Genomic DNA, 70,458 nt, shown 5'->3' on the forward strand with positions numbered 1-70,458 from the left:
CCCCTGGAGAACAGGAGCCTTCCTTAGGTTGAAAAATTAGTTTTCTATTGCTTTGTACTATAGCTACTCTTCAAAAATTCACGCCGAACTCTGCTGATGGGGGGAGTGGGTAGGGTTGTGGAGGGAGGGGGTGGTATTGTCTTACCCCCCTCCCCCAAGTTTTCTAGTCACTCTTTGGCAACTTCCTGTGTTGCTGGGCCAGAGAACATTTAAAGGATGGAGATGAAGCCAAACTTCCTTTTTCAAAGGTAGAAATCTCTCCGTGTGTCTGTTTCTTGTAAATATACTTTTTTCATGATTGATTGATTCTAAAACCCTGTTCTGCCACCTAGTTCAATACCAAGATCCAAAAATGACTCACAAAAGCCAAGGGACAAATATGAAATGGTAAATAAAGCCACGTTTTAAACCAGAAGGTTAGTAAGAAATCTAGCAGCTGCATCCAAATATGCTACACTTGGTTAGCTGTGTATATGAACTGAGACCATTTAACTAGTTTATGGTTCAACCTCCTGGGCAAAAACTGGAAATTGGTTAATTCAGTAACCAGCTTAAGTGTTTGTGTGAACACAGGATATAGTAATATCTGCATTCCATGAGCTTTATAAGTGCAAATATCAGGAACAAAGCTTTGAAAGAGAAACCTTTGGTTGGCAAACCATATACTCTACCAGTGGTTACTCTCTGGTTTATATTTGGGAGTTGTCTGCAGTTCCATTATATATTCTTATTTGTGGGTTTATAGCTGCATTTGTACAGCACTTCTAACCTGGTTACTGAATTAACCCAGTTTGTCTTGTGTAATACAGTGAATCACACTGAGCTGACAGCATATTGAACCACAACCCAAACCAAGGTTAAAACAGCCCCAAATCGGCGCATTGGGTAAATGCACCTTCAGGTCTGAAATTGACCTGATTAAATATGTTGTGTGAATGCAGCTGTACCTTGTTTTAAGAGTGTCCTTGGACTGTGCTGCGATTGTGGAATCTACTGCAGAGTGACGCTGTGCCGATTGGGCAGGTGCGGCTTTGGGGTTGTGCAGTCCGGGTGACTTCCAGGGGTGTGCATTTGACCACACTCCGTGGATGGGGGCCTGGCGTATAACATGGGGACTGGTCTACCAGCCGTTGGGATGGGAAAGGGTGTTGAGGCTTGGGAGGGATGGCCGTTTAGACCAGGGGCTGGTGTGTGCACACGGGAGTGGGGGCGTGGGCGTGGGCGTGGGGAGGGGTGCTGGGCTGAGCGGCCGGGAGGCTGGGGCCGCAGGCACTAGGCTTCCCTGGGGGCTGCTGTAGAGAAGATCATATTACTGGGGTATATCTGCCACCGGCTGCAGCTTGGGGTCGGAGACCGCCTTTCTGGGCTTTGAACTGGGGGCAGAGGGGGCGCTCAGGCAGGCTGCCTTGGACAGGCTTGGGGATCCCCCGCTCCTTCCTCCCTCCCTCCCCCCCCCACACCTTGGACAAGGTGAATTCTGCAGTAAAAGGGGCGGGGCTTAGCGGTGGGTCGGGGAAGGGGGAGCCGCCGCTGATTGGCCGCCGAGCCTGCCCCGGCTCAGACAGCAGCGCCGGGAGTGCGCCGCGTCCCGTCCTTCCGTGCCTGGCAGCCGTGGGCGCAGCATCCCTGGCTGGGGGCGCCGGCAGCTCCCTCCTCTCCCCGCGTCTGTCTCTCACTCTTCGCTCCTGCTCTTCCCCCTGCCATCCACCCGCTTGCCCGCCGGGCGTATCTCCCCAAGAGAGCCTGGCTCACCCAGGCTGAGACGCCAAAGCCGCCAAGATGGGGGTAAGTCGCTGTCCCTCCCCCACTCCTTCCACAGCCCTAGGACGCCCTGATCCGGATCTGGCTGCTGCGGACGAGCACTCCAAAAGGCAGAGGGTGCGGGGTCAGCTAAGCGTCTTTGCGTGGCGTAGCCGTTTCTAGCCATCTTCCCGCAGCCCCGCTTGGCATGTGGGCTTGTTCGCGCACGGCCCGGAGAGGGCTTCTCTTCTCCACACAGGATGCTCTTTGTTCCCATATTGGGAGGGGCTGGCTTCTCATGTGCAACTTTTCCCCCTCCCCACGCGCGCCACACGCACCCCACGGCATGTGCCTTACTGTGTCTGTCTTTGAAGAACCGGTACCTATAGAATGATCCATGGCTCCCACGCGCAACAGGGCGCCCATCTGAATAACCTTGCCTTTTGCTGACTCTGCATTTCTGCCTTGTGAAACACGCGTGGTCTGGATCGACAGGTGTCTGAGCATATTGTGTGTGTGTTTGAGGGGGGCAGCCTTCCTCAATGCTGCACCCTCCAGATAGGTTGTGCAACAACTCCCATCATCCTCAGCCAGTGCTTGCTGGGCGGGGACAATGGGGCCTGTAATCCAACACATCAAGAAGTCACCTGATGGAGGACGATGGGCTTCTTTTTTCCTTTGCTACAGTACCCATCTATATCCCCCCCTCCATATTTCTTTCCCCATCTGCTCTCTCTGTATAGACCCACAATGCATCCTAGGAGGGCAAGTGATGCATTCCAGGCAGTTTCCATTTTTCCTCTAGTTCCCACTTCGCATCAAGTGGATGTGTTGGACCCCTTTCATGCCAAATGGAAATTACTTTGAGCTGGGCAGTCATAAAAGCTTATCACCCCTCTTTTCTGCCCACCCCCCGGAACTTGAGAGTGTGGTGTATGTCTGCGTGTGTGTGCAAGAGCATATGATAAGTGCATTATTCGGGTGGGAGTGATGGAAGACTCTGCCTTAAGGACCTGAATTCTCCTTGATGAGACTCTTCTATTTTGGGGGGAAGAAGAGGGCTGCCTGGGAATCGTGTTTTGAAGAGCTAGCAGGAAAGTAGCAGGATGTTGCAGCCCCCCTTCTTCCCCACAGGTGACAAGATGTCAGCTAGGAATGCATAAATGGGGGGAAAAGATGAGTCACTGTGTTGGAAAGACAGAAAACATGGAAGGAGTGGAGGGCTGATGGAGAAGCTAATGAGAGAAGAAATAGGAGCTGGAGTTGTTTTAAAAAATTGGGAGCGAAAGATGCTTAGGTGGAGATAACACAAAGGAGGGGGCGCTGTTCCTCCCTCATTGATATTCAGAAGTGGACACCAGCCCTGCTGGGAGGGGGTGCATAAGCGGAGGCTGCGGCAGCCTAAGGCAGCTTCCCTACCCCGCCCCCCCAGCACTATAGTCCTGGGATCCCCACAGTAGGCAGGCAGGAGCCAACTACAACCCCCTTTCCCACAAGCCTCCCCTCCCCGCTGTTTCCCACAAAGATACTGCTGAGATTCGAGGGCTGGTGGGAGAGGGGACATGCATAGGAAGAAGGGGGCCCTCCCCACATATATTCTGGAGTGATCCCAGAATAAGGAGGAATGGGGAATGAGCCGCAACATCATGTCCTTTTGAGGGCAGGAGGCAAGAGAAGTGCAAGAACAGGGGCATGAAGATGGTGGGGAGAGGGTTGCCAGCCCCAGGTATGTGTGGGTAGCTGGTTGGGGGGGGGGGACAGATGGCCAGGAGCCAGGAAGCAGCTGACCCGCCTTCCAGTCTGATCAGAAGGAGGAACTCACCAAAGAAAAGGACGTCCCACAGCAGCAGCTGTAACCTTGCAAGGAGGAGAGAGAAAGGTGGGGGTGGAGTGGGAAATGGAAATGCAGGGCCAGTCTAAGGCAGCTGGATTCTTCCCCTCTCCCCTGATTAAGCTCCCCTAGAAAAGAAATGGAAGGCAAGAGAGGGAGGGCTTTCTGGCTTCCTCCATTGCTGCTTAGGGCTCCTTCCCACATCAGTTCCCTCTCCCCCCCCTCCCCATTTCTGGTTTCTATATTTGGTGTCTGCAGCTGTGGAGAGACAATCCTCTGCAGCAGAAGGGGGGGATCAGAAGGGGGTGAAAGACAGAAGGGAAGGGAGATGGGAAAAAGAGATGAGCGATACGGGAGGGAGGGGATTTCGTCTGGCCTTGGCGGGAGCAAACAGGACACCCCCCCACCCCTTCCTTGTGTCTTGGCTCCTGGAAGTTCGGGTTCTGGAGCAAGGAATCCCATCTTCTGTGTATTTTCTGTGTCTTCTGAAGGTCTGCTGGCCTGGAAAAAAGGCATCCCTTGTCCCAGGCCAGCCTTCCGTGAACTGTGTCCTCTTAGCTGGGTCACTGTGACCTACGGCTGAATCCCCAAAGGTTGGCAGGCCATCTCTTCGACATGAAGGGAAGGGGGGGCACATTTCTGCCCCTCCTCCTCCTTCTCTTCCACTTGGCATGGGCGCTGCAGTTGGTGAGGTGCTGCTGCAGCTCTGGCACAGTGCCAGGAATCTCTTCCTTCCTGCCGACGCAGCACCGCAGAATCTGGGGGTGGGAGCCGGTCATGGAAGGGCCCCGGGAGGACCGGGTGGGGTGCAGGACTCCAGAGAGTCCTTCAGCTGAACAGCCTGCTGTCAACAGACCCCCCCCCCCATCTCCAAGACAAGGAAGGTGCCCCCTCTTCGCCTTCTAGGGCTTCTGCAACTGCTGTGGCCAAAACGGAGCCTCGGGCACGTCTCCCTTTTCGATTCCCTTTTTATAACTGCCACAAGGAAAAATGGCTCCCCTCCGGAACACTTTCTCTCTTCTGCACTGCAGTAAACCCGCCCCCGCTTCTGCATTATCTATAGATTTTGTTCTTCCTCAGACAATGGGCGATGATGTCTTTGCCAAAAAGAGGTGGCCTCCGATTCTTTTGGAAGGACCGCATCGCACACGGTCACACTGGCACACCAAGGTTGAGGTAGCACCTCTGCCTCGGTAAGGGCAATGGAATGACCCCCGAGCTTGTAGGTCCCCACCATCCTGGACTAATGGGGCAGAATCGGGCCCAAGTCTTGTCGCCTCGGGTGCCAGGGCATGCAGCTGGAGAAAAATGAGGAAGCCGCAACAATTGGGGGCAACACGTCAGCCCTCCATCCCCTTTTCCTCCACGGTGATCTTTCTGCACGGCTGCGCTCCCAGCGTCGGGTGGGCCGCACGCGGGCTGTGACATGTGACGCCTTCAGAGCTTTGCTGTCCACTTCTTAACTGTGATTATCGGGAACGTGACCATCAAAGCAACCAGCGTCTATCTGCACGCGCTCATAAATGGGTAGCTCTGCTCACTAAAGGGCAGGTTAAATTAGGACACTCGGCGCTGCTCCTGCATCCAGCTTTTTTGGCAGGGATTTATATCATGACAGGCAATTCCACAGGACTAAGGGGGAAGCTACTGAGATTCTTTTTTCCTCTGCTGCTCATCCATCCAACAACCCACAGGAGGGCGATCCCAGCTCTGAGCAGGAGATGAGGCCCACCGGCTTAAGACTGTTGTTTGGGCCTTCCTGCAAGGGCACTCCAAGGTCAATCAAAGCATGGCATATTCTCCTTGGATCTTTCTTGGCCTGTTTATTTATGCTATCCCATCTTTCCTCCTTTGTGGATAGCAGCCAGGCTGAGCTTCAGGAGTGTGATTACTTCAGGTGATAGGTAGCTAACCGTTTTTTCCCCTTGGGCAGAATTATCTTCCTTTGTTATCTGATTCAGCCATCTATTCAAAAGATGATCTGGATCTGTGAGATTACGTACAAATTACAGATTTCAGAGACTTGTCAGGTATGGGGCTAATACTAATTTTTTCCCTCTTCCTGTTGCATTCATGTAAGCATTGCAAATACTTACAAATCACTGCAGTTCAATAGGGTTAGTAGGATTTTGAAGGGGTCTAGGAACCTAGAAAACTTGTTTGATAAGAGATCATAATGAAACTTCCATGATATTATTCCATGATAAATTAGCTTCTAAAATATTACCCTCCATACACAGATTACCTCCTTTTTCACTAGAAAATAGAGATCTACCATGTAAAAATCAGGGTGGACACATTCTGGAAACTCACCTTCTTTGCAGAATATCTTTTATCGGGGTTCTCAGTGGCTGTACCCTGCTAACAATTCATTTTGCTAAATGATCTGGAAAAGTTGGAAGACAAAAAGAAAAGAAAAAAGATAAAAAAAGATAAAAAATATGATATCAGGGCTCCAACAGCAATGCTCCCCAGAATCTGGACCCCCTCTTAAGCCAATTTTCCACTGCTAAGACAAATGAACTTTATTATTTATTTGTTGGTTGGTTCAACTGACTTATATCTTTCCTTTGCTCCAGAAATTCAAGGTAGCATGCGTAACACTTCCTCCAGGGCCTTGATGCTAATACAGCTATCATTGGATAGAAACTGCTATGTTGGATTCACACAACAAGTTTAATCCTTAATGTGGGTTCAACACAATGACTGTGTTCACATAACATGCTTTGCATAAAAAAATAAACCAGGTAATGGCTTGATACGATGGCCAGAGACCCATAACCTGCTAAAACGACAGCAGTTTCCTACAACATGTTGACCCATCTTAGCCTAGCCTGGAGTGTTGTGTGAATTGAAAATTACTCTGCCAGCCATGCTCAATGACTTAACATTTGGGATACTTACTCCTACTGTAAGCCATTCACCCCAAAGACCTTTGCTATAGGGATCCAGCATATATAAACTAGAAGCAGTCAATTAAATCAGTTAAATCTATCAAGGGCTTCCAGACTGTTAGATGTCAACAGGAGTTGCTTTCATATCCAAATTGTTGGGAGGAGAATTGTCCACATTGGCCTTCCCCCCACCTATATATTGTCCCCCCTACTTTTTCCCTGTTTCCTGTTTGGTGAAAGCTGAAAGCTCCCCTGTGCAAGCACCGAGTCATGTCTGACCCTTTGGGGGGACGCCGCTTTTGCGACATTTTCTTGGCAGACTATAGCGGGGTGGTTGGCTGTTGCCTTCCCCAGTTTGGAATGGCTTAATTTGTCAGTTACTTTCAGAACAGGTGTAAATGGCCAAATGAGGCAACGCTGGGAAACAATTGGACAAAGATTGCAATTTTTGATGGGAGGCTTTTCTCCCTTCTCCGTCCGTCTTCTCCACACAGTATGGGCGCTCGGACAGTTACCGCGTGGCCACCACACAAGACAAGCAAGATGACGATTCTTCGCCCAAGAAGAGCAAAGCTCAGCAGAAGGTCCGAGATCTGGATGACCTCAAAAAGGAAGTGGCCATGGTGAGTGATGCCCTGCCTTGATCAAGCCGTGGCCGTTAGGGGGTTGGATGGTGCAGCACGAGATGCTGCAATGGCTTGGTGAAGGGGGCGGGAGGTGGCAGAAAGGCCGCCTAAGCGTCCTCTTTTTGGGAGAGATGGGCGGTGATAGCAATTTGAAAAATAAGCAAACAAATAAATTTATTTATTTCAGACAGAGCACAAAATGTCCATCGAGGAGGTCTGCCGAAAATACAACACAGACTGTGTGCAGGTGAGGAAATTCCAGGCAGGGCTCTGAAGCTTTTCTTCTCGTCCCTCAAGGACTGGAGATGGGTTGAGCATTGGTGCGGCTACCCAGAGGCTCTGGAGCACCTTGACCCCGCTGCAGGCACACGGTGGAGGGAAACAGCTGACTAGCGGATACAGAACCTTTAGGGCACCTGTGTAAGAGCTGACTGAATGAAGTGGGAGCTCCCTTCATCAAAGGGAGGTAGGAGGTGAACTGGGCCAGATTAGGGGCTTCCCCAGTCCCTTACTACTACAGTATAGACCAAGAATTTCAGCCTTTCCAGATCTTGATTGTGCACATTTCTGAGCATACACATTGAACAGGATTTGACCTTTCTGTAAGGATCAGTGTTAGGTGTGGTCAACAGGTCCCAGCTGGTATATCTTTATGAGGTCCTTCATTTCTACTTTGGACCTCTTGGGAATCCCTGCATCAGATTCCAAAGTGTCTGGCTTCGTTGAGGTACCTTGGACTCTGAGATAAATGTTCCTATATGAGATTTCGGCTGTCTCTTCCCCATACTCGCTGTCTCCCTCTCTTCTTATTTGATCCATATTTAGCTTGCAGAACATGGAAGAGGACTATTTGTAATGCAAGGGACTCTCAGATAATTGTGATTTCCTTATTCTGACTATATGTTGTAGTGCAATTGAAACTAAAACTTTGGACCCGCAGAATTCTTGCAAACTTGATAGCTGAGTCCCAGGCAAGGAGACCTGATGCAAGACCATGTTGGAAGGAGAGACTTCCTTGGCAGGAGAATTCCCTTCATTATGAAGGGGATTTTCCAGTGTGAAACTTATCCTATTATTATTATTATTAATAATAATAATAATAATAATAATTTTTATTGAAGACTTTTACAGAATGAAAACAATATGAATTTAAAGAAAAAGGAAAGTAAAGAAAAGGGATAGGTAAATAAGAAATAAACAAGTAAAAGAAAAGGGACAGAAAAGAAGGAAAAAGAAAAGAAAGATATGAAGAAGCGGCTTCCAATCTTCTTTACAGCAGTTACAAATGCATTTATATTTTGCTCTCTCTCTCTAAAGTTACAACATAATTTCTTTCTTTTCATGCGCTACCCCTCTTAATCATCAAACACATAAATCACAAGCTCATTTTTTTTCCATTTTCAGCAAAAAGTCCATAAAGGGTTTCCAGTCACTAGCAAATGTAGTTACAGATAGTCCTCGCTTAATGACCACAATAGGGACTGGAATTTTGGTTGCTAACTGAAGTGGTCATTAAGTGAATCTGACCTGATTTTGCAACCTTTTTTGCAGTGGTTGTGAAGTGAATCACAGGGCATTAAGCGAACCACGTGGTCGTTAAGTGAATCACGCAATTCCCCATTAATCTTGCTTGCCAGAAGCCAGCCAGGAAGGTCAAAAATGGTGATCACATGACCACAGGATACTGCAATGGTCATAAACACAAACCGGTTGCCAAGCACCCAAATTGTGATCATGTGACCATGGGGACTCTGCAACAGTTCTTAAGTGTGAGAACCGGTCATAAATCAGTTTTTTCAGCACTGTTTTAAGTCTGAACCATCACTAAACGAATGGTTGTTAAATGAGGACTACCTGTACTGTCTTTTCCCTAATCAAACAAGTCAGTTTTGCCATCTCTGCAAATTCCGTCATCTTCACCAACCATTCCTCCATTGTGGGTGTTTCAGTCTTTCCATCTTTGTGCATCTAATAATCTTGCTGCAGTTACCCAGTGTGAAATTTATCTGTTACATTCTGGGTGTGCCAAATCATCTTTGTGATTTCTCCAAATATGGGAGACCTGGCTGCATAATTTGGAGTAGTAGGGGACTGCGTTTGTGCTTTTCCCCCAGGACAAAAACTTTGGAAGGAGGAAGGGATGCAGGCATGTTTCTCTCACAGCCCATGGCTTCATCCTTCCTTTCTCTCTGCCCATCAGGGTCTGACCCACAGCAAAGCCCAAGAGATCCTGGCTCGTGATGGCCCCAATGCCCTTACCCCACCACCAACCACTCCTGAATGGGTAAAGTTTTGCCGCCAGCTCTTCGGAGGTTTCTCTATCCTCTTGTGGATCGGTGCCATTCTCTGTTTCCTAGCCTACGGCATCCAGGCAGGGACCGAGGATGACCCAGCCGGAGACAATGTGAGTGTTGGTGGGATGACTTTTTGCAGGGTGTGCTTGTGGGAGAAATGGAGAAGGGGTATCTCAAGCAGCTTCTGACACTCCAGCCTTTTCTGCTTCTGCTCTTGGACAGCTGTACCTCGGTATTGTCTTGGCGGCTGTTGTCATCATCACTGGTTGCTTCTCCTACTACCAAGAGGCCAAAAGCTCTAAGATTATGGAATCCTTCAAGAATATGGTGCCCCAGGTATGACATAGTGACAAATTGTATTTTATACTGCTACAACGTATTCAGGTTTCCAATAAAACTAGGCCAAGGCCATCTTTATAAATAAGGTATAGGTATTATCTTCATTGATGTTATCTTTCAGCTCACCTATCTGTAAAATGGGAACAGAAATTCTGAGCCACTTCAGAGGGTTTTGTGAGAAGGAATGGGTGACATAAGGTGCTATGCTTGATTTATTTTCAACCTTGTTTTTATGCTGTAGTATGTGGTGTGAACCCCGGCCATTAAATTAATTTAGGATTCAGTGTATTGTACAGCCTCAGGAATGGGTTGATCAGTAGTCTGTCTGGTTAAGCCTGTTGTGTGAACACAGCCATTGAAGGTCATGGGTTTTATGAAGCCTTCGAAGTTGCAAGTGCTACGTACAGTATGGGTTGAATAATAATAATGTGAATAACATACCATTCTCTCCTGGAGACAACATGGCGGCCTCCGGAGGTGTTGGGATCCGCACTGTCTAAATTCCTAGGCAGCATGAGAGTCGCATTGCTTGTGTATTTGGAAAATGATCGGTTGATTTAAGAAGATTCATTTCAGGGGACATGTGTCAGCACCTGACTGAGAATCCAGAATATTGCTTTATGTAACTAAGTTTGCCCCTCTTTCCAAAGCAAGCCCTGGTGATCAGAGAAGGTGAGAAGATGCAGCTCAATGCTGAAGATGTGGCGGTTGGGGATCTAGTAGAGGTAAAAGGAGGAGACAGAGTCCCAGCTGACCTAAGGATCATCTCTGCTCATGGCTGCAAGGTTGGTGAGAATCTTACAGTATCTTTCAGCTGCTGTCCCTTTTAGCAGTCTACTCTGGGGCTATCAAGCAACTGGGAATTATAGCATTTTGACCTGTCCTTTACCAGCTGTTCTCTCCCATTAACCGAATCTAAGTGGAGAGATCAGGTTATCAGACACAAGATCAATGTTGGGCAAGCCATATCACTGAACAACCTTGAGGCTTGGATTCCCCTCTTTCTTTTGTTCAACTTAGAGTGGCCACGGGGAACTGGAAGAATGTAGTTGGATCATTGTCACGAAGGGATCAGCTTTCCCAGACTTATATAACATGCAAAACCATCTGTCCTTTCAAATGAATTGTGAAGATTACTCTCCGAGATCTGTCAGTTTGTTGACCTGCCAAATTTGAGATTTCAGTTTCCAAATAAAACCAGGATAATTTTAAATGAAAACCTTTCGTGATGGACTGAATGCATGGCATTTTGTCTCTAGGTGGATAACTCCTCCCTGACCGGTGAATCTGAGCCTCAGACCCGCTCTCCAGATTGCACCCATGACAACCCTCTTGAGACCAGGAATATCACTTTTTTCTCTACCAACTGTGTTGAAGGTAGGGTTTGAGAGTAGCTTCTAGGCCTGGCTAGAAAACAGGGCAAAAGAGAAACCAGACCTCCATAAAAACATTCCTGTGAATTGATAGGAGTTTAGACACCGATCTAGGCATCACTGCTGTAATCAGAGGAACTTTATTACCCACCTTGGTGGATTATGATCAGAGGGTCTGTGTCTTGTCCTCTGGCTGGGGAATTCTGGGAGTTGAAGTCCATACATCTTAAAGCTGCCTAGTTTGAAAAACACTGGTTTAAGAGGACACATTAATATAAAGATTTTTTTCTATTTGACTTTGCGGCTGCTAGAGCCTATGTCTGCCTTAACCTGTGAGAGGGATTGTTAGAAAGGAATCTAGAGAAAGTTAGTAAGGGCTTACCTAAATTGTAGCCTAGCTTAATGGATTGTCTCTCTCCCCAAGGAAGCCAGGGAGAATTTGTTAGTCGCAGTTCTGTTATCAAACAATGGTTCCTAAGATGGTAAAATGCAACTTGTATGGCCATGAGTGGTGGAAATCTAACACAAATCCTTAGTGACCTAGTCTGAGGTTACAGCTCTCAGAATTTCTAGCTGGAATGGTCAAGTCAGCTGGGAATTCTGGGAGCTGTAGTCGCAACAGATCTGGAAGTTGTTAAGGTAGCAGAACATTGGGGAGATAATGCATGCCTGTGGATTTGTCTCTTCTCCCACCAGGCACAGCACGTGGGGTTGTCATTGCCACTGGTGACCGGACAGTGATGGGCCGAATTGCCACCCTGGCTTCGGGCCTGGAAGTTGGCAAGACTCCCATTGCTGTGGAGATTGAGCACTTCATCCAGCTGATCACAGGCGTGGCTGTCTTTCTGGGGGTCTCCTTCTTTGTTCTCTCTCTCATTTTGGGTTACACCTGGCTAGAAGCTGTCATTTTCCTCATTGGCATCATTGTGGCCAACGTCCCTGAGGGACTCTTGGCTACAGTCACAGTAAGTACCTGACTTGGGCTGTAAGTACAAGAACTTGCTGGAGAAAAGAACACTGCTTTCATGTCTCATCTTGATTTCCTAATGGTGGTGGTGATGGTAGTGATGTCTTACTTCAGAAATAATTGGTCTGGCATTGGGCTCACTGTTTGAAGAAGAGTAATGTGAGTTTCATGGAATGTGCATGGGAGTCCTTTCCTTCAGCCCACCATTATGTATCATCCCTCGCATTAGGTGTGTCTGACCTTGACAGCCAAACGCATGGCTCGCAAGAACTGCTTGGTGAAGAACTTGGAAGCTGTGGAGACCTTGGGCTCCACTTCCACCATCTGCTCAGACAAGACAGGGACCCTGACTCAGAACCGAATGACTGTTGCTCACATGTGGTTTGACAACCAGATCCATGAGGCTGATACCACTGAGGATCAATCTGGTGAGGATTGTTGTGGGGAGTCGGAGGGGGTACAGATACCCTTTTTCTACCTTGCGGTAAGATGAGTTGACAGATGGCCTCTTCATAGATGAGATAATACAAGCTGAGAGGCTTCCTGTCTTCTTTTTAGAAGTCTCTAGCTCAGCTCTAGGCCCACTACAGATGCTCCCAGTTTTGCTGTGCATGGTGGGAATTATGTATAACAGGCTGAGAAAGGTTGATGTAGAACCTTGACTGAAATTCCATCCTTCTCTTGTTAAAGATCTGTCCCATTCCCACCTACTCTTTCTCCTTCACCCAATTCTCCTTTCTCTCCCTGTCCTGCAGTTCAGGAGAATTCTCTTCTTAACCCAGAACTTCACCCTTCACCATCTTCCTTTACTTTTAATTGCAGGCACGGCCTTTGATAAGAGCTCCCCTACCTGGGTGGCCTTGTCCCATATTGCTGGGCTTTGCAACCGAGCTGTCTTCAAGGGAGGCCAAGAGAACGTGCCCATCCTCAAGGTGAGAGGAGACCCACTTGTGAGGAGACATGAGGGGTATACAGCTGGGCCCTAGCAGCAGCTAGAAAATTGAGAATGGCCATTGTGCTGGACATAAGGACAGGCGAAAACGTTAGGGTTGAAGGTCAAGTATAAGGAAAAGTTTTCATTTCTGTGATGAAATATGAGAACATGAGAACAGGCCTGCTGGATCAGGCCTAGGCCCATCTAACCAGCATTCCATCTCACATGGTGGCCCACCAGTTACATCTAGGAAGCCCACCAGTAGGAAATCAAGGCAGCCTTTCCATCCGTTGTTGCTCCCATACACCCTGTGAATAGAGGTAGACTGACCCCATACCTGGAAGCAGCACCTAGTCATCTGATAGACCTGTCCTCCAGGAATTGTACTGGACCCTTTTTGAAGCCATCTAATCTAGCAGCCCATTTTCTCCTGTGGTACCACTTCTTGCAGTCGTGAACATAGCTAACTCTGTCATTAGGATGGTGGAGTGATGGTGAATGGTGGCAGTAGGGAGAGAGCGCCAGGCTGCATCTCCAAACACAGGAAATTGAAATGATCCTTTTCCCCCCCAAGCGTGATGTGGCAGGAGATGCTTCTGAATCAGCCCTGTTGAAATGTATTGAGCTTTCATCTGGATCTGTGAAGCTGATGAGGGAGAAGAACAAAAAAGTGGCAGAAATCCCCTTCAACTCCACCAACAAATACCAGGTATAGATTCTTGAGTGTCCCTCACAAAGGCATCTGATTCTAGGTTGGGTGACCGTTCATGTAAACAAAAGTTCTTCTTGCATTAAAAATGAAGCAAAACTAATATTGTCCTCAGGGTGGTGAGCAGCAGCATTAAAAAATCCTGAAGATCGTTTTTTAGGCTTGGCTCACACTCAAAATGTATTTTGATCTCCAGGGTAGTCAATTTTCTAACATCAAAAAAATTAAAGAACTAATAGTATAGCTATTAGAATTCTAATCCCCAATCCAATTTTTTTTTTGAAGAAAAAGAACAACCACCACACACAAAAAAGAAGAAAAACACCTAAATTGGGAGTTTGTATAGACTCATTTCATTAGTGCTGTGTGTCTTGCCAGCTTGTGTATCAGAACGTTCCTACTTACAACTTCGTCTCCCTTCCCAAATTGTAGAAATCCTACTCTTCCTTCACTTCCTTCATAGCCTCAATTCTATTTTCTAACTATCCATTCTGCAGTTCCTAAATACAGCCTATGGAAACATACCAAATTTTAATTTTTAATACGATAGTAGAAGGACATTATTAAATACAAGACTGGCAAATAATAATATTAGCCACACTGCATCCTAGTGTGTCAGCCTTCCCAGGCAGACCAGACAGGAAGCATGACCAGATGAGCTAATACTACTTTATCGTAAGGCTACATTAACAGAATCCTGCAAGTCTGAAAGTACAAATCTCCCCCTGTCTCTTTTACAGTCTGAGAAGTTAGTGAAGGTGTCAGGCTCTGCCTGCTACCCAGTAAAAACACAGATGCTAGCGTAGGCTTAGGTTCTGGTTTTATTTGAGTAACAGTATGCGTGCCCTTTAAGAAAAGCTGAGAGTGAGTGGAGTGCGCCGGAATGGGATTTAAATAGCCCGCGCCGGTCAGCGCTCCACCCCTTCTTACTTCGGGTGCGCCCCGAGCCCCTTCGGTTCCGTTGCCAGTAGGTGAGGGGTTGTGGAGCCCCTCCTGTGCTCCGGGCGTTTCTTTAATTGTTTCTCTGGCCGGTGATGGTTCATTGCCGGGCGATCAGGTTCGTAATCTCTTTGACAGCTCAGGCGCGGCTAGAGGTGATACTTTGTTGCCAGCACCTGTTGCTCTCTTTTGTTAGCTAGTTGCCTTTTCCCTTAATCCGCCCGGTACCCATTTCCCTGCATTGTCATGCAAGCCGTTGCGATGTCACAAGCATCGCAGTGGTGATCGTGACAGAAGGTCCTTTTTAGTCTCTTTCTCTGCCCATTATGCATCTGCAGACTATGCCTTCTCTTATCTAATCATTCCTTAAAGGACAGCATCTCTTTCCCCCGTCTCCCAAGGTCTTTCCCACATACCATTACATACTGAAATGTAAACAAAATGAAATCAACCTTGGGCCTACCCATTCCATTTGGAGTGTGGCCCTTGGTGTCTCACCAAGCACAGATTCTGACAGAAATAATATTGTGCAATTCTGTTCTAGAATCATAGAGTTGGAAGGGACTTTTGAGGTATCTAGCCCAACCCTACTTGGTGCAAGATCTGCTAAGCATTTTGGACAGCGCGCTGTCCAATGAAGAGGAACTACACTACTGGTTGACAACTCATAATATCAGGAAATCCCTCTTAATATCTAACCTGAATGTACTTTCCTGTAGTTTCAACCCAACAGTTCTAGTCCTGCCCTCCAGGACATCAGCACCACCTTCCTCAGCTGCAGGATCTTGGCCATTTGGTCTGCTTATAGTATAGGTCAGCTTTTCTCAACCTTTTGACCCTGGAGGAACCCTTGAAACATTTTTCAGGCCTCAGGGAACCCCTGCACATTCAGGCTCAGATATAGGCCAGAAGTTGCAAAATGATTATATTCATTTCATGGGTAGGCCTGTCTATATGCATTAACAGTGTTCATAAACTAAAAATAAAGAATGAAACTTTGAACCCTGGTTGAGAAACCCTGGTATAGTTTATAATACTATTAATCAAAAGATCTATGCAGCTATCCTTCCTTTTTCTTCTTTTTGGCTGAGAAGGAACGACGGAAGAGATGGGCAGCAAAGAATGATTAGCAGAAGGTGATAATGTTTAAACCCCTTTTAAAATTCTGGGCCATGAGCTGGACTGCAAGGACAAAACAGAAATGTTGATCTGGAATCCCCAAGAGACCACATCAGGAACACACTTCACAAAGATCTTCTTGGCCTCTCCATGGGTGGATACAGAAAGACAGCAAGGGGCTGGCTGAGAATTTTGAGTGGTAGTCCAGAATTTCTGGAGAGCACCAGGTTGGGGAAGAAGTAGAGGAAGTAAATACTTGTATTCTGTAGTTCCCACAAAGAGGGTTGAATCGGAGAGCCAAATACAGTTCCCACATTCTGTATTCTCAGGCCCATCAGCTTTAATCCCCATCTTTTCTGCTGACAGATGGGAAGGATTAGCTAGGATTCCCAGTGTGCCACGACCTGGAATGATTGTTCTTGACAAACAATTTCCAGGAAGAGAAGGGGTGGTGCTCCTGGGTGAAGTTGATGTGCACTGCTGCCATTGCTCCTTAGGTCCAAAACCAGTGGACCTTGGCTAACAACTGATGACTGAGGTAATATTGGTTTGTTCTAGGGCATGGTAAAACAAATCAAGATGGCAGCTGCAACAGTGCAATCAAAACTTTGCCTGTTTTTATGGGTGTTGCATTCTGTCATTCTGTACAGGTAGTCCTTGCTTAACAACCACTATTGGGACTGGAATTTCAGTTGCTAAGCGATGAGGTCATTAAGCAAATCCGACAGGATTTTATGACCAATTTGCAGTGGCAGTTAAGCGAATTACTGTGGGTGTTAAGTGAATTACGTGGTCGTTAAGCAAATCACATGGTTCCCCATTGATTTTGCCTGCTGGAAGCTGGCTGGGAAGGTGAAAAATGGCGATCATGTGGCCATGGGACACTGTGATGGTCATAAATGCAAACATAAATGCAAACACTTGCCCAAATTGCAATCACATGACTGTGGGGACGCTGTGACAGTTGTAAGTGTGAGGACCAGTCTCAAGTTGTTTTTCCAGTGCCGTCATAAGTCCAAACCATCGCTAAACGAATGGTTGTTAAGCAAGGACTATCTGTATTCCATTTCATGAGCAACATACGTTAAGCAGTGGCCTCCTATATTTGTAACCTGGGAGGGCTCTCTCTGTCCTGAGAGATCTGGTTTTCTGCTCCCGTTGCAGCTCTCGATTCATGAGACAGAAGACCCCAATGATAACCGCTACCTGCTGGTGATGAAGGGGGCACCTGAGCGAATCCTGGACCGATGCTCTACCATTCTGCTACAAGGCAAAGAACAGCCTCTTGACGAGGAACTGAAAGAAGCTTTCCAGAATGCCTACCTGGAGCTCGGAGGACTTGGCGAGAGGGTGCTGGGTAGGAATGGCTGGGGAGAGGATCCTGGAGTAGTTGGAGAGGACTAAAGAAGGCGAGACACCAATGGACAGGAGGCCTGGATGTTGTGCAAAATTTAGGAGAAGCCAATGGCTGTTTTTTTTTTTTTTTTTAAGCCAGTTAGGAGGAGTCTAGTGCTGTCAGGCCCAGCCCAAGAACTTCAGAGAATCAGTTCAGCCAAACTTCAGTTTTTTATTTGCTTACACTATACAGACAGAATCTTGCCAGACTAAAGCTACTCTACCTAACCTCAGGGAAAATAACCTGGGTAGGCTCTAGGGTGGGGCTATCCTGAATCTCTTGGTTTTCCCACTATCACCTCCTGGACTGTGTCTCCTCTTATCTCATCCTCCTCCGTGCTCCCTCCTTCCTGAGAACCAGCAGCATTACTGAAATCCACCACAGGGGCCCTCTGTAGAAACTTACATATTTTCTGAACCCAGATTTTGCAAGACAGGTGGGCTAAAAAAGTGCATCAAGGCCTAGTTGGGGAGGGATGCTGAATTGAAAAGGGCACCAAGTTGTGCTCACTGATTCCATGTCTGTGTTCACACAGTCTGATAAGCATTAATGAAGTTTGTTTGGCTGTGGCATAGAGGGTTGTAGGAATCAAGTTATTATGGCTTTATAAACTATGGTTTGTGACTTAGTTGCAGCCTTTCCCAACCTGGACATGCAGCAGTTGGGTGGATTTCAGTTCTCAGAGTTTTCAGCAATGGCCATGATGGCCGGAGAATTTTGGGATTGAAGTCCATGCATCTGAAAGGCACCTAGGTTGGGGACGCCTGAAACCGCAAATGGTTAAATAAAAAACAGAGCTTGGTGAGATGTGTGAATCCTCCCTCTGTTTGAATGTGCAGGTTGTTGGGAGAAGGGAAACAGCGAGTGGCTTTCAGCTTTCCCCCAGCAGAATGGCTTGATTGTGGATGGAATCAGAAACTGCCAGCAATTAATTTTAAATCTGATTTCTTTTAGGGCTACAGTACTCAATTAGGGCTACCTGATCTGAGCTGCAAAGCCCCAGACCATCACTAGATGGCAGTAAAGAACTACAAAATTCTAGCAGCCATTTAGTGGTCATCCAGATGTTTCTGTTGCAAATCCAGTAGCCCTGAATTTGATGTCATTGTATTAAAAGTAGTATAACCTAAGTTAACCTCGCAGAGACCTTATTGAGCAATACACATTCTATGGCATTTGATCTGGTTATTGAATTAACAATTTTCTGAGTCAATACACTGAACTCTAAATTAACCAAGTGGACAGGGTTCCCCTAGCACTTCAAGCCATGCAGAAATTAAACAAACTTACCAAACTTAGCATGTTGTATGAATGCAATCTATAAGTACTATAAACATTTTTACAAAAGCTAAAATATCTTGGGGGCAGGACATCTAAGGTGCATTTGGCCTAGATGCTACTTTATCCCAGAGCCAGGCCCTGCATGACTTACATTACATTGGGGTGTCTGTGTCTTCTAAGATACGAGAAGGTCTTTGACTAAAATCTGGCCATCCAGGTTCTCCGGGCCAAACTTCCCCTTTTTTTCCTGACCAGTTTTTTTGCTTCCAGGTTTCTGCCACTACTACTTGCCTGAAGAGCAGTATCCAAAAGGGTTTGCCTTTGACTGTGATGATGTCAACTTTTCCACCGACAACCTCTGCTTTGTAGGACTCATGTCCATGATTGACCCACCCCGTGCTGCTGTGCCCGATGCTGTGGGCAAATGCCGAAGCGCCGGCATCAAGGTAAGGCGGTTTGAGAGTCTCGAAGATGAACTGCAAGTGTCCCCTTGAGTGAACTGCAGGACAGCTTTGTGTAGACATCCAGTTCAGAGATGTAATCCAGCATGGCTTGAATGCAGGTGTTTTGAAATCTGTTTATCTTGCCTTTGATACTACAGAAGGCCAATTCTCTCTCCTAAGCAGCCTTTTTTCCCCCTGTCTCCTTATAGTGAAAAGATCTGAAATGGTTCAGCTGATCCATACAAGGTCACTCAACCCCCTATGCCATAAACACACTTCAGTGCTCTTTAATTAATCGGTTTACCCACACTCTCCAGAATCCAAGGTCCTCCTTTTTGTCTATGATGGATTAATGGATTGGCCCGAGGCTTGCAATATCTTATATGATGTCAGAGCAGCTGAGCCAATGGCAGCTTCTGGCTTGTGTCAGACTGAAGATGTCTGAAGGACTGAAGGAGCTTGTAACATCCTGCAGCTGTCTAGGACTTCTTAGAAGCAATTGCCGTTGGAAACCTCATTATCTCCCTCGACACTTCTAACTCTTAGAAATGAATTGGATTGGACAACTCATTCTGCTTTAGTGGACAGTCTTTGTGCTCTCCCAGACCCCTTTGATAACCATGCTTTTCCTCCACAGGTGATCATGGTAACAGGTGACCATCCCATCACAGCTAAAGCCATTGCCAAAGGTGTGGGGATTATCTCTGAGGGCAATGAGACAGTGGAAGACATTGCTGCCCGGCTAAACATTCCTGTCAGTCAGGTCAATCCCAGGTGAGGGGAAAGCATGGAGGGAGAAAATCCACATGGGGGTCTGGGGAGAAAGCAAGAGATGCCAGGACATCCTGGAACTCAGAGGACAGAGAGTTGGAAAACAGAGACTGGGGCCAGGGAGTCTCACACCTGAGAGGGGTTGGCTACTTTCCTTTTGTTCTGTCACCCTATTATGAAATAGTTTTCTCAGTGAAGCTAAGCATAGATAATACGACAATTAAGTTTTATTCTCTAACTGTGTCTCAATTAGGTATCTGTTTAGTTGTGACGGCTCTCTCCTTCATTACCCTGTGTGGGAATTCAATAGACTATTGTTTGATGAAGGCAACTCCTGGAGGGCTGTAACTATTAATCCTGATTAAAGCTGAAATGTAGTTGTGTTCTTGGAAATTCTTAGAGGAAGGCAGGAAGACAAATATAGCAAAACAACATTGAAATGCTGAGGCATAACAGCCCATAGCTGGCCCTCTATCTGTATATGGGGTGTGTGTGTCTGTTAGTGCTTACCCTGTACCCCCTATCCACTTTGTCTTTTGTCCACGTAGAGATGCCAAGGCTTGTGTGATCCATGGGACAGATTTGAAAGACATGTCTACAGACCAGATTGATGAAATCCTACACAATCACACCGAGATTGTCTTTGCCCGTACTTCTCCACAGCAGAAACTGATCATCGTGGAAGGTTGCCAAAGACAGGTAGAGACTGAGAAGGACGTCCAACCAACCGTGCACTTCTTCTATATCTCATTCTGCCGGCAAATCCCATTAGATTTGTCTTTTTGAATTAGCAGGGAGTTAATACAGCTAATGAAGGACTTCCAGTACAGAACCGTCCAATATAGTAAAAATATGCACTACAAAATGCATTGATTTATAAATTGAGAGGCTGAGGGAAGGGCTTTGCTAATCCCATAGCTTACAGATTCCACCAGCGGCTTCCTCTGAATCTCACCTTTTCACAATGGAAAGCGCTCAGCACAGAGGTGCCAAAAATACAAAAATACTTCAGATGTGCAGAGACTCTCTTCCCTTGTAGAGCACATAATCCCTTCTCTGCCTTTAAAACAGTATAGTTCATGGACAGTTCAGCATTTCATCTGCAATGTGTGTAACAACCTCATCGTCAGGCTCTTTGGCAGTTGCATCAAGTTCAAAGTGATTCTTTCTAACCCAGTTTTCTTTAGCAAGATTTATTGAGATGAGTCCAATAGCATTACAAGAATGGCAGCAACTGCACTATTTCCCATTTAGAACCAATTTATTCCCTAGAATAATACATCAGAGACTTTTTGAGTTGCTTTCTCATAGCCTTCCTGTGAATAGGCAGGGAGGGGGTCTTTCCACTGAAAACAGAGAAGCTTGCAGCCGGCTGTTTCCATAACAGTCTCCTTAATCTTAATCAGTCTTGGAACCAGTCATTGCATCCATTACCAAAATCTCACTCGGTTTGCAACTAGACTTTCCAAGCAGCTCAGATTTGCAAAAACTATCAGGCAATGTTCTCTGTAGGAGGAGGTGTTATCACTGGATATAGCTGGCAGTGTTGTGTGAATGAGGTTAATTCTACCCTAGTGCAGGTTGAGCACGCATTTCTTACTGCCATTTTCTCCATCAAAACCATCTCTTTTCGGCAGTTCATCACCACCCAGCCTTCCTTTGGAACAGCACCTACTCTCTGTTTCTGAAGGTGCCTTTCTTCCCCCTTAGGGTGCGATTGTGGCTGTAACAGGTGATGGAGTGAACGACTCGCCTGCCCTGAAGAAGGCTGACATCGGAGTAGCCATGGGCATTGCTGGCTCGGATGTCTCCAAACAAGCGGCTGACATGATTCTCCTGGATGACAACTTTGCCTCTATTGTCACTGGAGTTGAAGAAGGTAAGCAAGGAGGGGGAGATCGGTTCCCCCCCCTCTAAAACAGTCGGATCGAGGGTGGAATTCAGTGGTAGGTACTGTTAAAATCTTACTTCTGGCAGGAAGGTTATACAGCATCAGAATTCAAAGCGGGATTCTATGAATCATGACAACCCGTGTATCCCATACAGTAAGTTACCCAATCTGTAAACAGGAGCCGGCAATTTATGAGTTTAAGATGGCAAATGGTCCTATCAAGTGATCTGCAGTCTAATTACAACATTCCTCTGCAAGAAATCAGTTGCAGAAATCTGCAAGAAATTCAGTGAAGGCTGTTTCTCTTTCTTCCCTGCAGCTGCTTACTGGAGAGAGCACAGCTCCTATATGAGGGGACAGATCTGTATCTGAGGCAGTGTTTCTCAACCTTGGCAACTTTAAGAGGTGTGGACTTTGACTCCCAGAATTCCCCAGCCAGCCATGGCTGGCTGGGGAATTCTGGGAGTCGAAGTCCACACCTCTTAAAGTTGCCAAGGTTGAGAAACACTGGTCTGGGACTTCTTAGCTTGGAGAGACAATGGGGAGGAGGAGACATGATAAATTAGTATAGAAAATCTGGATGCAGTTTTCTCCCTCTTCTACTCTGTTCAGACTTGGGGCCGCCCCTTAAAACTAAACACAGGAAGATACAGGACTGATAAAAGAATTTTTTTTTTTACATAACAGTAGAGTTAAAGGGTGGAACTTTGACCACTGGAAGCGGTGAGGGCCACCAGTTTAGATTGCTTAAAAGGGAACTGAAGAAATTCATGGGGGTGGGGAGCTGGCTATCAATGGCCATGGGCCATTGGCCCAAGATGAGTTTGCATGTCCCATGTGACATCACATGTGCACATGAGATCACTTTGTCCCCCTCCTCCCCACATCCAGGGACTGGTAGGTTGATGGTTGTTTATTATGATCCCGAATCACAAGCACAAACCTTGAAAGTCAACACCTGGGAAATAGTAATGGAAGAGGGCAGTTCTTCTCCTGTTATGTTGATGAGCTTCTGACTGACCACTGTAGAAGACAGAATGCTAGACTAGACAGGCTACGCATGGTTCTTTGGATGTTCTTATGTCCTAAGAGATTGTCAGAAAGAGGGGGGGAAAGGGCATTAGAGAGAATGGGTATTATTCCTCCCCATGTTTGCCTCTTGACCATCACTTCTTTCAGTCCTGCTCTTTATACAGCCCAGCAGGAGGAACACCACCCACTCTAGAAAGAAGGGTTGATTCCTCCTAAAGCATCTGCACTGGCTATCTATTTTCCTTGGATCTCCATGCTGGAGGAGATGACAAATACTTTGTTCTTGCTCAGGGCAGAAATTGTAAAAGCATTCCAGACAGATGTCTATCGAGCTGTGACTCACGTACATCCAATAAAGGAGTACCCATCCCTATCCAAGAGGCTCTGTTCCATGCTCATATTTCCTAATGTTGCTTTCCTCAAATTGCTGCCCTCCAGATGAATTGGAGTTACAACTTCCCTAATTCCTCACCAGCGTGAGTGGTCACAGCAGTACTGTAGTAATTCTGACACATATTAAGTTCTGTCAGTTTGATGATGGTGCTGAGAAATTGGAGGGGTTTAATGCCCAGAAGTCCCAAAAGAAAAAAATTATATATTAGACCAATTTATCTATTTAGTTGAGTGACTGACCCGCTCAGGTACAGCTTCGCTGAGCCCCTGTTCCATTGCTGAACTGTTTCTACTAGAGAATTCTTCCTATTTTCAACTAATATTATAATCTTCCTGGTAACAAAGTTATAGCTACTTGTTCTTCTCCAAGAGACTCCTTCCCAAGATTTGAAAGGAAAGAGGGTAAGAGTTACTAACCCTGTGTTAGGAAAGAAGAGGAGGAGAAGATTGTGCCAATGGTGCAGATATCTGGCTGGCGTTGACTTTGGTGAACCCTGCTTCTCCTGCCCCCCCAGGTATGCCCCATTCTCTCCCCATTATACCCTTTTGTCTCCCTCTCACCAGGACGCCTCATCTTTGACAACCTGAAGAAATCCATTGCCTATACCTTGACCAGCAACATCCCAGAGATTACTCCCTTTTTGCTCTTCATCATGGCCAACATCCCGCTGCCTCTGGGCACCATCACTATCCTCTGCATTGACTTGGGCACTGACATGGTGAGTTCTCTCCCTTACATCCATTTTTCCTCCAACACCAGGTGCTTCAATATTGCTTCCTTTGCTTCCTCTTTGCAACCCTTTTCACAGATCAAAGGATGCTGTCCATAGTTTGCTTCTGTGCCAGGATTCAAAACCCGAGCTTAATCCTTAATTACAAGGGATAGCAAATCCTGGCCTGGACCACTTTTGACTGAAGGTGTTGAGAAACAGAACCACATACTTCTTTGTGGAAATGATCATAATTCTCTGCACGTAGGAAACTTGGACGAGGGCTAGTTTAGAGACCTCTCTCACAACTAAATTTCACGCAGGGAGCCTCTCGTCACCTTCTCACACTTGTTAGGGCTTGGTCCTTCTCAAGGACCTTGGGAACCATAATTCTGAGAACCAAGATTCTCTTGCTACCTTTTGTAGAACTGGGGAGATGCATCTAATGTGCAGCTTAAACTGTGTGAGGTGAGCAGGAAGGCAGAGGCACGGAATCATATTTCTTGCAGAGGTAGACCCTTGCGTATCTCTGAAAAGAAGGAATACGTGATTCAAAAAAAGAAAATAAAAGGATGGGAAAAGAAGACACAGACTTGGAGGAAATGGCCCAAAGCAGCCTGATCTTTCATTCTGGTTCTTTGCCTTTCCTTCAGTGATTAGAATGAGAAAACCCAAATCTTTAAATGTAAGACAAAGCTGTTATCTAGCAAACTGTAAAATCTCCATTCTCTTTTTTCTCTCCAGGTACCTGCCATCTCCTTGGCTTATGAAGCAGCTGAGAGTGACATCATGAAGCGTCAGCCCCGGAACCCCAGGACTGACAAGCTGGTGAATGAACGGCTCATCAGCATGGCATATGGGCAGATTGGTGAGCGAGGCACAGGCAACAGGGTGGGATGACCTCAGAAGTGGACTATAGGAGATGGGAGACGGGCTGGACAAGGTGGGCCTTGTCACAGTAAGGGGATCTGGAGATCCAAATAAAAATGGGCAGTCCTGTGGGGCAAAGGGAGAAATATTGCTGACAGATGAATGGGTTCTGCGGAAGACTCAACCAAATGCACCACTACTCCATGCATCAAACATAGCAAGGCCTTGATGCTGTTTGCATTTATTTGGGAGGAAGTTCTTGGAAATAAGGAGAGAGCCATGCTTGGTGAGCATTTTTAGGGTTGAAGCCTTCACCTTGTTTTCTTCACCTCATTTGGTCTAACACATTTGAAGAGCATGGGGTTGGTGGTTTATAAAGTCTTTCTCTACTGCTATAAAGAGCCAAAAAACCTGAACTTTTCTCCTCAGTGATTAATATAAAACTGCAAGCCTGTAAAATATAAAAGCTTCACTGATCAACACAAACTAAACATTGGATGTGTAGCTTAATAAAACAGGAATAGTAGTAACAATATTTTAGTAACAGTAATAATAATAATGAACACACAAATATTAACAGTGAATCATTATTTATCAAACTATGTTGATCTCTTTGCAGTCATAATAGTTTATACCCAGGGAGATCAAACTGGTGGGACCAGCTTTGTTTCAGCAAATACGGTATTATGTGCATACAGTGCTGTTTGGGATTTTTGAGAAACCAGAACTCGGAACACACAGAATTGCACGGTGGTTAATAAACCCAAATCAATGAGTTCTTGCTCTGCCTTCAAAAGTCTAGTCCTTGGGATCCCCAATCAAAAAAAGGATCAGGCAGCAGATCATAGGAAAGCCTTTCTGAAATCTTACTGAGCGATGGCAACTGGATAGAAAAACACTGGGCTAGTTGGGTAAACAGTCTTCCTACTATGCAGCATTTCTGTGGTATATGTATGGTGGCCCTGTGCATGTGAACCTGAATTGTTAGCCTGGGATTACAACTAGAACAGAATTCATATAAATGCTTCTATCTGTATTAATCTCCCCAGGATGGATGGATTGCATGCTCAATGAGATGAACTAATTTACTTAATGAGCGAGAGTTACCAAGCAGAAAAGTTTTCACTATTGTTGTAGGTCTCATGGGTCCCCAGTGGTAACAACCCGTGCAAGCGGTGGGGCGCATGACTTCCACAGCAACCCGGGGCTGCACCTCAGGTGCAGGTTAGATGCGAAAGCATGGAGGATTTGAAGTTCAAGATAGCTGCACAGAGAGGGGTAGGTTGGAACTGAAGGGCTGGACAGAAGGAGTTCCCCAACCCTCAAATTCTTTTGCAGGAATGATTCAGGCGCTGGGCGGGTTCTTCTCCTACTTTGTGATCTTGGCTGAGAATGGGTTCCTTCCCTCTGTTCTTGTTGGCATCCGTCTTAATTGGGATGACCGGACAGTCAACGATCTGGAGGATTCATATGGGCAGCAGTGGGTAAGTAGAGGAAAGCAGCAGAACCAAGTTAACCATTTGGATCACTTACAGAAAGGAAAGCTGAGATCCAATCCCTGCTTAGTGGCAGTTCTGCTTGAATAAACCATGTAAAGTGGTGCTACATGTTTTAGATGTTCTTGTTCCAGGAGTTTCTCTCTTTATATATCAGAAATTAATTTGATCACTCTTTACACATTGGTACTTGATTTCATTTCTGGTAATTGACCATTGACATTTCCAGTTCTAACTGGTTCCGTGGAAACTTATTTTGCAACGGTGATGCTACAGCAGAACTAGGTCTGGTACCTTTTGAAGACGTTGTTTTCAATACTGTATCAGGACACTGCCTTTTGCTGAAATGTGAACGATTTGATATTGCTGGTGGGAACAGAGCAAGAGAGAGAAAGCTGTTTTAATGTTCTGCCAATGCTAGATTCTAGTCCTAAAATTAACAGAGTAAGAGCCTGTATGATCTAGTTGAATGATGGACACACCAAACAGAACTGGATTTAAACAGCTCTGGATATGGATAGACAGCCATGCAACATTTCTTATCTTCCACCTTTATTTCCATTTCCATGAAATGAGAATAAACAAAAAACCTGTTTAGTAGAGATTTGGGAAATTAGGATAAGTATAAATTTTTTCAAGCATCTAGGAATGATTAGAATTACTGTGTTCCTTTTAACACAAAGGAAAAGCCCGGTTGCCCCCAGAGGGTCCCCTACAGCTGTACCTCTCTTAGTTCTTTCTTGCTGTCTATAGTCTTCATCTACCTTATGCATGATGGATCAATTCCAGCTATAGACTGGAGCATTCTGAATTTTGTACTGCAACAGTAGGAAAGAAAACATCTTGGAATAAGCATGACGAGAGATATTTTTCTAAAGCCTTCTGTGAAACATGTTTGGTTTCACAGGTTGAATAAGACCATACTTAGCCTATGCAGATGAGATTGCTAGGTTTGTAACGGATCTGGTTAAGCCTGTTGCACGAAAACAGTCAAGATGTTGGAGGTCCAACTACCCTTCTCTTTGATTTTTTTAAAGCAACTGTGTAAAGAGGGGAGAAATTAAACCAGGATCAGACTACTAGGAGACAGCAATTTAAAAAACTATACATCCCTCAAGGAGGTAGATTCCAACTGTTGGTATTTAATGAACAGCTTGCTCGTGCAAAGAAAATTGGGTTTGTTCCATGCAAAGCAACTGGCTGACCTTGGCTGATCTTACAAAGTTAAGAAGAGTGAGACCTGGAGGGTCCTTACATGGAAGCCACCAGGGAAAAACAGGGCTGAAGATAAGCTGGAGAAATCAAAGAACATCCCAGAAAAAGACAGTGACAAACCACTTCCCTTCTGTTGCCTAGCAAAAGACAGGGAGGTACCCAGGACTTGACCTTGAATCACAACACCAGTAACTTTGCTGTTACCTGTATGCAGATACAGGGGTATTGATGCTCCTCTCTGCAGCCAAAGAGCACCATGAACCATGCATGTTTTCAATTTAATACCTTCCACACAAGCTGTGTCTTTTTTGGTCTCCATCATTTGCTGGGTGTTGGCCATTGGAAGGGCAACTGAATTTCAGGGCTGGATTTAGACATGGTGAGGCCCTAAGCTGTGGGAAGCTATAGAGGCTCTATTTCGCAAGTGCTAAATGAGAAGGGGGCTGTGTAAGAGCTGGACTTGGCAAGAATGCTGCCCAGATGCCGAACAAACCCGTGATGGGCTGGGTAAGGGCCCTCTTTGAACAAAAGGTGTGAAGGCACACAGAAACAAAGCTTATCTTAATTAACCAGGATCATGTAAGCCATAGAGGAGGACTTAATTAATGGACACTGTCATATATCAGATTATAATAAGACTCCAACAAGCGAACCACATTCTGAAATTTTGAAAGGCTCCTTCAGACTGTGAGGCCCTAAACTGTAGTTTGCTTAGCTCAGTGTTTCTCAACCTTGGCCATGCTGGCTTGGGAATTCTGGGAGTTGAAGCCCACACATCTTAAAGTGGCCAAAGGCTGAGAAATACTGGCTTAGTTTGTCCTTAATTCTGCTTGGTGATTGCTAGACATCCCAGATGTCACTCCAACCAACTTGGAACTGAGCTTTTGCTGAATTAACAGTACAGTTGCAGCAGCTGTAGTGCAGCGTGGGGAGTGATTCTAGGACAGAGGAAGAAAGTAGGCACTTCCATCTCCCCCTTGCACCCCTAATCTCGAACCAAGAGCGCAGGTCCAGTTAGGCAAGAAAGCAAGACGGGGAATCGTGTTTCTAGTTCTGGGGGTGTGTGCAGACAGTTGATTCCCTGTTTGCCTCCTAGACCTACGAGCAACGCAAAGTGGTGGAGTTCACCTGCCATACAGCCTTTTTTGTCAGCATCGTGGTGGTGCAGTGGGCTGACTTGATTATTTGCAAAACCAGAAGGAATTCTGTCTTCCAGCAAGGCATGAGGTATGGCGCCTTGGTTTCTTGTTTGCCAAAGCAAGGACATAAACTCTACCTTCCTCCTTCCAAGAAGGGAAGTCTTTGTCAAATCTTAAGGGCAGGAGTGTCTCCACTATAGCCAGTGAAATCAAATGACTTGACTTATTTATCTATTTATTTATTTAGTCAATACATTTATACGGCCACTCAACTCACACACAGTTGACTCAAGCGACTCAACTTAATTTCCAGAAACTTAAAAAAAAAAATCTAAGCAATACTTCTTTAAAATTGTGTTTTGATGATTTCTTGCCTGCAAAAAACTGGGCGGCAGTAGCAGGCGGCAGTCAGTCTGCTCTCAGCCATTAATTTGTTTGTTTATTGAATTTATATAGGTGCCCATCTCAACCTTGTGACACTAGGTGGCTTACAATACAAAAGACACACACACAAAAAAATGGTAAAATTGTAATTGGCAATTACTGGCAGAAAACAAGTGGGCTGGGCTGTCTGGCCTGTTTTTTGCCAGCAAGCAAGGAACAAGAGGTGCTTTCATGGGGCTTGTGTACAATGACATGACATCACTTTGGACGTCCTGACCTACAGCAGCATCATGATGCGGGCACATAGAGGATGGGCTTGTGCAGTGACATCACTGTGGGGTGGGGCTTGCCATAACTGATCCATCCCACTCTGCTGCAGGCACCTCTGCTTAGCAAACAGTGCAAGTTTGGGATTCAGAAGTTGTGATCTCCAGTTAGGAATCCCTATATGCAAGGATCAGGACTTCTCATTGGGAGTGATAGGCTATTCCACACACGGGTTGGATTTGTGCCTGCATTTTCCAGTGGCTGGGTTCAAACAGCACCTTTAACCTGGTTACTGAATTAACTCCTGTTTTGGATTTGCACAATACCCTAACCCAGAATCTAACCAGTCCAGTGGATTTGTACAAAAAATAAATAAATAAAATAGCCAAGCTTGGTATGCTGAGTGAAGGCAGCCCCTTGTTTTTTTCACGGACTTGGTTAAGCATGTGGTGGGAACTCAGCCATTATGTGCGAGGAGACCGGGATGCTTGTCGGGAGGGACGGCCCATCCGGGTTCTTTGGCGATGGTGATTAGGGCTGTGCAGCAGTGAGCTGATGTTATTTTTTTTCTCTTCACAACCTGCCCGTCCATCCATCCATCCCAATCTCTTCTCCCCTCTTCCCAGAAACAAGATCCTTATTTTTGGTCTTTTTGAGGAGACTGCCTTAGCCGCCTTCCTGTCCTACTGCCCTGGCATGGATGTGGCTCTCAGAATGTATCCTTTGAAGTGAGTACCCACTTTTTATTTTGTTTGGGGGTGGGGGTCTCTCTCTCAGGCCAGTGGCTGGAACCTAAAGGGTTGGTGCCCTCTCAGCCGGGGGCTTCCTCCCTTTCGCCCTCCGCAGCTCTTGTGCTGCACGTCTGCGTTCTCTCCGCAGGCCAAGCTGGTGGTTCTGCGCCTTTCCGTACAGTTTCCTCATCTTTGTCTACGATGAAATCCGTAAACTCATACTGCGCCGTAACCCAGGAGGTGAGAGGGGGCCCGGAAAGCTGGCTGGGGGTGCGAGGGCCTGAATGGGCTGCAGGGTTTGCAGAAATATCCCTTCCCACGTCACAGAAGCTGTCGATCCTGGAGCTTTAAAATAAGGCTTCCTATTTTCAGTACAATATTTGTCCATTTATTGGTCATTTTACAGACAGTCCTAAGCAAAGTATGTTTTTACTTTGAGGAATTCATGAACTAAATGGCTGTTTCTCCCTTGCTGTTCTCTGTGCACTTTGAGTCTTTCCCTTCCCTTCCCTTCCCTTCCCTTCCCTTCCCTTCCTTCTTTCCTTCCCTTTTCTTTCTTTCCTTCCCTTTTTTCCCTTCCTTCCTTCCTTCCTTCCTTCCTTTTCTCTTTCCTTTCCTTTCCTTTTCCTTTCTTTTCCTTTTTTCTCTTCCCTCCCTCCCTCCTTTCCTAATAGTTTTCAAATGCAAATTCTTTGGGGGCAGGCCCAAGGGCATTTTTTCAGCCATGCAAAGCTCTTCCTGGCTGGCTGATGATTATTTTCACAGTCTGTTTCACCATCCTACCTAGATGGGGGTATAAATAAGGAGCAGATGAAACAGACGGGGGTGGGGGAGCGGGATTCTGGATCGTATTTGGAGGGAGGGCCCTAATGCCCATCTGGCACTCATGCTTAATCTATATTCATTTCTTTTACAGGATGGGTGGAGAAAGAAACCTACTACTGAATCTCTTCTTGTGTCCACCGCTGGTTGTCTCCCCTGCTGGGGGGGAATCTTGACCCTCCAAAATTCTGCCTAGCCCTCCCCCCACCCCCCATGATTATGAGAGATTGCAACACCAGGATCATATGCTGGGACAGAGGAACAATGAACCAAGCCCTCCATCCCCATCCCTCTTTCCCAATCCAGGCTGCCCGGAAGGGAAATCCATCCTGTCTCACACTGCATGCATGTCCCAGGCTGGAGGCTGGAGGCAGGGGATGGGACCCACACCCACCTCTCACCCACCTCTGCTCTCTGCCAAATTCTGCCTTGGTTTCCAGAAGCAGGCTGGGGAAGAGGGCCTGTGTGTTGAGAGGGAAGGGGGAAATGCCGTGAAGATGGGGCAATATTTCTTTACCTTTCCTTCAACCCCAACATTTAAATTTCCTTCCAGAGCTGGGATTGAACCCGGGGACCAGCCGCCTTCAAAACAACATGCCTTGGATGTGGGAGCCAAACGGGGTGGGGTTCGGGGTGGGGCAGGGGGCTGATTATGACCTGGTTAGCGCTAGTAAGATGTCTGACCCTGACAGGGGGGAGGCAGATTCCTTCTCCCCCCACCCCACCCGCCGTGCCAATCTGTTCCCTATTTCCTTTCCCCTGTGAGAAGTGTGCGTGCGTGTGTGCGCGTGTATGGGTGATTGTGTGTGCCTGCACAAGTGCAAACAAGGGGGACAGAGGTCAGCCGCGGACTAGCTTTACTGTCCAGCTAAGCTTCCTGGGCGGCCTCTTACTGTTCATTCTTGGAATAAAAGCAGCAGGATTTTTCATTCCTTTTCCCCCTAACCCTTGAGCCTGACTCTGTAGATGTGTAAATGAAACCTCAAGAGGTGGAATCTCTTTCTTTTGCATGTACATTTGCTCTCCTAGGATTGTGACACCAACATAAGCCACCTTCCCTCCAGTGGTCTGCACCCGTCGGAGAGGGCCTTTGGGTTGTTACCTGCCACTGACCAAGGGGAGGGGGGTGACACCAAGGGGAGGGGGTGTGTTCCCACTGGTGCTTAACGTTCCCCCCTCCCCTTGGCGAGCCATGCTCCTGTTTCTTGAGCCTGCTACTTCAGCCATAGCCCCTTCCCGGAAGAGCCCCCCTCACCTAAATTGGGAGGGGGAGGGGAGGGACCCTGGTGGGTTAAGGTGGCTTCATCTCTCTGTGCCTCCTCCACCCTGCATCACACAAACCTTTACGTTCTTTGTAAGGTGGGAGGCAAGGGGAGGGGGGACATAATGTCAGGGTAGGTGTTTTTTGTCCTGTCCCATCTCCCCTTCCCCTTTCGGGATCGTGTCGTCGTGTGAACCAACCAAAACAACAAGAAACCCCAACAGATTTAACAAATAATTAAAGAAGTGGAATATTTAATATGAGATACGTGACCGCCTCATTATATACACTAGGGGTTTGATGCCTATCTGTTGCAAAAAAAAAGGAAAATAAAATGCATGTGAGAGTCCATCCACCTGCAATGCAGAAGGAGATGGTGCACCGAGGCCATAAAATTGTGGGTTGCTCTGTACCAAGGCAGGTGGAACACCGAGCAGAATGTGGGTCTCATTTGAACACAACTCAGCCGTGATCTTTAGGGCTAATGATTTGGACACAGTTCTCAAAAGACCTTGTGTGCAATGAAGAACATGGTGCAAATACTGTTGCTATAGTAATCCAACCTGGAGCCAGCCACTCTTTAAGCGGCCTGCAATCTTGACTCCTGGGGGTGTGCAGAAAGCAAAGATCAAGTTGAAAATCGTATTTATTCAAGAATCCTGTGTGCATCTCAGTGGCCGCGAAGGCAAAAGTGGGTGAAATGGCCGTGGGATCACATTTTGCTGAAGACAACCCAATCTAGTTTAGAGTTGGCTGTAAAGGGGTGGGGGTGGGAATTGGCATCCAACCCAGGAGGAAAGGTTGGAGGGAACTGGCATCGGTAGCCTTATAGCACTTCCCTCTGGGACCTTCTTTGAGATTCTAGCTCAGCTCAGCTCAGCTCCCCTTGAAAGCTAATATCCCCCACCCTTCCTGGTCTAGCACAGTCTCCTGCATTAAGATGCTGCTTAACACAGTTAATGTAATTGGATTGGTTTTCTTCCCCATCTGGCACCCAGGGAGGAGGAGGAGGAGGTCATAAGGCAACTAAAGGATGCAGAGCAAGACAGAGACTGCCATGGTGACAAGGCAGGTGAGGATGCTGAGATGGGCATGGGAAGAATGATGGATATTGTTATCCTACCTGGATTATGCAGTATCCAAGAGGCCTTGCAAATCCTACCCTTCCTGAGGGTTGAAGGCTGCCCGCATTGTCCAAACTCTTGTGCCTCTGAGTAACAGCCAAATATGAAAGCACTCTATAAATGGAGACTTTTGGCATGGAAAGAGTGAAGAAGCAAAAGGGAATGGGGGTGGGGGGGGCAGAGAGGGGAAAAGGGAAGTCTTAATTTTGGAATGCAAGACCAGTGGTCACTAAAGCTATAGAAGCAGGAATGCTTTTAAAAAGCAGGCAATCATTTTAACCTATTCCTGACCTATAACCTACTAAGAAATGTGGCTGAGCAAGAGGAAAAGAGAAAGAATGTCTCCACGTGGGTGCAGATTCCCCCTATTTTTATTAGCCTCAGACCTTCATCTCCTGCTTCAGTCTAAAAATAAGAAACCAGCTACAGGCGCCCTTGTTTGGAAGGATTCAATAAAAATGCCACATTTTGAATTAACTAATCCCACTTGATTCAAAAACAGGCACCATCCAGGATGCCTGCTTTCCCAATTTTGTTGCTTTTTACTAAGAGTGAACTATAACCCCAGAATTCCAAGCTAGCATGCTATCAACTGCCGGGGGTGGGGTGTAGTTCACCACAACTGGTGTACACCTGATTGGGAAAAATCAGCAGTAACTAATTGGAAGCAGGTAAAAGACACAGCCTGTTGCAAAAAGAGGAAAGGGAATTATTATCTTTTGATACTGTTTGGAAATTGCTAATGGAATGGGGGGAGGGCCCATATATATTTCCACCATCACCCACCTTTGGGCTACCACATGTGGACTGAAAAAATCCAGAAGACTACAACAAATCCTTTGCCATCTAGTGGTCATCCCAGGTTTTGCAACCTACTTCTGGCAGCCCCAAGAAAAACTATTAATGGCACGCCATCCTCACAGCAGCTTTTTGCAGCACTGAGTCCCCTTGAAAGGAAATCAGTCTCCACACCTTGTGGCTGCCAATAATTAGGTGCTAGGCAAAGACAACCTTTCTTGTGCCTCTCCTGAATTACTTCCAATAAACTGCTTTGGAGCACCACATGGTTTCATAACAAAGGATTCAGAAACTGAGATTCAAAAAGTCACGAAGCCTACCTTGATGCCAATGGACAGAATGCAATGCATGATGAGACAAGCTCTCCAGGCTTTCGTTAAATACCTCTATCCATCTGTTAAAGCAACTTCTTCCACTTAAAAACCACAGTTTAAAAACTTTCCTAATGTTTTGTTGAAATCTCCTTTCTTGGAACTGAGACTGTGGGTTTGGGCCCTCATCTGATGCAGAAGGCTGGACAATGATTGGTCACATGGGCTAAGTTTACAGAGCGCTAATTAAATACATCAGGAAGGCATCACATTATTAAGCTTCCTCTGAGACATTTCTCTCTCACACACACAGGCTGAGTTTGCACACAGTAGACCTTGTCCGTGACATCCATGAGAAGAATTCTCCTGGAAGCCATGGAGATGTCCTGCTGCAATGAACAGAACAGAATGATCTTATCTGGAACATATTATCTGTTGCCAGAGTATTAGTCATTTGTATGACTACACAGTTTAAGCCTCTTAATTTCCAAAATCGAATGATACTGGATAGGAAATAGAACATGTAACCTAAAGAAAGGCTAAAGCCGAAGCAGAGAGAGAACTTGTAGTTCTAAGTTATTAGAAACTGAAATGGAAAATATAAATACGTATACTAAATCTTTGCAGTAATATTGTAGACTAGAGTAACAGGAGCTTTAAAAAGAACAAGGTTTCTTCTGTACATTTCAAAAAGATTTCCACAAGCTAAGGTGCCTGTTCATCATGTCCCTTGTAAAAAAGCCCTGGTGCCTGAATCTGCTGCTTGAATACCAAAATAGCACAAGTAATTGAAAACAAGAAAACACAGCTTGGACCAAACTCCTCCAAATGTGAGGAACCTGGATTAATTTACTTAGAGGTCATGCAGAGATTCAGCTTTTCCAACCTTGATAGCGTTTGTTTTCCTATACTCCATCTCTAGCAGACAAATGCAGCAGTGATACATGGCTATGATGTGTGATTTTGATTCATCACTGCTGAACAAGCTGCAGACCTTGGAAGGAAGCCTAGTTATTAGGTATAAACTGGATGTAATCCTGTGGGTCACTGCAACCTTGGCTGCACACATTAAACACTCAAAGGAGGTGTGGATTAATGTTACTGTTTCTTTAATGTTACCGATAAGAGACAAAGGAGGCTGGGTTCAAGACGTGTGCATGGAACTCCAGCACCTGGCTACTGGGAAAGCAATGATGGGATCTAAAAACCCACAGAATAACTATTTTAATAGCAGCATTCTATTATATATTCAATGAAAAAGCCCACGATCACTGGGAACAAGAAGTTCAGAGACGGGGAGATACCTGAAAATTAATAAACGTTTGGAGCATTCTCTGAAGGGCAACTTCAACAGGGTAACCACTGGGAGTTTTAAAGACTTGGAGGAAACTGCAATTTAAGATGGCATGTTGACACTGAATGAAATAGCAGCATTATATACATGGGTAATGTAACAACAATGGCGGGGGGACATGGAGGCGCAGGAAGTTCTCTGGCCATTCACACGGGCTCCATCTGTAGCTCATCGGTCTCCGTGGATTCCAATTCATGGAGGGCAGCATGTGAACCAATGACTACCAACGTGGCACCTGCAGAGAACAACAGAAGGCACAGTGGGAAAGGAAGACATGGGGTGACCCATCACCTTCCCTTCTCAGGTTCAGAGTTATAGGAGTCTTTCTCTTGCAGCTCCCAAGGACCTCTTAGGGCAAAAGCTGAGCGAAGAAGGGAAGAAACCAAAGTGGAAAGGAAAGATTCAAACACACAGTGTGGTGGAACAGAATCCCAGATACCAGGATTTATCAACGCTTCAGTTCTCGAGAAGGACAAATGTAAAGTCAAAGTATTCACCGTATTTTCAAAGAGAAGTACATGTTCTCTTCTGCAAGGAAAAAGCAGCAGCAATAGAAAACCAGATCAATTAATTTTACAAGTCAGGTTGTTGCTGCTGCAGCAGCAGCAATTAAAATATCCAAACCCCTGATCGGTTATGGCTGGAGAGAGGGAGTCACATGGGCAAAACTAGGGGCCATCATCAGTAACCAAAAATGGATCCAGCGATCAAACATCCATGGTTCAAAATGTGAGCTAAGACAGATGAGTGCACTGCACCTGGAACAGCGTTTTCCTACTTACTCACCCAGCACCCAAAAGACAGCCGAGCCAGCACCTGCCAGCCAGAAGAAAGGAAAAGACACAGCTCCGGCCAGACTGTATTGATGGGCTGTGCTGAGCTCTCGTCCTAGAGGAAAAGACACTGAGTCAGAATACAGCCAATTGGCCTGCCAGGCTGCGTTTCGATTGTTAAAAAAGAAGGTGGCAGACTTCCATGCTTGCCTGAAGAGATGCTGGCCTTGAGGCCATGGTTTTGCGTTCTGTGGTCTAGGAACTACGTGACAGGGCTGGAGTCTTGCGAAGTGTGGAAATTTGTCCAAGATTGACACTGTTCTTGTTGGTGCACCACCATCTTGTGGCTATTCTGGGAACTGTAGCTTTCAAAGACTTTTGTTGACAAGAGAGTCCTTTCAAGTTAGCTACCTAATGCAGTGTTTCTCAACCCTGGCCACTTGAAGATGTGTGGACTTCAACTCCTAGAATTCCCCAGCCAGCCATGCTGGCTGGGGAATTCTGGGAGCTGAAGTCCACACATCTTTTTAAAATGGCCAAGGCTGAGAAACACTGATGTAATGGATGGATTTAAGAAGAGAATATGCTCTCCTTGTGCCAATACGAGCCATCGCCTTTCTATTTGTGTTGTATAACATTTGGCGCGTTCTCTCTCTCCCGGGATATCTATTTGTCTAGTTATTCCTTAATTCACTATCAGAAATCAGTTTTTCATAAACTTCCTTATTATTTGCTTACTTCTTTTAGGCTCAGTGAGAGGAACCTCCGAATGCAACCCATAGTAGCTTGGAGATAGCCCTGTTCCCTTTCCATACCACGGCAATATGGTTTGGGAGGAAAAAGTCCCAATTAGCACATTTTTCCTGTCTTTGTATGTACCATACCTATATGTGATTTTGCACAAGTTGCAGCTGAGTTAAAAAGAGCTTATCATCCCCTCTTTGTGTGCAACAACTCCTCCAAAGTCACACAGACAATTAATCTTAGGGCAAAACTATCTTCCATTGGTGCCGAGATTTAAGCTTTGACCCTTTTACTGTAATTCACTTGCTACTTTTGTTACAGCCTTTGAGCTAGAAGAACCTTCCTTAATCTGGTGTCCCCCAGATGTTTGGAAATTCAGGTTTCATAATCTGTAGGCATTGGGTAGATTTTATGGGAATTTATCTAGAAAGAGCCAGGATGAGAATCTCTACCTTACTTTCATTTAACCTAACAATTACATTTAATTAATTTAAACTAACAATATAGTTCTGAGTGTCAATAATTTACATCTCCAGTTCAGCCTGCACTACCCTATTCAGATCACAGGGCAGCTGACTTGGAAATTCAGAAAAGATACAGGATATAATCCACTAGCAATTATATGTCAGTATTTCAGAAGGCATTGGGACAGCGTGATTGAATGTTTTTTCATAGTGAACAATTCCTAGCTATGGGAAGCCTACATATCAAAGCTATAGCCTCCTCTTTCCCCTTATGTGCTAGCTTTCAACAAGCAAGGAGGTGTGTGTTTATTTTTTTTAAATTATAGAAGGGCAGACATTAAACAAGAGAAAATAATAGAAATTTATGTTCTAGAAAGAGCATATCATGCATAGAACTCTAGATTAGCTCCAAGCATTGTTTGATGCTATTATTGCACATGGCACCTATGGGAACAAAAGACTGCCACTTACCAAAGAGAACAAGCTGTGACTGCTGGGTCTTCAAGTACATGATGTAACAGGCCCCAAAGAACACAGCAAGTGCAATCAGAAGTAGTGGAGATGTAATGCTAACAGGAGAGAGGAAAGTTCAGTGCAGTTAAATGCATCATGAAACAACATGCAACAGCAAACTAGCTTTCTTGCCAATTTAATGGAATTAAGGTTGAATTAATAAAAACAGGGCTGAATCCATTACAACAAAAAATGGAAGACCTTTGTACATATACACTACTTGAAGAAATATTAGGTGAGTGTATTAATTTCTTTACAGGCCTCCCTAGGTGGTCGCTATTTTCTAAAAGCTCTAAGAACTAAAATCGAATAGTGGAAAGTCTTTGTGACTGGGAACAAAAGGGGGATTATCCACTAAGCTCTGGATGCTCCCTAACATGTCCAGCTACAGGCCACTCAGAATCCTTTTCCTTGATGCCTACTGCAGGCAGAATTTTATCCAAGCAAGCACTGAATGAGTGGCATTGCCAAGAACAAACTAAGAGTCAGGCACCCACAGCAAACTGAGATTACATCAAAATGACAAAATGTGTATGGCAATGTCGTGATGCAAAGCCCACCATATTTACTTGCACGCCAACGTCTGATGCAAGAATGTAAGTCACCATTTTTGATCAAGTTGCCTGTTTTGTTGTTTGACCCCTCCCTATCCCCTGCGCCCAGATGCCCATGAATGGAACACTTCTGCTGATCTGTTTATGTCTTTAACATACAGCATAGTGGACAGGCACAAACTACAGGAGTGAACTTAGGCAACATATTCCCCCTTCATTCTTTTCTAGAATTGTGCCTGCTACCTGCCTGTTCTAGATGCAGCAGGGTGCTAGAATGGTCTTCCAGAAATGCATATTACAGAGTTTGGTTCTGGCTGCCATCTTTTGACCTTTTCAACCCTCCCCTGCCGATGCCCCTGCCTCAGGAAATTTCACTGTGAGATATATGCAGGCCTGTGCATCCTGAGCGCTATTTGCAGCACAGTCAGGAAAATCCCTTCCCCACACAAATAAGCAAAGAAGCAATCAAATCTACTCACAGGCAATACACAATAAGTCCTAGGAAGACAAAGACGTAATTGCTCTGGAAATATTCCACATTGCGTACAAGCCGCTTACACAGCTCCCCAAAATTCCGAGGTTTTCCAAAACGCCTCTGGTCCAGGAAGTTGGCCCAGGGACGAATGGTCGCCCGACGCTTTTCTAGCCATTCCTTAGCTGGGCCTTGGGGCAAGAGTGCTGGGATGTTGATCCTGGAAGGAAGAAGTTAGAAGGCCAGGAGAGAACTAGAAAAGTGTTCTTCAAATACACATGTCAGTTCCGAAGCTCTTTTGAAAGAGCAGCTGTTCCAACTCTGTTGTCCTCAGAGTGTTAGATTACAATTCCTCTTAACATCCAGCCAATACACCTCTTAGCTGTGTTGGCTGGGGAGGATAGGAGTTGAATTCAACGCTTCTGGGGGCACCCAGCTAGGAAAAGCAAAATGATCTTCCCATAACTTACTTGGTGCCCAACACCGCTCCTGTAGTCTCCACCTCAGTGGCTGCATTGAAGAGATGTTCTGGTCCGGTTTTACCAGCCATGGAGCTTCAGGCAAATTCAGGTAAGGCTGAGAAGCTGAAGTGGGATAGAGAGACAGATATGGGAGTCAGGCACAACACTGGTTGGTTGGGGTGGATCAAAACCCACCCTGAATGCCTAATAGCATTATCCAGAGCTACTCAGAAGACCATGTCATAATATATTTTGGGTGCCCTTCGCTATTTTGACCAACAGAGCCTGGAAGCAGGGGCGTTGCAGCAAAGCGGAACAAGTGAATGGCACCCCACAGTGATGTCACTGCACAAGTCCCACCCCTTCCTTAACATGCTTGATATACTGCTGCGTGGCAGGCCTTCCAGAGTGACATCAGTGCAACAAACAGGCCAGTCAGCCCAACCTGCTTGGGGTTTTTTTGGCAATTGCCAATTACCAGCTGAGAACAGACCATTTGCAGCCTGCTGGTAGTCTGTTTTTTTGCTAGCAAGGAGTAATTAAAACATCTTTTTTTATTTCCCTCCCCCCCATTTACTTGGATTTTTCTTTTTTAATAATCTGGGAATCAAATTATGCCAATTTATTGGTTATAGTGCAGATGCCCCTGCTTGGAGGTAAGAGAACCAAGACCTCTTGTCTCATTCATTCATTTATGTAAGGGAGAAGACTTTTTCCCCCCATTGTTTTTATTGGACTATGATTAACAGACAATATCAGGTAACATAAATTAACATAAATCCAAGATGCATAGAGAAAAAAATATAGAAACATTTTAAAAAATCTACAATGTAAATAGACAGGTACTGTACGTGTACAAATTTACCATATATATAAAGTACACCATATTATAGTCTGTTTTCTCTTTTATAAACATCCCTTATCCTTATCTTCTTTCCTTGCCCTGCCTCTCTCCCACAAGCCCACCCTCTTCCGGAAAGAAGCTAACATGGGCCTCTTGCAGGCTTTATCTGGCCAGTGCTGGAAAGCAGATACTGCCTTACACCCATCTTGTGCACAGCTTGGCACAAATGGTCACTTTGCACCTCTCAGGATGAGCCCACCACCCCGTGTGGAGCGTCCAACTCTAGACAAAGCTCATGGATGGGCTTTCCCATGCCACGGCTCAGACAGCATTGGGTGCGTCTCCCACATTTTAGCCACTCTTAGTCCACCCACCAGAAGCAGAGGCAACAGAAAGTGCTCACAAAAGAGCCTTTTTTTTTAAATCCGTTCAATCATGTCCGATTTTGGAGACTGCCTGGACAAGTCCCTGCAGTTTTCTTGGCAAGGTTTTTCGGAAGTGGTTTGCCATTGCCTCCTTCCTAGGGCTGAGAGAGAGGGGCTGGCCAAAGGTCGCTCAACTGGCTCTGTGCCCATGGCGGGACTAGAACTCACGGTCTCCCGGTTCCTAGCCTGGTGCCTTAACAGCTACACCAAACTGGCTCTCGAAAGAGCTTAGCCGCCCCCCAAATCCCTTTCTCCTTCCACGCATCTACGGCCAGGAACAAAAGATGTCCCTCCGATGCTGCGCAGCCCAGCCTCCCCTGCATCCAGGGTTGCCCCTGGCAACAGAACCTCACTTGCTTCTGGCAGGACCCGGTCCAGCTCGCCGGCGGAAGCGATCTGTCTGCGTGGCAAGGAGAGGGCGGGGAGGAACGCGGATGTTTACTTTCCTAGGCGCGAAGCCTACTGGGAAATAGAGTCTTTGTGGTCACTTTCTCGCGGGCTTAGTAATTTGCATAGAAAGCGGCACGTAGTCCGTTTCTGTTCTTTGCTGACGCGTGTTATGAATCATTCCTCTTTGCTCGAAAAAGATTTGTTTTCTTACTATGCATAATATCACGGAGAATAACAGGATCGCGCCTTTTCCAAGCTCTCGGCTTGGAAACTATACTGACTGAGGATGATGGATGGTGTAGTCCTGAACATCTGCAAGGCGAATAGGACTGACAGATTTATCATTACTGCAGCAACTATTACCAATAACATTCCAGTTTGTTTGGTCTGGCGAATCGCATATTTTGGCTCCTGGGATTCCAGCTCCTAAACTGTGTCCTGGTTAAATGGTTACTAGCTTTCAACCTTAAATTCAGAATAAGCACATGATGCATGCGAGGATGCTAGGGAGTGATTCATCTGGGTTGTCAGTTATAATCCTGGTTTATTTTTTATAAGATTCATGCATGGTTAATCCATTAAGTAGTTGGCTTGATTTTGCTTTATGTTGAACAAATTCAGCCAATTGTGATATATTCAGTAAACCATAGTTAGGAAAATCTTATTGTCATTTATTCAGTCAACAAGTGAAACCCTTTTTTATTTCTGTCTCAGAAGACCAGATCACAAATCTGTTAGGCTTTGTCATCCATGTGTTAGTCTATAATAGTGTTTCTCAATTTCATTAGCTTTAAGATGTATGGACTTCAACTCCCAGAATTCCCTAGCATGGTCTATACTGGTAGCAAAAAAAAAATAATACTGGTAGCAGTAAAAAAATGGGAGGAATTTGGTAACTCCTTTTCTAATAAATTTTATTAAAAGGCAGAATCTTTCTTGAACTGCAGCTCCCTTCATCAGATGCAAAAGGTGGCTAGACTGATGTAGGCTGGAAGTTGGGATGAGTTGGGGCCTCAGGAGAAATTGATGACTGGCAGGGCCTGGGAACAGAGGCAGTAGCCACAGTAGAAAACCTTATGCCTCTACTGTATAGTTTTCTGCAAATTTCATGCCAATACAGGTTCAAGGATGGATGGATAGCACTAATGCCATCCTGGGAATCAAAGCATCTCATGCCCTGCTTAAAACCTCCATCTTAATATATGAATACCCCAACAATTATTGCTCATAATGAGATTTATGAGGCATGACTGTAATGAAGTGCAGTTACTTAGGAGTAAACTCCACTGAACTCAGCAATGCTTGCTTCTAACTGCATACTGTACGTTCCAATTAGAAAGGCTTAGACAACAAATTTTCAGCCAGCAGAAATGTAGTTTTTAATTAGATAGACAAATGATCCTGAAAATAAATGTTACCTTTTAGTTGGCAAATGTGAAATTACAAGGCCAAAGAAGACCAGGGGGAAAAAAGCCTCTGCTTATTTTTCTCACACTGTGACTTCTGCTACAGTGACACTAATCTATTAACCCAGCACTAAAACTTGAAATCCATATTATTGTCTTATTCAATTGCAAGAACAAAGAGTGTCATTGCTTTTGCTCTGCAAAGATTTCATATGCATATTTCTCCTATTCCATCATACCACAAATATATATTTGAAATCTGTTATTGCTGGCAGTGACTCTCTGGCAGAATTTTACTCATAATTATCTACCTTACGCTTGCAACTGCAGAAGGCAACATCTGTCCATCCCACCAGAGTAGACAGGGCAGGCTTGCTCCGGATCCCTTCCCTTAAACATTGCCACCTTAGGAGTCCTTGGAAGCATGCCTTTGCCACTGCAGCCCCTGCCCTATGGAACACCCTCCCCTCGGAGATCAGACAGGCCCCCACCCTTCCCCCAAGCGCTGGGATAGGGTGGGGTCAGACTGGGATGCGAATGTGGTGGGTTGCATCAGGGAAGTGTGATTGTGGCACCAGTTTCTCTTTATTTTTATTGCTGTTGGTTTTATATTGCTGTATATTGTTTTATACAGTTTTTATACTGTTTTGTGAGTTGTAAGCCGCCAGAGTTGTTTGAAGATGGGCGGCTACATAAATATTTTAAATAAACAAATTGGATTGTGGACAAATAATGTGCTAAACCACAGAGTCATTGTGTTGAAATATTCCCTTCCAGCCATAAAAATCTACCCATTTAGGCACATTTAGTGGAAGGAAATGAACAATCCAGGTGAGGTTTCCACAAACACATTACTAAGTAGTCCGAAGGAACACAGTGGTTCCCATTTCCAAAAGTAGCAATCATTTTAAAAACTAGCAGTCTTAGATCAGGATTTATTAGGAGATAGATTTCAAGGTGGAAATGACAGAGGGAATAATCATAAAAATCCCTCTTGCTGAATGGTTTTGTTAGCACCAAGAGGCACCTGCGTTCAGAAACTAGTTCTGTCTACGACCAGCGTTTCTCAACCCTGCAACTTTAAGATGTATGGAGTTTAACTCCCAGAATTCCTCGGTCAACATGTTGGCTGAGGAATTCTGGGAGTTGAAGTCCACACATCTTAAAGTTGCCAAGGTTGAGAAACGCTGGTCTAGGACTATCAGATCTGGGCTACAAGATTCTGGATAATCAACAGAAGGCAGCAAAGAGATAAAGCAAGCAACTGGAAGATGAGTATTACTCTGTATTTACTCATAATTATATCCAATTTAGTTCCTTATGGGATGTAATTTTTTCTTCTTTTGTGTTTTTCAGACACACACACACACACATTTCCTTTTCTGCAGGATTTTGCATGGTGGAATTTCAAACTCTAGTAAACAAAGAAGCAAAGAGGTATGAAAATTAATTCTTTTGCAATCTAGTGTCCTCTTTCTTTCCTCCCCCAGTTCAGATCTGATAGCTGTAGCTCTGTCTCCCATGACTCATTTCTTCATCTCTTTGTTTGCTTTCACCAGAATGATGCCTGGCCACCTCTTCCGTCTTCTCAGTTCCTGTTCAGCTCTCTTGCCATTTGACAGAGGCCACACAATGGGCAGCAGGACATGACCATCCAGTCTTCACAGATAGACCCCTGAGTGGAAAACAAAGCTAGGGTTACAATGGGAGGTCAGCGATGACGATCAACATCATGATGAGGATGATGGAGGGGGATGGTGATGCCCTTTCATAGGGACAAATGCCTCCTTTTGGGAAGAAGAGAGGTGTTGTCACATCCAGTCACAAACCACCCTCTCTCCCCACTCAATTTGCATTTTTTACTTTTGACACTGCCCTTTACCTGAATATGGTATTTATCACGCACGCCTGTACGAAGAGCGATGAGAGCTCCTGGCAAAAATGGGAGACAGAAGGACTCACCTGCCTGCTCGGACACCCGACAGGCAAGGATGCAGGGTACAAAAGCGGCACAAAGACCTAGAGAAGAGGAAGGAAAAGGGTGATGTTCTCCCAAACTCCTTGAGAGACCAACAGAAAGGGCAGATGACTCTCCTCTGCTCAGACATCTAGTATCCAAGGATGGCAGCAAGGAGACCATCCTTGCTCTCCTTGACCTCTCGGCAGCCTTCGATACCATCGATCATGGTACCCTTCTGGACCGGCTTCGGGAGTTGGGGGTAGGCAGCGCTGTGTTGCACTGGTTCTCCTCCTTCCTCTGGGGTCGGTTCCAGTCAGTGTTAGTGGGAGGGGAGAAGTCCAGTCCACGGCCACTACTGTGTGGGGTGCCGCAGGGCTCGGTCCTCTCACCCCTCTTATTTAACATCTACATGAGGCCGCTGGGTGAGGTGATCCGACAGTTTGGGGTGAGGTGTCATCAGTATGCTGATATACCCAGCTTTATATCTCCACCCTGGGCTGTCTGAGTGATGCCGTGGATGTCCTGTCTCAGTGCCTGGAGGCTGTAGGGGCCTGGATGGGGTGCAATGGGCTGCGGCTCAACCCAAGCAAGACTGAGTGGCTTTGGGTGTTTGGGCCGCCTGGTACCAAGGTTCTCCCATCTTTGGTCCTGGATGGGGTGGCACTGCCCCAGACGGACCCGGTGTGCAGTTTGGGGGTCCTCTTGGACTCACAGCTCCTGCTGGAAGAGCAGGTGGCAGCCGTGGCTAAGAGGGCCTTTGCACACCTTCGAGTTGTGTGCCAGTTGCGCCCATTCCTGGACTGGGAGGCACTACTCACTGTCACTCATGCCCTCGTGACCTCCCGTTTGACTACTGCAATGTGCTCTACATGGGGCTGCCCTTGAAGGGCATTCGGAAGCTTCAGCTGGTACAAAATGTGGCTGCCCGGGTTGTAAATAGCGTTGACTACTCAGCACACGTTAACACCTCTGCTTCGGGAGCTGCTTGGTTGCTGGTGTGTTTCCGGGTGCAATTCAAGGTGCTGGTTGTCACCTTTAAAGCCCTTCATGGCTTGGGACTGGATTACCTCAGGGACCGTCTTTTCCTGGTTAGTTCTGCCCGTCCAATCCGGTCCAGCAGGATGGGCATGCTCCGGGTCCCGTCAGCCAAGGAATGTCAGCTGGCAGGGACCAGAAAGTGTGCCTTTTCTGCTGTGGCGCCTGCCCTCTGGAACATCCTCCCTCCTGATATTAGGATGGCCCTGACCCTGTCGGCCTCCCGGAAGGCCTTGAAAATCTGGCTTTGTGCCTGGGCCTGGGGCCCTGAGCATGGGAAGGGCCCTGTTTCATGGTTATGTTAACACCATGGCTTTTAGATCGCTCGGCTGTATTTATATTTATTTTTAATTTTTGGTATTGTTTTTATTGTTTTATATCATGACTGTCTTTATTGTTGTTAGCCGCCCGGAGTCACTAGTTTGAGATGGGTGGCAATATAAATTGAATAAATAAAATAAAATAAAAATTCAGACTCTAGTCAGCTCTACTCCCTACTAAACCAGCATGACTTTTGTGGATTTTCTGTAACTGGAAAAGGACTAGGACAGCAAAAATGGTAGGCATACTCATCTAATTTGTGAACAAGATTTTACAACAAGGAGTCCATGTTCCACTGATTATACATATCTGGGCTTCCAAAGCAGGTAGCAAAGATTGTAGCAAAAACAACCATATTCAATAGCTGAACAGGATACCCTGTTGTCCAGTCAGCATTTATGTTAGATTGATGGAAGGCTTTTCCTGATGAACATGAACATCAGTATATGGAAAATATCAGTACATGGAAAATAGTGACCTGACTTGGACTACTGTAATATATTATTACTGGGACAAGCTTTGAGGATAGTCTGTGGCTGGCCCAGAATGCAACAGTGCAGAGAGGGAATTGGTACCCCTTGAAGGTCCCACATCACTGCTGCATTGAAACAGCCTCTTCGGTTGCCCCTTAACTTCTGAACCTTTTCCAAAGTGCCACCAAGGTGCATGAAGCTTTACAGAGTTAGGTCCAAGGCTTGAAGGCTGCCTGCACCCTCAGAATGCTCAAAGGGGCATCTCTTCTGCCCCACATACTGTACATTTCACCTCAAGCATTAATTCTGTTTTCTCCAGGAGAGGTTTCATAACACTGAACAAGCTGCTCCTGGAACTGAAGCCCAGTCTTTTGGATACTTTATGAGAGGGTTAAAAGTACAAAACCTCATTCACAGGCAGATTGATGATTTAGTATTTGGTGTTTAGTATTTTCATTTTTAACAGTTTATATTCCTTGTTTTTTCATTATATTCTTATGATGGTTTCTTTTGGAAGTAGGGGATAAACTGCCAGAGCCATCCCAGTTTGCCATATCTTTTAGGGGCCTCTGGTAGAGGGGAGAAGGGGGGTATCAAAAAAGTCAAGAGGGCATCCACAATTGTGAGACTGAAGCCCTGTCCTTTGTTCACAAGTACTACATACTATTTCAGTTTTTGATGGCTTATATTCCTTGTTTATAGTTGTGTATTTATGACTTGGGAAGGGCAGGGGTATCTGCAGTGGGGTCAAAAAAAAAGTCAAGATGCAATTCATGGAAAAGGAGCGGGGTTTTGATGGCACATTTGTGGCTACCATCTTGACTTTTTTGACCTCTTCGTGGAGACCCCTGGCCCTTGCTTTTCCCGTGCAAAGCCAGCCACCTGCCCAGCAGCAGCAGATTTGCCCCCATAAATGCCTCCATTACTCACAGATGCCCATGTCAGAACAGCAGTCGCACAGGTCAGTATTCCAGCTTCCCTGATTACCAAATGTGTAGCTGGTGCCTGTAGGTTGTGGCTGAGCATCAATGATCACCTCTGACTGATAGGCCATGTTGATCCTAGGGAGGAGGAAGAGGAGGAGGAAGGGAGGACCAATTATTTCAATTATCCCCAAAGCTCCAGGAGGCCTTTGGATCTTGGGAGACTTTGCAACAATTTCCCCACTGCCAACCTTTCTTCCAGCCCCTGCATCACTAACATTGTGACCTGCCAGTAAGTCCCCCTTGCAAAGTTGTCCAGACAGAAAACACACCCAGAAGTACTAGCTCTAATTTTATTTTAAGGTTACATTAACAGAACCTTGCAAATCTGAAAGTGTCAGGGTATACCCCATATAGTATTTTATGTCTGTGTGCATGGAGCACAGCTGGGCTGCTTGTCTTATCAGCCCAGTGCCTACACCTGTAGGGTGTGGCATGACACAGCACTAATGGATATATAAAGAACAGTGCACCATGGGTATTTGTTGCTGGGGTGTTGGAGTGGTGGTTGTAAGGTCTGTAGGTTGATTGTAATATATTGCACAGTAAAGTCTGTATATAGTGGTTTTTCTACAACAGACTGTGGACTGTTTATTTGTTCATGCTCACGGAATGCCACGATGCGTTGTATGTGCAAACCCCAACAGAAAGTACATCATTCCCCCCTTCCCTTTACAGTTCAAGAAACTAGGCAGGGTCCCTTCTGAGACATTTGCCATAGCCTCATTCCTTCTCTGGGCTCAGCTGCCTCTTTTCTCACTGTTGTCTAGTCTGCGGATCTTCTTCCTGTCTCCCAAGGTCATTCCCACAGACCATTACATAATAGTAGTAAATGATGACATTTACCTTTCTATCATTAAAAGCTCATTTATGGATTTCTTCACACAGGAGCAAGCTAGGGTGCCCTGTTTTCCCACACCTCTCCTTCTAGCCATTTATAGCCCGTCCATTGTGGGTGGATCTCATGAGAGATATTGTTGCATGCTCTCTTAGGAATGAGCTACATGGTGCCTCAGAGTACAGCTTTGAGTCCAATTGCAAAAAGGTGCTTTGGCACATTTGGAAAGGTAGTGCTCGTCTGCAGCTCCTCAAAGCATTTGCATCTTTACCCAGGATCATGGGAGGTAAAAAAATGTAGGAAAAGACACTGCTGCTTTAAAGAGGTGCAGATAGGCACTAGCTCTGAAGCACTGAGTTGCAACTGAATTGGCAGCATTGTACAGCCACATTGCTGAGTTCTTGCACACCTTCTGGCTTCTGCCCCTTTTTGTTCATCATAAAACAGACTTTTCATCAAACATCAAAAAAATCATTGTGGTTTTTTCATGTAACAAAAACCATTTGCAGACCCCAGTTAAGTGTGTCTGCTGGGTGGAGTTAAGGAAGTCAAGAAGGTGGCCACAACAATGTGATCAAAACTCTACCTGTTTTTTAGGTGTGTCGCAATTCACGCCTACTTCTGCATTTTCTGCCATTTCAATGCTGGTGCCCCCTTCTTTTCAGATTTGGATTACATTTCACTCCATGGAACGGCCCCACGAATGCCTCCTCTTCTTTCAGAGCACCTTGTTACAACTGCCAGGAATTGTCAGCCTATATCCTTGGCATGGCCACAAGGGACATGCATGCGCCAATCAAGAAGTGACTGGGCCTCCCCTGGCATTGCTATTCAGGCCATGTTCTGGCCTTTGGCACATTCCCATGGGCTCTCCTTTTGGTTCTTCTGCTAGAGGGATACAGGAAGTTATTCTGGAGAGCAATCCCATTTGCTCCCAGTCAATCCATGTGACTATTTTGAGCAAGGCAATGCACACGTTTCTCTGAATAGTACAAGACCTTCCGTTGCAAAATGTATGTTCAAGGAATTGTCTTGAGAGAGCAATAACACCATCACACCAAAGAGAAGCTCACACTCACAGAATGAACAAGACTTGAGCAGGAAAAATAACATTCTCAGGGTTACACATGTGACATGGAAGCACCTATTTGCTTCGTTTTAATTGTTTATTTTGCAATAGCACCATTGTCAAACTGGATAAGGTGTTTGAGCAGCAATCAATTATCACCTGTTTATAGTTAACCCGACTGACACAGATGTGCTGGATTGGAAAACCCATTTCCCCCAAACACAATGTGGGATAGGCAGACTAGTTGCCGGATAAGAGCATGTATGCCACTCTCTGCCATTTATGCTTTTGTGAGATATTTTCAAATCCTATTTTACAAAAAACAACAACATTCTAGCTGGGTTTAAGCACTACACCAATCTCCACCTCTGTTTAGTAAAAGAAAAGTCCACTGTTCTATTTTGGCACATGTGGCACCATAATAAAACTTAGCTTGGTTTAACATGATGGCTTATTCCAAAGCATCCTAGGACAATGGGTAGGCTTTCACAACATCATAAGCCATAAGCTAACCAAGGCCATTTTAGCTCAGGTTGGTGGGTCGTATGAACTCAGCTAAATTCCTTTGCCACCCAAGTCAGTGATCAATAATAATGTTACCTGGTTCATTACCTGGTTGGGTGACGAAAACAGCTGTGGGCAAACCACCAGACTCAGAGCACCAAGAACTCCTCAATGGTCAATGTCTGGGGGGGTGGCTTGTGAGCCCAGGAGTTCCCTCCATAGCCATACCAACACCTTTTTACAAATCTAGCCACAAGTCTGTAGTAATCGCTCCTCCAGTGAAATGTCAAATGCCTATATGACCTAATCATAGGCAAATGGTGTAGTTATCTGAACCAAAAGGAATGGAGAACTGGAGAAAATAGAAGGGTGGGGCAAAACCCTGAAAGGAGGGACACAATTTCTTTGTTATCAAGAGTTTTGCTCATGCTGATAAGTTCCATAGTTTTGCCCATGCTGATAAATTCCATAGTCTCCATAAGTAACTTATCCTTCCACTGACCTCCGCCCCAAAAAAGAGCCAGCATGGTGTAGCAGTGAAGGTGCTGGACTAGGAGAAGGGAGACCAGATTCTACTCTACCCTCAACCATGGAAGCTCCTTGGGTGACGCTGGGCCAGTCACTCTCAGCCCAAAAGCCAGCATGGTGTTGTGGTTATGGAGGTGGACTGGCACTGGGGAACCCCAGGTTCTGGTCTCCCCTCAGCCATGGAAGCTCCCAGAGGTCAGGGAGACTCTGGGCCAGTCTGCCTCACTCAGCCCAACATTGTGGAGAAAAACAGGAAGAGGGGACCTTTGCACCTTGCTTTGAGGTCCTGAATGAAAGGTGGGATATAAACCTAATGAATCCATATGAATGGGCAATACCATCGTCTCCCCTTGATAACAAGATGTTTAGCTAAATATTGGCTTGTTTCCCACCATGTATTTAGCTTGCTGATGAACTGAACTTCGCCATTCTGGATTATTTTTTTTAAAGGGTGTCAAATTTTGAACGAGGTCCTGCTGCCAAGGCTCAGGAGTCCACAAGTAGCTGTGTTTCACTCCATCTTCATCTGCAGATCTCTGCAGCTCAGACCTCAGTGAAAACAAAAATGCTCAGATTGTTTTTCTTTCCTCTGGTTGCTTTTTAATTGCTCGCTGGTAACCTTATTTTAGGAGAAGTGAATTCATGAAGATATAGCTGTTAAAGTAAGAGAAAACCTCAGGCTACAATAACCAAGTTAGCCTCCAAGGTGCCACAAGACTTTCAGGAAGAGAAAGCCCTGTTGAAATCAATGGGAATTAAACATTTAACTGTGCTTTGGGTTGCCTACAATCGATGAGCTTAACATCCAATCCTAAAAACATTCAGTTGAAAGAAAATCCCATTGATTTCAAGGCAGCTCACTTCTAACTGCACTTCATCTTTCAGCACTGTTGAGATTTTCTTGCAACTGTAGTCCAGCTTCTGCACGGCACGGGCTGCCATGAATGCTCGCCACTGGAATTTGCCTTCAAGTTCCAGTCCACGAACCAGTTTTTGTTTCAAGAAAATATGTTTTCCAGACTTCTAGCAAGCATAAGGTAGTACTTTCTCATTCTCTCTTGCTATGATATTTAGTAGACTTCCTCCAGTCCTCTTTTCACAGATAAACCTTAGCCAACTTGTGTAAAGTATGTCCACTCCGTCAGCTAGATAGTTATTTTTTGTCTCCTGACCTGTTTTTCTACCTTTAATGCCAACTGGACAAAAAATAAATGACATTTCCCCCTTTTCCTGATGGTACAGTTTACTCTTTTTAAGGCTGTCATGAATAACGCTAGAACATGGCCAGGGGATTTCTCTCCCCCAACCCTCCATTCATTAATACAGCAGAATTTGAACCAAATTTCAAACACAGGTCTATTAAATTGGCTGCTTCTCTATCTAGGTTTATTTCTGCCTTCTAAGACATCCACAGGGGAATTTATTCTGTTCCACAATCCTCTTTCCAGCTCATTCTGGTATCATACTGGTTTTACTATGACTTTGAATCATTGTGTTAACACCCAGCACTCAAACACCCTGCTCTTTCCTGTAGGGTTCCTTTCTCCTCATAGCAAACAGCAAATCTAATCTGGCATAGCCTACCTTACCTCCTTGTTCCCAAGGCAGGCAGAGTCAAAGGCCTGGTTCAGATATCCCATTGAACTACCATGCAGGATTTTTTTTTTCTTTGCTTTACTTAGCTTGATGCATGATCGTGGTTTGAAAACTATCCTTTATGGCAAGGGTGTATGACCTGGGGGGAACAGATACAGCCCTCTAACCCCCTTTTCATAGCTCCCAGCCTGGAAATAGTCCCTCTTAAAACAAAGGCTAAAAATTTAGGCTAAGAGATGAAACACAGCTTTCATCCAGTTACATAACAATTGCAATCTATAATCTGGCAAAATCAAGGCAGTACAAAGGGCCTGAGATCACAGAACATACTAAAGTAAGGTTAACAAAATACAGTTGCTATGTCCATGTATCATGGTAGGCCCAAATAATCCATATTATTTATTCATTTTATTTATTTATCACATTGCTTCACCACCCATCTTGGCAAGCAACTCTGGGCTGTTTACAATCAAATTAAGGTAATAAAAGATTAAAATATAAAAACAGATTCATTATAAAAATATAAATATAAATTCCAAGATGATGAAACAACAGTCTCAATAAAATTTCCCAGGGTACCAACCACCCCCATGATTGACTATCTCCCCTCCCACCCCAAGCAAGGTGGCACAGCCAAGTCTTGACTCCCTTTCGGAAGGCTGGGAGAGTGGGGGCCTGCCTCACCTCTGAGGGTAACTAATTCCACAGGGTGGGGGCCATGACAGAGAAGGCCCTCTTCCTGGACCCTGCCAATCAACAATCTCTCATGGACAAGGTCTGTAACATGCCCTCTCTGCCTGACCAGGTGGGACGGGTCGATATAATATTATGATTTAGGGTGGCTCTCCTTGGGCACATTTGAACACAGCTCCCCCTTTAGAAAAGACTGAAGTGAAGAAGGAGTTGAGGCACTCAACCCTTTCCCTGTCATCAGTTCCTATTCTATCACGCTTCTCCTAGAAGTGGATCCACCCTTTCCTTATTCTTCTTTTTATTATTGGCACACACCAACCCCCCCCCCCCTTTCTTATTGCTTGTAGTTTCCTTTAACATTGCTGGACTACAAACCACTCAGCAAAATTTAACCTAAGGTAGTCAGTCTATGAGCCAGAAGTGAACCACACAATTCTGGAAGGTAGCACAGAGACTCCTCAAAGTTTTTCTAACCACCAGCCTCCAATCTGGCATCAATGGAGGACTTGCAAACATTCTCTTACCTGGATTTTTTATATTTTACCCCCACTGGAACTTCAGATTCTGTGCTGACCAGCTGTCTCTAGTCAAAAAACCCAGTTCCGTCAATGACCGGCTGTTCTATAGACTTTATTGCAAGGGCGGAGAAACTGAGGGGCTGTGCTCAACATTTGCTGATAGGGAAAACATGAGCCGTTCAGGTGGAGCAAGCATTAGGTGGGGGAGGAAAGCACAAGACTGTTACTTTGTTAAAGAAACTGAGTTGATGGGTATGATTTTCAGAGAAGGAAGAATGTTGTTTTTTAAATAAGGAAACACATTTGTACAAATCTATGCCCTCTGCAAAAAAGACTTCTGGATTTAATTTTTGAGTACTGGCAGGAGAAAAGAGGCTGAGTGTGAGATATATTATACAGGTAGTCCTCACTTAACAACCGTTTGTTTAGTGATGGTTCGGACTTACAACTGGTACTCACACTTAGGACCGTCGCAGCATCCTCATGGTCATCTGATCAAATCTGGGCGCTTGGCAACCAGATGACATTTATGACCATCACAATGTCACACGATCACCATTTTCGACCTTCCCGGCTGGCTTCTGGCAAGCAAAATCAATGGGGAACCACTTGATTCGCTTAATGACCAAATAGTTTGCTTAACCCCTGCAGTGATTTGCTTAATGACCAACACAAAAAAGGTCATAAAATCAGGTTGGATTAACTTCATGACTGCTTTGCTTAGCAACCAAAACTCCAGTCCCAATTGTGGATTCTTAAGCAAGAAAGGTGTGTGACAGAAGTTAGCCAGATGTCCTTCACATCTGTATGATTGGGTAGAATTCTCAGCCAAAGTCCCTCCTGGCAACATTCATATCACAACCACTGATGAATGCTACTGATGCCAAGAGATCTCTTTGGAAAATTGTGACTTGCTGGAAGGAGAAACTGGGAGCTGTTGAGATCAGATCTGAAATAATCTCATTCTAGGCACAGGTTTTTCCTTTGTATTGACTTTCTCACATCGTGATATTGTGTTTGTGGATGCAAAGGAAGCCTTTGAGCTAAGCATTAAAAGGACATGTAAGACGGGTATAATCACCCAGAAGGTATGCAAATGAGCTAATATCTGTAGAATAACTGTTAGAAAGGCTAAAGCACAAAAGGAACTTGGGCTTGTGAGGGAAACTCAAAGAAGGGCCCTTTTGTCAGCAGAACAAGAGCTGGATCTGCTGCTGGGAGAAGATGGTTGGATAGTAAGTGAGAATTTTTAAAAATCCATTTTTTCAGACAAATGTATAAATATTGGGAACACTTGTTGAACTGATTCTTGCCTAGAACCTCCAAGGTTGTTAAAAGGAGTAGAAAGAGAAGTTTTCGTCACCCTTGAACCAGAGAGGAAAACCAGAATGTAATACATAGAATGAGTAGTTTATCCAAGGGATGGAGAATATTCTGCCTTGTATTTGTACCCCACCCCTCTTTTAAACATGTCTTGCTCCTTCTCAGAGAGGTAAGACACATAATCTAAAAGTATGATGGTTTCTTCTTACTGAATGATGCAACGGTACCTTCAACATGATCCCATAATTTTTGGCCAGCCCGGAAATATTGGCATGGGGCTCAACGTATCTAGAGGCTTGAGAACGTTGCACCAAGCTCTGCATTCTTTAGGATGTGTAAATATTTGCCTAGGCAAGCCTTTCTTTTCCCCTTGCCAATCTTTCTGGACTTTGGACTTAGGTGGTTGAAAGACCAGCCACACATGAAGTTTACTCAGTGATGCAGAAAGCAAACGTTAAAAAATGGAGGTATCTGCTGCTTGTGGATTAACCCAATCTTCTGGATTTGTGTAACACGGAGAGTCATAAGTGGCTCACGCTGAGCTGATAACAGTGTCCTAAAACACCAACCAAGCCTAGCATCTTGTGTCCACCTAGCCTCATTCTTAGCCAGTGTCCTTGCTGGTAATATCAGAATTGTATTCCAAGCCATCTGGAAGCCACCATATTTGAGAAGCTGCCCTTACGATGGGATGAGCTGATTTCTTATGAGTTTCCCCAGTCCATTTTCAATCTCCTTGGCTACTAAAAATAAAACCAGCCATTTAAAAGAAATTTACAGGCTTAAAGGTCTGGCTAGTGTGTCCAGCAGTGAAATCTCTATGGCACACTCTGTACCCCTAACAAGCATGTAGATTGTAAAGTGGTGTCCTCAGTGATTAACCTTCACAAAATTCAAGTTTAAGAAAAGGCCAACGCATTAAGACTGCTAATAAAATTTCACAGTCTGGAATATTACTATTGCAAACTATAGAAACCGGGTTTTTTTCTTCTTTTGTCTCATATGGAGTCGTTTTGCCTGTTGAAGGAAAAGCACTCATATCTGAAAAAATAGAATTCATTCCTGGGCATTACAGCCTGTCATGACCTCGTTGCAAGGCACAAAGAGCCTCACAACGTGGATCATGATCATTAAGGAAAAGAGGAAGGAGATAATCAAACCAGGGATTAACACAAGCACCCAAAAGCACCCACATCCATGGACCCATAGGCAGCTAAAAAGAAGGACGTCAGAGGAATGAAGATAAGACGCACCTGGTGCCCCGGAGGACACAACCGTCGCTGGGAGACAAAAGAAGACACCGGGAAAACGCCCAGGCAGCCATCAAGGGTCCCATCAAGAGGGATCGGGTCAAAGCAGGGTGGGGAAGCCCGGGGCAATACAGGAGGGTATAAAAGGGGCACCCCCACACCACCTACCCCGTTCCCGTTTTTCGTTCTGTCAGCTATCATTCCAATAAACCAGAAATCCTTAATACCCATTAAGTGAGTCTGTGTCTTATTGCGAAGCGAGGCTGGCCCTGACAGCCTTCCTCGGCTGGGCAAGGGGAACTTTAAAGACCAGGTTTCTCAACCAGGGTTCCGTGGCACCCTAGGGTTCCGCGATAGGTCACTAGGGGTTCCCTGGGAGATTTATTTAAAAAATTATTTCAAATTTGGGCAACTTCACACTAAAGAGGCAAGTTTCATTCTTTATTTTCAGTTTAAAAACTCTGTTAATGCATATAGACAGGCCTACCCATGAAACAAATACTGTATAATAATTTTGTAACTGCCACCCTATATTTGAGCCTGAAGGCGCAGGGGTTCCCCCAGGCCTGAAAAATATTTCAAGGGTTCCTCCAGGGTTAGAAAGTTGAGAAAGGCTGTTATAAACTGAATGCACAATGCAGAAACAAGTTGGGTGATAACCTGGTTCTCCTAACAAGCTAAGAGCAAGAACAGGTTTCCACAAACGCTGAACCACGCAAGTGCTCAGACCCATTTTAACCTCGTTTAGCATGCTGTGTGACTGCAGCCTGTTCCCTTTCCAACACATTTCCTTTGCTGCAGTGCCCCAGAGTAGGGTGTGAGCAAGACAACAATAGAAAGCCTCAGAATGCTTGCTAGGAAACAGACAGGGGGCAGGGGAGTCACTGCAAAGGGAGATTGGGATTTCAACTTTTTTTCCCCCTCTCTCTTGGCCCTGCTTCTGAGTTTATGAGAGCTGTAAGGCAGGAAGGCATCCAACAGTTTTAAAAAGGCAGGTGGCAGCCCCCAGATGGCATTGGCTGACCTCAAAACACTAAGCAGGGTCAATGTCATGATCGCCGTTGCGATGTTTGCGACATCGTAACGGCTCGCATGACAAAGCGCGGATGCGTGTCAATGGCTGGAGAGGTGCGGGCGATAAACCGGACAAAGAAGGTAATGGGGTTGGGAGATCTACTGAACAAACAAGGTCTCATCGTCCGGTAATCGGCCATTGACGCCCCTGATAAAGAAATGATCAGGGCGAGGTTCGGAAAGGCGCGTCCGGGCTTTCGAGGAATATCGAGGTCTAATCGCCCGGTAATGGACCATTACCTTGCAGGAAGATAAACAGGGCAATGCCTGGGGCGAATGGGGCTGGACAACCTCTCACCTATCAAGTCTTGATGGCCTGTCACTCCGTGGAACTCGTGGGGCACACCCGGGGAGCGTGGGGGTGGAGTGCTGTTTGGCGCGAGACTATTTAATTCAACTTTTGGTGCGCTTCCCTCACTCTCAGCTTTTTACTGGTGTGCATTCTATTCTAAATAAAAGCCAGAGCTTAAACTTGATTTAGAGTCTGAGTCTTTTATTTGGCCTTAGGCATCCCTTACATAAAGCTGAGAGTCTTTTAAGAACGAACCTCGCTAGCCTCTACCAGGAATTTTTTTTTTTTGCGAGAGAAGCAACTAGCGATGACTGAACCGGGGACGATCCTGGAGTCGGCGCTTCAGAGCGGAGATGCGAAGGACTCAACGTGAGTGGGGGAGGCGACCAGACAGCTTCTGGAATCAGCACTCCCGAGATGGGACACGAGCCCCCTCCCTACCCACACCGCACCCCAGTTTGGAGCCTGGAGCCCCAGCCCGGAGTGGAGGGCCCCAATGGAAGAGGGAGTCGTGAGTCAACAACACTTCAGGTGGGACGGCGTAGCGGACCCCCGGCCAGGGACATCCCACACCACTTGGAGACTCCAATACCCCCAGACGCCCGAGAGGGAATTCGCAGGACTGCTGATCGGGCAACAACCGGCAGCACCGAGGATGGACGATTCCATCACACCAGACAGGATCAGGGCTCTGGAGTCCAAGGTGCAATCATTAGAACACATGCTGCGATCCATGTCAACTGTGGTGAGTGAGCTCATGAAGAGTGCTGCTGTGCAGGGCGCAGGGAGGGGTCTCGGCATCCCACCCACCCTATCGCCGGCCCCAAGAGGAAGGGGCCAGGCATGGGACTTTTTCCCCATGGTTTTATTCCGGTGGGGGTTACCCCTACTCACTCACAGGTTGGGGCTTCTCCAGTTGGTGGGATCGCTAAAGACTTTCCAGTAAAATTTGATGGCGACCCCACGAACCTGTCATTTATTTTAACCAACGCAACAAATTACGTACAGCAATACGGACATTGTTTTGCATCGGAAGGGGCTAAAATCTCGGCTATTGCCACAAAACTTAAGGGCAGAGCTGCGGACTGGTACGTACAAATGTCAGAGTCCGGAGCCCCAGCCCTGGCTACCTTCCACACCTTCCTGGCCGCCTCTCTCAGTTTTGGAGTATATCAGGACATCGTCCAGATAAACCAGTACTCCTGCAAAGGTTCAGGCTGTTTTGAGCTGGGAGCGCCTGCGCACCCAGCGCCAGCTCCAAAGTTTCCTGGGATTCACAAATTTCTACATATCCTTTGCAAAAGGGTTTGCGGAGATTGCCCTGCCCTTGACTGATTTGTTGCGGACCAAAGGCGTCGGGGAAACGCGCAAGGTAAAAAACCCAGGGGCCGTGCTCAATTGGACTCCCACCTGTCAGGCTGCTTTCGACCGGTTGAAAGCTCTCTTTACAGCCGAGCCAATTTTATCCCATCCCGACCCCGAATGGCCTTTTGTCATTCAGGCTGATGCCTCTGATTTTTCAATTGGGGCTATCCTATTACAAAAGGATTCTGCCGGACTCTTGAAGCCCTGTGCCTATCTCTCCCAGAAATTTTCCGAGACGGAAAAGCACTGGCATGTCTGGGAAAAAGAGGCATTTGCAGTAAAAGTGGCACTGGAGGCTTGGCGTCACCTTTTAGAAGGGGCGACTTGCCCTTTTGAGGTCTGGACAGACCACTGCAACCTTGAGGCGCTCCGCACGCCCAGGTGCCTCAGCCCTAAGGAGATTCGCTGGGCTCAATTTTTCAGCCGTTTTAACTTTCAGCTGAAGTTTATTCTGGGGAAGAAGAATTTTTTGGCAGATGCACTTTCCCGACTGCCCCAGGACGCGGAGCCTGTCTCCGACGTCGTGGGGACTGTGCTCTCTGAGTCTCAATTGGATTTGGCTGCTGTCACCCGGAGCCGTGCTCGGGAACAGCCTCCCCCCCCCCTGCGAACGACTCCGGGGCAGCCCGCTCCAGGCCGCAGGCAACCACAGATGCCGGGTGGGTTGCGTGCAGATTTTGCCCTCGCATTAAAGTCTGATCCCTGGCTCCTTGCTAACCCTGACAAGGTTTCTATGGAACAAGACCTCGCCTGGGTGGAGGACTCGCAACGATCAACTATCCTCAGCCGGTCTCATGACAGCAAACAGGCTGGTCATTTCGGGTTTCTCAAATCCCTCCACTTGACCCAATGCCAATTTTGGTGGCCCTCACTGAGGAAGGATGTCAAAATGTATGTGGCATCCTGCCCTGTTTGCACAATGTCTAAGCGACCGTCCGGTAAACCCCAGGGGCTGCTGCAGCCTGTGGCTAACCCTTCACACCCTTGGGATGAAATCTCTATGGATTTCATCATGGATTTACCGCCCAGTCAAAAGAAAACAGTCATTTGGGTAGTCAAAGACTATTTTTCCAAACAAGCTCATTTTGTCCCCTGTGCCTCTATCCCATCAGCGCAACAGCTGGTGAAGCTCTTTTTGGTGCACGTGTACCGCCTTCACGGCTGCCCCTCTCACTTGGTGACCGATAGGGGCACACAATTTACCTCACGGTTTTGGCGGGCTTTTTTGAAATTAATTGGCACTGAGCAAGCATTGTCAACCTCCTGGCATCCCCAGACTGACGGATCTACTGAGATCCTCAATGCCACCCTTGAACAATTCCTCCGCTCCGACATCAACTACCACCAGGACTGGGTGGATTTGCTTCCTTTTGCGGAGGTTGCATACAATAGCACTGTGCATCAAAGCACGGGACAAACCCCCTTCAGGGTGGTATCGGGTCGGGACTTCATCCCCATTCCCGAGCTCCCACAGCCCCCATCTTCAGTAGTGGCGGCCTGTGATTGGGGTTCTAAACTCGCAGATTCCTGGCCCATCATTAAGGACGCTCTCAATGAGGCACAGACCTCATACAAACTTCAGGCTGACAAGCACAGGCGCCAACAGCCACCTTTTCGAGTAGGGGACCTGGTTTATCTCTCCACTAAATTTATCAAGTCACCTCAGCCTTCCAAGAAACTGGCCCCCAAATTTATTGGCCCCTTTCAGGTTACACAAATTGTGAACCCGGTCACGGTGCATTTGGATCTACCTCATAATTTGAAGTGGCTGCACCCTGTGTTCCACTGCAGCTTACTCAAGCCACCCCTCCCAGTGGCATCCACGCACCCCCCCTCCACCCGTCATGATCGACGGACAGCAGCACTTCGAAGTCAAGGAGGTTCTCGACTCCTGCAAGCTTGGTGGCTCTCTCCAATACTTAGCGCACTGGAAACACTTTCCCCACCCCGAGTGGGTCGCTGCCCACGACATTCAGGCCCCTGAGCTAGTCCGCAACTTCCATGTTGCATATCCCTCCAAGTCCTCGGCTTGATTTTCTTCAAGGGGGCGGTATGTCATGATCGCCGTTGCGATGTTTGTGACATCGTAACGGCTCGCATGACAAAGCGCGGATGCATGTCAATGGCTGGAGAGGTGCGGGCAATAAACCAGACAAAGAAGGTAATGGGGTTGGGAGATCTACTGAACAAACAAGGTCCCATCGCCCGGTAATCGGCCATTGACGCCCCTGATAAAGAAAGGATCAGGGTGAGGTTCGGAAAGGCGCGTCCGGGCTTTCAAGGAATATCGAGGTCTAATTGCCCAGTAATGGACCATTACCTCGCAGGAAGATAAACAGGGCGATGCCCAGGGCGAATGGGGCTGGACAACCTCTCACCTATCAAGTCTTGATGGCCTGTCACTCTGTGGAACTCGTGGGGCACACCCGGGGAGCGTGGGGGTGGAGCGCTGTTTGGCGCGAGACTATTTAATTCAACTTTTGGCATGCTTCCCTCACTCTCAGCTTTTTACTGGTGTGCATTCTATTCTAAATAAAAGCCAGAGCTTAAACTTGATTTAGAGTCTGAGTCTTTTATTTGGTCTTAGGCATTCCTTACAGTCAATTGGATTGGTGCTTGGATGGGAGATGACCAAGATATCCCAGAGTGGTGAACTAGACTGGGACATTAAAAAAAAACAAAACCCAGAGGGAGGCAGTGGCAAACTTTTCCCATACCGTTGCTACATCAAAATTAATATTACTAAATTTAATAATAATATTTAAAATTTAAAATTATTAAATTATTAAATTACCAGAGTCAAATCTGGTTTAAAACAGTTGGGTTCTTTCCCCACTGAGAACCACCTGGCAGTCTTTGGAGGTACAATATTTTACCCCTGCATAACCAGTTCCCATAATCCCTTGCCAACATAATTAATGGCCAGGTGGGTGAATGATAAGGGCCCAGTCTGGGGAAGGCAGCATCAGCAAGACTCCTTTCCAATGCTAAAAGTCAGTGGGTTTCTTTAGGAATAGGTAATGCCAAGTCCATTCCCTTAAAAGCATTTGGTCCATGCAGCCACCAACTGGAAGAGCTCTCCTGAGATTGCATCACTTAAAAGTATAAATACCAGTCATCCTTGTTTAGCAACCACAAATTGGGACCAGCAACTTGGTTGTTAAGCAAAGTGATTGCTAAGTGAAACCACAACTGTGCTTATGATCTTACTTCAGCTTTCCTTTGCTTTACAGACCTGCAAAGGTCATAAATGCAAGGATTGGTCATAAAGTTACTTGTTCATCACTGTCGTAACTGCAAATGGTCACTAAATGAGGCAGTCACTAAACAAGGACTCCCTGTAGACAGTACTGTGGAGACATTATGGAAGAGTAGGGAGGGTGAAACTCTTCATTGCTAAAGTTGCCAACTTTGGACTAACCTCTACTTCTGTGACTTTAACTTAGAAGTGATGTTTGTTGCCATGTGATGTCAGCATTCACCTGCTGATTTTTCTAGGTCAGGCTGCTATTAAGTGTACAAGAGGCCATTTTCTCCACCCAAGTGTTGGCAGTCGTCCTATCTGGTGAGGTGGGTTGGCCCATTGGCTTCGCACTCCAATAACAGCTGTTCCTTCTTTCCATCTTCCACCCCGCAAATGACAATCAGATGAATACGTACACCTAGCAACTCGGGAGACTGCTATACGCCTCTTATAAAGTAGATTGTGAAAGCCTATGCTAGGCTATTTGTACAGTTCTCCAATAACATCCGGTTCTTTCTTCGTTTTGCCAAGCTGGTTGCACTTCCAGAAGTCTTTGAGGCTCTAAAATCCAGGGTGCCCCATGCCTATGAATTATTAGAGAAAAAACGAAAATGGTTTCCAAGTACCAGCCCCAGAAATTGGGCAAAAGGACCCTGTTAGAAATTCTTGTTTGTTGAAAGGGAAGGCAGATGAAGAGAAGTATAGAATGGATTGGGCTCAGGGCCTCTGTGTGTGTGTGTGTGTGTGTGATGGCATTGGTGAGAACCAGCGGCATGTCAAGCTGTCAAAGATACACAAAAAAAGAGAGATAAATGAATTGCTGGGCTCTAGCGCGAATAAATGAACTCTCTCCTTTTGCTGGGCAAAAGGGTTATGTGAGCCAGACGGAAGGAGCAGCGCTCCCTCCCCATGGGGACACCAAGTGGGCCAGGAAGGGGGAGGGGGCGCCCGTGAGCCCATCTGACAAGGGAAGAAGAATGGCGGATGAAATGAGCACAGATAGGCCTGATGGAGGGGGACAGGGAGGGACGCTCAAGCCTGACATGTACACAAGAGCAGAGATGGGTTGTTTGTCTTTTGTATTATTATTCTTTCTCAACAGCATCTACCCTCGCTTTCTTTTTCTCTATGCATCCTGGGAATCTGATATCTGCTTCTCAGGAGGGATGATGCCCATGGAATAATTTAGACCTGGGACTTAATTTTTGCCCCTTTGGTTAATTGCCGAAAGGGCTGCTGCTAATGCTGTGCTGTCTCTTTCACCCAGCCTAGCCCCTGCTTCTGAAATCTTGGCTTGGCACACCAAGGTGCTGACATGCCATCTTCTCCTGCCATCAAAGCTGCCTAACAGAATTATTTGGGAGTGAGGCCCTGGAACCCCAGGTTTCTTTGCCTCCATGGACTGGATTATACAATTTCTCCCTTTGGCTGTTTAGTGTACTTGAAACTCTCTCTGTTATGGCTGGCCTTTTAGCTTTCTTCCCCACCTTCTCTGAAACGCCAAGTACCAGGAGTCAAACTGGCAGGATCACAGCTTAGAACCCAGTCCAGAAGAGTTTAAGGACAAGAATCAGGATGGTTGTGTGAATGCACTTCTCTGGCTCTATCTATGGATGTGAACAGGGACAGATGGGGGGCAAAAGGGAGTTATCATTGCAATGTAGGCTGTCCTCCCCACCTCTTCCTTATTTACCCCCCCCCCCCAATATCCTGGTGCATTTCTCCCCGTCGCCCCCTTTTCTCCTCTTTTCTAATTCTTCCTTGGCTCTCCCCTCCCCTTACCTCCCAGGATCCCCCATGCATGAAAAGATCCTTATTTAATTTAGTCGCCACGAAAATCGATTCTGCCATTCGATACAAAATAAGAATCAAGCAGATTAAGGGACGGAAATTAACTCTGAAAATATTTTTGATGGAGTGCCTTGTAGTCTCCCCGCCAAATGGAGTGCAAAGTGGAACAAATGACGGGCAGCTAGTGCCGGCGACAGGAGCTTTCCATCTTCCCATTATCCACTAATGGGAAAGGTCCCGCTCTCGAGCCTTGGCCCACGGATTAATCACAACCCAGCCTTTATGAAGATTTATTTCTCCTTGCCGGCAGCCCGCGCGCGCCGGGATGAAGTCATAACGCTCGGGGGAGTGCGGCGCTCCGAGAGGAGGAGGGAGGAAGTGTTTAGAAAGAAGAGAAGAAGAGGGCGAGCAGAGGGGGTATAAAGAGGGGGGCATAGATAAATAAATAAAAATAAATAGAGAGAGATGGTGGCTAAAAATAGAGGAGAAAGCTGAGAGGGGGAGCAAGGAGGAAGAAGGGGCTGGGGGGGGGGGGAGCAGACCGAAAGGAAGAACCCAGAGAGAAAGAATGGAAATTAAACATGAGAATAAAAAGTTTGTGTTCTGCAGGTGGCAAGCTAAGAGACGGAGGCCAGGTCAGTTGTAACACCCATGCCATGGTGGGGAGACACACTCCCTCTGCCGGATCTATGTAGCTTTGAAAAGGCAGGGACGTCCACAGGGCGTGGCCAAAAACAGCAAAATGGCAACCACGGTGGTGCAATCTGGATGTTTGTGAGCATATCCTGCCCCTGCAGAAATGTGTAAGTGTTGAAGTTGGCTTGTGCTAAGAGAATGAGCAGGGCCCAGGCATTGAAACATCCAGGCACGTTGGCTGTCATTAAACAATAGCCCCAGTGAGGCTCAGATAGGTTGGTTGGTCTGTGGTTCAGCAGGTTGTCTTAGCAAGTTGGGGCGTATAATGTAGGCACAGCCTGTGTTGTGAATATAGCCATGGTCTGCGTTGTGTGAACCCACCAGTTAAGACATTCATCCAGAGCTGATGTCACCATCTTGGCTCTCAAGAGGGCCATTAGGCTTGGGCTAAACTTGGATCTGGTCCATATTTCATACCTAGCCATGTTTTTGTTTAAAGCTAGTTAATCAAATTGCTGGCTAAGCCATGTTGATTGGATTCACCCAGCGCTCTAAGTCAAAAGGGATTAATCTGTATTATGGCTTAGCTTGGTATCTAGAACAGGCCGTGGGGTTCGCTTATGAAAGCATGAACTACCCAAATCTTGAATTGGTGGAACTGGGTTGGGACAGCATGTTAGATAGTGATATCTCTAGAGCTAGACAGGAATGCTTCTGGCTGGATACCAGAGGTACCGCTGCTGAGTTTAAATGCTTTGCTACATTGATAACAACAGCCCAGACCCCTCCCTTTAACTGACATATTTGGGGAGCAAAGTCTGAGGCCAGTCCACTCCCCGTTATGTTAGTTCGGAGAAGTTTTTAACTGAAGGTCCAAAATACAACAAAGACCAACAGAAAAGTAAGTTGGCAATGATATGCACCAGGCACTACAAATCATTTTGCAGATATGAGGCTATGCCAATGTGTTTCCATGCACTACCCAAAACCAGGGGCATCCGTGGGGGTGGAGTGTCAAAGTCAAGATGGCAGCTGTGGCAGTGTGTCTGAAGAACCATGTCAAAAAATGGCAGGGCTTGGTGGCCTGGCTGCAGCCACCATCTTGCCCTTCTTGACAGCCCCTGCCGACATCTCTCCTTCAGTTCCCAGAATTTCCAGTTCATTTGAGAGGGACCAGCTTGGGAAAGGACTGTGGTCTTTGTCAGAAAGCATGTCTGCCAATTTCTTTAGAGAATCCTCAGCGTTCTTTCAGTTTCTGTTCCATTATTATCCATAAACGAACTCTCAATAAATTAAAGAGCTCAGTGCTTATATGGACTCCTCTGATCTTGTTATTTGCAATGGGGAGTTATTTTTAAAATTAGAATTGGTGAAAGAGACGTAGTAACAACCTCTGAATAAAGGCAGTCTCACAGAGGTACAGCAAACGGGTTGGATTACCCAAAGGGAAACACCGCATGTGTTCCAAGTCAATCCTGACTATCATTTTGTATATTCCTGGGCTAAATTCTGTCCTTGGAAAAAAGAGTATGCTTATTGGGATTTTTATCCCACCTTCTCTCCAAAATATCCAAATATCCAATGACACACTAAACCACAAACCAACCAACCACAGTTTAGCCTTGGTGCTGTGCAGACTCAGCCCATACACTCAATTTATTCAGCAAATAGCATAATATCCAGAATGTTAGGTTGACTGTGTAAACCGTAACTACCTTGGATAGGATGTTGGTGTAAACATAGCCAAATATAGTTCCCTTCATGCATTTTTTCCCCCGAACAGTCCTGTGAGTTAGGTTAGGTAAAGGTAAAGGTTTCCCTTGACATTAAGTCCAGTCGTCTCCGACTCTAGGGGGTGGTGCTCATCTCCGTTTCAAAGCCGAAGAGCCGGCGTTTGTCCGTAGACGCTTCCGTGGTCATGTGGCCGGCATGACTAAACGGAACACCATTACCTGCCCGCCGAAGCGGTACCTATTAATCGACTCACATTTGCATGTTTTCAAACTGCTAGGTTAGATGAGTGTTTTTCAAAGTTCAGTACTGGCTGGGGAATTCTGGGAGTTGAAGTCCACACATCTTAAAGTCACCAAGTTTGAAAAACACAGGGTTAGATCAAGAGACCCTCAACATCCCTCAGTGAGGTGAAATCTGAAGGTGGGTTTCTGTGCTTCTAGTTCAGCACTATCTTGTTGCATTAGTTAAACTTAGTTACCCCTCTCCCTTAGGGTAAGGGCTGCTTGGCTATGGGAAGCCCCATTATACCATTATTAACTAGTCTCAGTTCTCCTTCCACAACCCCCTTTGATCTTCTCTCACTCGTTTAGCTCAGCCAAACATCTCCCCACCTTTCTTTTCGCCTTTAAGAGCCTGTCTCCGACAAGGCTTTGGCTGATCAATGGTTTATTGCGAGCTGTTTGCTCTCTCTTCAATTTCCTATCCATCCCTCAAATCCCGCCAGGATCAGAGAAACGGATGGTTCTTTAAGCAGATCCTATAATGTGCCAGATGTCGCAAGCTCTTGTTCCCCACTCTATCATTTCTTTGCCTCCACCCTTGATCTAAGAAAAAACAGGCTATTTTTCTTGCAGGGGTTAGTCTACATTTTACCTCTCTTGACAGATCGAGCCAGATGCAAGCCTAAAGCAGGGCTTCCATATTTCCAAACTAGCAATTTTTGTTCCAAAATGGAGTGAGCAAATTATTTTTTCAGGCTATTTAAAAATTATTATTTCCTTGTTAGGAAAAGTTTCCAGGCTTCTCACATCGTGCCAAGCTGTGGTTGGTTTAACTGGGGGTTGTTAAGTAGAACACAGTTGGCTGGCTTCATGTAACGTGCCAAGCCATCACTTTATTTTGGTTATTTGCAGAAGACAATTGGCTGTTTTCATACATGACACTAAGCCATCCCATGGTTTACAGAACAGGTTGGCTCACAAGTTAAGTTAGAATATGGTTGGCTGGTGTGACATCTGTGTCAGGTGCTGTCCAAGAAAAAAGAGCAGGGCCAACTGAAAAGAGTGCCATCTTTAAGGATCTCCAGGATTGTCCAGTTAACAGATGTGTACAAATATGTTCACATATGCACACACACAGGAACTATCCTTCAATTTCCCCTACTTGGTAAACTTTCCAGTATACCAGCCATTGTGGGGAACAGCTTGAAAATTCAGATGCAACTCTATTTATTTAATTTTTATCCTGCCTTTACTATTTTTATAAATAACCCAAGGTGGTGAACATACCTAATACTCCTTCCTCCTCCTCTTTTCCCCACAACAACAACCCTGTGAGGTGGGTTGGGCTGAGAGAGAGGGACTGGCCCAAAGTCCCCCAGCCGGCTTTCGTGCCTCAGGCGGGACTAGAACTCTCCTTCTCCTGGCTTCTAGCCTGTTGCCTTAACCACTAGACCAAACTGGCTCTCTTCCTCAAACCTACCCCTGGATTATGGTGGGGCCATCATAAACCATGTACTGGCGCAGGAGTGTCACACATAAAAAACTGGCAGAACTTCAGTCACATCATTGTGGCCACCATCTTGTGTTTTTTAACCACCCCTGCAGACACCCAAATAACCAAGCAAGGCATTCTTGAATGTGACTCTTCTTAGAGGTGCTAAATCCCATCATCCCCCCAACTCAGCAAGGGTACCAGAAGATAATCTGTGCCCCATACTAATGACGGCTTGAACAGTGAATTTAGAACAATGAGTGATGGTTTCACCTAGTCAAGAGGCTAACGTGAAAAAACTGGTACATCTCCCTCCAAAGTAAATTCTTCACCCAGAATATTGGTTGCCTGGATGAACTGATGACATTCAGAGCAGAGAAGAGGTTTTGCTGGAAGCAATACTTGATTTGCCATATATCTGAGCAGGAGGAGCTGCCCCTGACAAAATTGGATGCTATGAATTTTGGGGACCTCTAACCATTTAATTCTGGAATACTGAAGTGCAAATCTAATTGAAAAATCAAGCCTGTTGGGCAGACTGCATTACTGATGACCAGGGTGTGTGCAGGGGACATCAAGATGGTGGCCGTGGTGATGTGATGGAAACCCCAGCTGGTTTTTATGCTGGTGAGGATTCAGGGTTTTTAAAAGCAAGTTTCTAAACCTTATTATTGCAGAGATATTCTTAAGACTCTGGGAAGTACCTGGTGAATTCTCTAAATGCAGCTTTGCTTGGTGCAGAATGCAAGTTGAAACTTCCTTCCTTCCTTCCTTCCTTCCTTCCTTCCTTCCTTCCTTCCTTCCTTCCTTCCTTCCTTCCTTCCTTCCTTCCTTCCTCCTTCCTTCCTCCCTTCCTCCCTTCCTCCCTTCCTCCCTTCCTTCCTTCCTTCCTTCCTTCCTTCCTTCCTTCCTTCCTTCCTCCTTTAATCCCTTCTTACTGTTACCAGGGAAATACAGAGGAGCAGCCATTCTGCCTATGTTTAATGGCACTTTCCCCTTTGATATTTTATTTTCCCTTTGTTGACCCTTTGAAATCAAGTCAAGACACCAATTTAACACTCATTCATATGTAGAAAGGATTTTAGACCAATCTACAAAATAGGGACGCAGTGGTGCTGTGGGTTAAACCGCTGAGCTTGCCGCGATCGGAAGGTCAGCGGTTCGAATCCGCGTGACGGGGTGAGCTCCCGTTGCTAGTCCCAGCTCCTAGCAGTTTGAAAACATGCAAATGTGAGTAGATTAATAGGTACTGCTTCGGCGGGCAGGTAATGGCATTCTGTGTAGTCATGCCTGCCATACGACCACGGAAGTGTCTACGGACAAACGCCGGCTCTTCGGCTTTGAAACGGAGATGAGCACCACCCCCTAGAATCGGACACGACTGGACTTAATGTCAAGGGAAACCTTTACCTTTACCTACTACAAAAGTGCTGTTGTAAAAACTCCAGTGCTGGAGGGAAAATAAATAGAATAAACTATGCTAGATATTAGCAAATAACTCCAAAGGATGTCACTCCTCAAGCCGGGGCAGTAGAAGGAGGGAAGCCAATTTCAGAAGATGAAATATGAAAAAGTAGAAAACAAACAGCACATTAAAAAGAAGGGCCTCAGGCCCAGCTGTTTTGACAAACCAACCTCTCTCATGTATTTCTCTCTAAACCTCTGAAAAATATCTATAATGATGAAGCATTTGAGCATGTTGCAGGGGGACAGGAAGAATAGATATCTCCCACTTTTGAGAGAGGTCAAGTGAATATTATTTCTTAAACCCTGAAAATAAAAGCTGTACAAGGGTTGCCAGCCAACCAAGAAAAGAAAGCAAATGTAAAACAAAAAGCCTTCCGGGATCTCTTGGGCAGAAGATCAAGGAGAGCAGAATGGATTCGGTTCACTCCACCACCTTCCTTATTGTCTGAAGCTGTGTTTTTAGGTGAATAAGCAGCTCTGGGACTGAGTTCTGCCCTCCAACAAGGGGTATCAGCGGGGGGTGGTCAAAAAAATCAAGTTAGTAGTTATGACAGTGCAACTGAAGCGCCGCCCTTTTTAAGTGTGTCATGATGCACAGGCGGAGCTTTGATTGCATTGTCATAACCACTAACTTGACTTTTTTGACCACCCCCTGCAGACACCCCTGCGTTCAGCTCAATCAGGGATATTGAGCTTTACCTAAAGGCAAAGTTTCTTTATTGATAACGAATTAATGATATTTTAGAAAGCTATCACCTCCCTCACACTTTAAAATCCCGGTTTATTTATCGGCATGATATTCCTTTCACTCTTTGTCCGTGGCCCTTCTTGTACTTGTTTATATATTTTCTTCAAAGTGTTCAAATAATCAAAATTAAAAAGAAAAGAAAAAGGTAAAGTTTCCTTCAAATCAAGCTCAGCTCCTGGATGTTATATGGACACATCCACCCATGTTATTTCCTTGGTAGCAATATGCAAGGATGCCCACAGGGTATGGTCAAAAAAGTCAAGATGGTGGCCACAATAACGCAATCCAAGGTCTGCCCATTTTTTGTGTGTATTGTGGACACCTCTGTCAATATGGCTTGCCATTGCTTTCATGCAGGATGGTTTTTAGATTTTCCTGTCTAGCCCAGAGCTGGCCTAGTGATACCCCAAAGTGTAAGTACTTTAACCCCTGTGCCTGGGACTTACCTTCTTGTGTCTGATATCATGATGCCACTGCAAAAACATGGGATTTACATGATGACATCTCTGTGCATGAGTCATTATTTTTCCCCATTGCAACTCAGCAGCAGATGCTTTTGTTTCTGGCAGGCTGGGTGTGGTCCCTTTTGTGTGCCCCCGAAGTGTTCCCACTTGTATTTGAAGAAACAGGATGAATACCTGTGTCAAAAAGTACAATAACATGCACAATAAAATAAATAAATCACATTAGCCAGTGCTGGGAAGAGAAAATGGGGGAATGAGATTGTGAAAAGTAGAATAGGTTTAGGCTGCAGTCATACATACCAAACTTCCCCAACAGGAGTTATCCATAGTTTTGGGTTT

The 70,458-nt window shown here is 45.8% G+C and overlaps 3 protein-coding genes across 4 annotated transcripts; 1 reads left to right on the forward strand and 2 right to left on the reverse strand.

Annotated features, from left to right (window-relative positions):
• Window positions 1-1,572: 1,572 nt before the first annotated feature.
• ATP1A3 (ATPase Na+/K+ transporting subunit alpha 3) lies at window positions 1,573-31,537 on the forward strand. Its single transcript, XM_063312454.1, has 23 exons — window positions 1,573-1,785; window positions 6,960-7,088; window positions 7,279-7,338; window positions 9,292-9,495; window positions 9,608-9,721; window positions 10,375-10,509; window positions 10,984-11,101; window positions 11,794-12,062; window positions 12,294-12,492; window positions 12,887-12,996; window positions 13,573-13,707; window positions 16,930-17,122; window positions 18,713-18,888; window positions 19,523-19,659; window positions 20,205-20,355; window positions 21,367-21,535; window positions 23,537-23,691; window positions 24,427-24,550; window positions 25,891-26,036; window positions 28,360-28,490; window positions 29,680-29,781; window positions 29,933-30,024; window positions 30,701-31,537. Exons 1-23 carry the CDS (start codon window positions 1,780-1,782, stop codon window positions 30,727-30,729), a joined length of 3,084 nt encoding a protein of 1,027 aa, XP_063168524.1. The 5' UTR covers window positions 1,573-1,779; the 3' UTR covers window positions 30,730-31,537.
• Window positions 31,538-35,192: 3,655 nt separating this feature from the next.
• Window positions 35,193-41,166, reverse strand: RABAC1 (Rab acceptor 1). 2 transcript variants are annotated; one of them, XM_063312148.1, is made up of 6 exons: window positions 41,058-41,166; window positions 39,445-39,558; window positions 38,982-39,194; window positions 37,907-38,004; window positions 36,241-36,342; window positions 35,193-35,689 (listed from the first exon to the last, which is right to left on the reverse strand). In XM_063312148.1, the coding sequence occupies exons 2-6, from the start codon at window positions 39,522-39,524 to the stop codon at window positions 35,601-35,603; spliced, it is 582 nt and encodes a 193-aa protein (XP_063168218.1). In that variant the 5' UTR covers window positions 39,525-39,558; window positions 41,058-41,166; the 3' UTR covers window positions 35,193-35,600. The 2 variants fall into 2 exon arrangements, with proteins under 2 accessions (XP_063168218.1, XP_063168219.1); XM_063312149.1 differs by lacking the exon at window positions 41,058-41,166 and adding an exon at window positions 40,873-41,036.
• A 2,609-nt stretch (window positions 41,167-43,775) lies between these two features.
• LOC134503611 (cornifelin homolog) lies at window positions 43,776-53,100 on the reverse strand. The gene is made up of 4 exons (XM_063312461.1): window positions 53,025-53,100; window positions 47,220-47,350; window positions 44,383-44,519; window positions 43,776-44,175 (listed from the first exon to the last, which is right to left on the reverse strand). The coding sequence occupies exons 2-4, from the start codon at window positions 47,341-47,343 to the stop codon at window positions 44,089-44,091; spliced, it is 348 nt and encodes a 115-aa protein (XP_063168531.1). The 5' UTR covers window positions 47,344-47,350; window positions 53,025-53,100; the 3' UTR covers window positions 43,776-44,088.
• Window positions 53,101-70,458: the final 17,358 nt, after the last annotated feature.

Source organism: Candoia aspera, chromosome 10, assembly GCF_035149785.1.
Source record: "Candoia aspera isolate rCanAsp1 chromosome 10, rCanAsp1.hap2, whole genome shotgun sequence".
Classification (NCBI taxonomy): Eukaryota; Metazoa; Chordata; class Lepidosauria; order Squamata; family Boidae; genus Candoia; species Candoia aspera.

Bases quoted from the DNA above. Each gene is read 5' to 3' on its own strand.
- RABAC1 (XM_063312148.1), bottom strand. From the start codon at position 39,524: ATGGCTGGTAAAACCGGACCAGAACATCTCTTCAATGCAGCCACTGAG. The intron at 39,195-39,444 runs GTAAGTTATGGG...TCTTCCTTCCAG, and splicing joins GGAGCGGTGTTGGGCACCAA to GATCAACATCCCAGCACTCT. The intron at 38,005-38,981 runs GTGAGTAGATTT...CTCTCCTGTTAG, and splicing joins GGACTTATTGTGTATTGCCT to CATTACATCTCCACTACTTC.
- LOC134503611 (XM_063312461.1), bottom strand. From the start codon at position 47,343: ATGGCCTATCAGTCAGAGGTGATCATTGATGCTCAGCCACAACCTACA. The intron at 44,520-47,219 runs GTGAGTAATGGA...CCTCTTCTCTAG, and splicing joins CTGTTCTGACATGGGCATCT to GTCTTTGTGCCGCTTTTGTA. The intron at 44,176-44,382 runs GTAAAGGGCAGT...TTTTCCACTCAG, and splicing joins GTGATAAATACCATATTCAG to GGGTCTATCTGTGAAGACTG.
- ATP1A3 (XM_063312454.1), top strand. The intron at 10,510-10,983 runs GTTGGTGAGAAT...TTTTGTCTCTAG, and splicing joins TCTCTGCTCATGGCTGCAAG to GTGGATAACTCCTCCCTGAC. The intron at 19,660-20,204 runs GTGAGGGGAAAG...TTGTCCACGTAG, and splicing joins GTCAGTCAGGTCAATCCCAG to AGATGCCAAGGCTTGTGTGA.